Source organism: Molothrus aeneus, chromosome 1 (genome assembly GCF_037042795.1).
Source record: "Molothrus aeneus isolate 106 chromosome 1, BPBGC_Maene_1.0, whole genome shotgun sequence".
NCBI classification, from domain to species: domain Eukaryota; kingdom Metazoa; phylum Chordata; class Aves; order Passeriformes; family Icteridae; genus Molothrus; species Molothrus aeneus.
Window position 1 is genome coordinate 47,224,275 of NC_089646.1, and position 72,089 is coordinate 47,296,363.

A 72,089-nucleotide genomic window follows, 5' to 3' on the forward strand; every position below is an offset into this window, starting at 1 on the left:
GTTTCCTTCACCTTCATCTCTCAGCTGTTGGCTACATGTCTACATACAGTTTGCACAAGCGCTTTAAATTGGCTTTAATTTCAGCAACACCAAGTATAACCTTGACCTGTTTCCCATATCCTGTTCCCCATAAAGCTGCAGGAATGCCTCAGCTAACCAGCAGATCATGCTTTCTGGCAGCAACAGCAGTTTGTGGAGTGCTGACATGGGCTTTGTGCTCAGAAAGCAGGCAGCCTTTTGAGCTGTCAAAGCTTTCCAAAACACTGTGTGGTAAAATGTGCTCTGAGGACAAAGCACTGTGAGGTACCATAGATGAAAACTCAGGTCCAGCATTGTGCCTAACAGAGACCCACTATTCGCATACCCTTGGACCACACAGTTCACGTGTGCATGCCTAGACCCTGGAAAACCCACAAATGTGTCAAAGTTAATCCCTCCCAAACTAGCACAAGCCAAAATTAAGGTTGGGTGTGACAGTTAATTTATTCATTCTTCCTACATGTGGACATATATTATAGGAGAGAATTGCTACCACAAAGTATATTTGATTTATACAGCACATGAAATAGGCTACCCTGATTAATTCTGTTTCTTTAGTTTACTTTATCCCAAATGTTCAGTGCATGGCCACACACCTTCTTTACTCCACGCTTTTCAGATGTGCTGCCTTAGATTTCTATTTCATAGCCATTATCACACCACAAGTTTGCATTAGACACACCAAGGAAATTATGTCCCCAACACCCTTGTGAGGAAGCCCATCCTTCCATCTATATGGACACAGAAGAGGAGTCTTGCATCACCTGGTCTAAGTTGATACTTTCCAGTCAAATTTCCTAGTGGCTTCATGGACAGCTGAAAGTGCTCAGCCCTTTGCAGCAGATTCCACTTGCATTGGTGAAGGGGCCCAAACTAGGAAGCCTTGCTCACCCTTAAATTTGGTTGACTTAGTTAAACTATCAGCAGATAATAAAGGGGATAAACATGACTCAACCATGCCTTAGGAAATAACCCACTGTATTAGAGAAGCACATATCACTGTCTCCTCCAGAGCTGTGGGAGTCTGCAGGTCAAATGCAGACACAAACGCCCACTCCACGTCCTTGCTGTCCCCAAGCCAGTCCCCTTGAACCTGTGCACCTCACAAGACCCACAGAAATGCCTCATCTCCACAGGCTGCCTTCCAAGCCTGTGCTGATATTTATTCCTGCAAGCCTACAGGACCTTGGCTTGGACCTACCTGCAGCCCCCTCTGGCTTTTTGTTGTGCCCTTGGAAACAGGACTGTAGTCCCTCTAGGCCACAGGGGGATTTACTGGAGTATCCACAGCTCTTCAAACAACATTCAGACAGCCTCCTTTTCTTGGTCCTCCCTGCAGCAGGTGCTGGTCCCACCTGTGCTGACTCAGGAAGGGCTGGGAGTGCTCCATAGGTGCGGCACCTGGAGCCACTGCTTCCAAGCCCTGGAGCTATGGGGCTGCCACAAAAGGGGCAGGGATGTGCATACACTCCTTGAGCACAACCTGCAGATATGAGGCAGGAGAGGAGCTTTTCTGTCTGGGGTATGAGGATGGAAATAATATCTTAAAATCAGGCTGATGCAACTAATATGCCTTATAGATACCTTGTAGGCATCTTGATCCTTCCAGTGAAAAGTCTCTCTCTCTCTCTCGTTCTTATGCGTAGAGCTGTGGGGAAAAGCTCTGAAATATAAGCACTTTCCAAGGGGAAAAAACCCCTAATTAATAGCCCTATGAACAGTAAAGCCTGCTCTCCTTAGCTTTCCCTCCTTTACCATAATAACTCCCTTTTCCCATGTCCTCACTACACCTGCACAGAGACACCAGTGTTTTGGGGCAGAGCTACTCAGGCAGCTGGGTTCTACTGCTTTTGCAGGGCAGAAGGAAACTCTGACCTCTCTTGCCTTCCTCCTGTGCACCAGTTTCACCAAAATCTGTACCAAATATCCTATTAGAGCTCTACCTCCCCATTAATTTTTATTGAACTTAGGTAAGAGTTCAGAAGTTTTTCAGTAGGGCCTGACAGAGCAGGGCTGTTCTGAAGGTCCAGCATCCCAGGCTTCTGTGAGTCTTGTTTGACCCAGCCACTGAAAAAAGCTGGTTGACTGTCTGTGTATTCTCCATGATGCTTTTTCCCCTTGGTCATTTGAAGGTTCCTGTAGCTGTGTGATAAATGAGACTACAAATTAATTCAAATCAATTTATTTTCCCGGATGAGTTTCATCTGGACCAATTCCTGATCTGGTTTATGGCCCTGACGACATGAAATTTCATGCTGGCATGTGAGCTGGCTGGGGACAATGAATTCATCAGTGGCAGTCATGTTTATGCTGTCATGTATGTGGAAATACAGCTTTAGCCAGACTAAATCTTTCCACCATTCCAATATCATTTACCTTAGGAAGGTTTAGAAAAAGATTGTATTTAACATTCTCATAACTGTGTTTTGCATTAGCCAATCTCTCAAAGTCAAATCAGCTTTTCATTTCTTCAAATGTTCATCCTTCATTTTATTTTTAATTCAATGAAAAAGAATAATTTATTGATTTTTTTTTCTCTAATTGAATGTGATTGCTGTGTCTCCCCTCAGCCTTTCAATCTTTCTCAGCCACAGAACAGTTCTGGGAGGTGGTATTACAGCTTGTACAAATTGTGTGTTTAGACTTCAGTAATCCTGAGGAAGTAGAAAATCTCTACCTCAGGGAAAGTTTAGTTTATCCTTCTCTAAATCCTTCCAAAATCAAACACACATGCTAGTAAATGGATAGGGAAGTTTCATCCAGTGATGAGACTGAACCCAACCACTCAAGAAACAAAGCCTGAGTAAATGGGTCCCTGGATACAGGAAATGTAGACTAAAACCAAGGCAACCTCCCTAAAGTTCCTGGAGTAGCACTTGAAAGGCATCTCAGCTGGCAGAGATACCTGCTACAGAGGAAACCCACCTGAACTCTGGCATGCCAGCTGTGCAGGTCAGCACGCTCCATGGTGACAGCCCATGGCACAGAATGTGACCTTCACAGCTCTGAGTGCTGGGAAGGACCTTGCTGGTCACTGCTGTTCTCACAGTTATGATTTAGGCACTCACAAAGGAGTCAGTGAATTTCATTTATGGGGTCTGTGTGCAAGGGTGCAAGTAATATCCAGACAGATTCCCTGCAATGGAACTCTGCCACTGACTGTGCAGAAAGAACAGATGCAGAGAACTCAATAAGCTGAGACAGCAAGAGGTTTTGGTTCCTTTCCTTTTTACCTTGAGATTCTGCTCACATACCCTCTGCTATCAGCTCAGATGGCAACAGAGAAGGGTGACTACAGTCACGCAGTCACCTAACGTGAAAAAGTACAAAGGGCTATCAGGAGACCAGAAACTGATTAAATGTGTCTGTACTGTTTGCCCTCAATTCTATCTCAAAATTGTGTGCTTCCTTCATCCTTCGTTCTTAACAAATAACTTGACCCAACAAAACAGATCAGTGTGATCTGAAACACTGTCAGAGAATATCTTCTGACATTTTGGCCACTCTATCAGAGGAAATTGCCCTGATTTATAAAATGAACAGTAAAATTTTTATGTGTATTTACTGTAATTTCCTGCCACAAATTTGCAGAAGAAAGTTCCATAAGGAACTGTAAGCATTTACAGAGTGGTAGCAACATCAAAAGGTTTATCACTATTGCTACTTGTGGAATTTAAACAGGGGAGCATAGAAACAGATAACACTCCATCATAGTTGCCTGCTCTGCACAGACAGCATTTAAATCCCTTTAGTCACAGAGTGGAATATGACCTTTAACACAAAGGCATTAGGTGAAACACAGTGGTAGTAAGGGTAAAAAAGTGGTAAAAAGGTGGGGAAAGAAGGAGAAAGCACAGTGAGACAATAGGGAACAGAGGTCCTGTGCCTTACCTCACTGACAGCAAAGGTAACAGCAACCATGTGCTGCCTAAGAGTCTAGATGATTTGAAGCAATTCAGAAAACATATCTGTACAAAGATAAACTAAGTAGTTAAGCTGGTAAACAATAGTGCTATGAAGTGACATCACCAACCACAGGCCATTCAAATTTTGTGGTTTTAAACACACTGGACATATCCTCTTCTGTTTCAAAAACTCTGACAGCAGGAGTGGGCATTGTACAGGTCACATGTTCATTAAGCGCAGCTTTCCACAAAAGCTTTCCAACTGAACTGCTTATCACAGCAGAGCAACATCCTCCTGTGGCTTCTTCAGTGGCTTGTCTTAATGTGCTTTAACATCAATCTTGGAAAGAGAACAAAAAAAGGAGCCTTGGACTGGAAGGACTCTGCAACTCTTCACGTGGCAGCAAAAAACAATGAACAAACTCTAGTCCTACACCCAAAGCAAAAGGGCACCTTGAGGCGGTGATCATTGAAGATCGCGCTATCTTTTTAAAATAAAAACTTATTTCTTTTTTGAAAAACTTTCAAGATTTCCTGTTATTACTACTATTACTACTCTTTATAACAACTATTACACACACAGCCCAGAGCAAGCTACTTGTAGGATATCAGTTTCTCTCCCTTCTTCCTGGGGTGAAAGTTTCAGTTTAAGTAGCCAGTTCTGAGTGACTGACTTGACTGATACTTTTTTTCTAGAAGCTGGGCCAGGACTGTACACCCTAGAATGAAGGCACACAAAATAATTCATGACTTTGGAAAAGTCATTCCTTCACCTCTTTTGTAAGCTTTGTGCATTATGTTCCCAGTGATTAAGAATCCCAACAATCCCTCAATTTACAGAGTGCCTCCTCTGTACATTGACTCTGCCACATTGATCAGTCAGACCACGTTATATTCCTTTCAAAGGACTGCACCATGACACAGTATGTAACATTTGTCCAAAGTGCTCTAAAGATGAAATCAAAGTCCTTGAGAAACTTGGTTTCCACTATGACCCAGAAAAAGATGTCATGCAGATTTCCAGCAGCCTGAAGAAATGCCTCAGGAAAGCCTACGTCTGGATGTGCTGCTTAAGGCAGTAGCAACATAGTCCTCCCTAAGAACAAACCCAGCTCCTACTAACTCACCAGTTCATGACCACACAGAAGACCACATGCTCTGATGATTGGCATAAGCCAGGCATTTTGGCAAGATTTACTAAAACCAGGTCATTTTTGGAAGACACAAACATCTTCTCAGTTTCAGCTATACAATTTTTCTTAAGTCTGTTCTGTTCAGCTTTATCCCATTTCCCAGCACTGAAGAGAAACAGAATAAAGCAAAATGGAACACAGGAAAAAGAAAAAAAAAAACCACCCAGAAAGAGACGTTCCAAATAAAGTCTGAATTTATTGAAACCATGTTTCCTTTTGACAGTCCGGCTGCCCCTTGACATTGCAAATATTTACGCTTTTCAATTTATTTCAATTGGAACTTTATTGCTTCACTACTTCCTTATGTGCAAGGGCAACTTTACAAAACAAGCCATCAGTCCTGACAGGTTTCCTTCTAAATTCAAATATTAATTCAGTTGCACATCGAGGTTCAAAGAAAGACAGTAAGACAATACATGTCACAAGCTCCTAATTCAACAGCTTTTTTACAATATCTTTTTATTTCAGGCAAAACCTCACAGATGAAACAAATCTGTAGCTCTTCAAGTAAATAGGCAAGATGTCATTAGCTTAAAACTAGTTACAGATTCTGTAAGCACCACTTCCTAAGTAAAGTTACATTGGTTTTAAGCATTGAAGGTAGTAAATTCTAAAATTAAAGTTTTGAATAAAGAAGTTGTGGAATACAATTTCTTTTGATCATCTTGCTACCCCCTATTCTTTCTCAAATTAACTGTTCCTTTCATTTTTCAAGGTCAGGCTGGATGAGGCTTTGAGCAACCTGGACTAGTGGGAGGTATCCCTGCTCATGGCAGGGGGTTGGAACTGGATGATCTTTAAGGACCACTCCAACACAAACCATTTTATGATCAAATTATGTAGTAACACCAAAATAGCCAAAGTGTATCAAATCAAAGATTCTTTATGCAGCAGCCAGTAGCATGATAACTGCAGCTAAATCCAGCAAGGATCTAGAACAAAGAAAATTAAGGTTAAGGAAAACATCTACACCTAGTGCCTTTATACAATTCGTGGTTTTAGTCGAATGGGCTTTGAAATACTCCAGGAATGTAAATGCATTTACTAAGCTAGATTCTAACCTTAGCTTTTTGAAAAAAATTTTAATAAGCAGTGGAAGGTAAATTTCTCCAAGTATAGATGCATTACATTTTACATTCCAAATAAAAGCAAGACAGCAATTCATACAACATCATAAAGCTAATTTAGGAAAAAAATAGGCGGCATCCTACTCTTGGCTATTTTCAGGCATTGCTATGTTGTTTGAGCCAAGAAAAAAGGAGATTTTTCAGAAATAGGTAAACTATAAAAGCCAATACTTCAGAAGAGGTTAGGATTTATTTTGCAGAGCTCAGACAGAGATACCTACACCAAAACACTAACTGCCTGCAAATAATGTTTGCTAACAGCATCTCAAGATACTCCAGGGACTTGTAGTCAGAGAAGCTGAGCAACTGGTTGCTCAGTAACATGAAGATGATACTGCTCAGGTGCTCAAACACAGGGATTGTTAGTAGTGGAAGTAAGAATTTGGTGCACTGGCTGTGAAAAATAAGCTTGGTCTAGCCTAAAGAATGAACCAGAGTGATTTGTCTCCTTTCATGTAAACATTTAAAGGAGAGAGGTTTCCCTGTTGCAGGCTCAGTTTCACCTTTAAATGCAATCTAGTCAGTGTTTTCATATTCTTCAGGCTAAAAACTGGACCTCATCCTTCCTACCAAGCAGGCGAAACAAATGCTGCTTGCACTCAGGACTCACTTTAAACATTAATAACCTTGACAGGGTGGAAGACTGGCCACAGGGATCCTCCCTGAGTCCTCAGCCAGATATGAAATCAATATTATTCATTCACTGTGTTTTCTATCTCTATCTCTTGATCTATTGGCAATAAGTGTTCTATATATGCTGTAGCAGGAAGTAATAAAGTTGTTGAACTATTACATGATGAACCCACTCAAATAACTGATGCTTTCAGACATTATATGAATTACATCAATAATGGAGAATTACAGCATGAGATCAGGAACAAGCCAGTTTGCTGAAAAGGAGATTCTGCCTACCCCTGTAAATCCTCTTATTACTCTGCTGCAACCCAAAAGGTCAGCTTAAAGCTCCACTACAAACAGTTCATCACAACACTTGACTTTGATTTTGTACTGAAATAAAAGTGCTTATATTGTACAGCTACAGCTGAGAACTTACTGCAGCACTGACAGGTTTCACTACCCAAGCAAATTCTGCACAGCTGACCAGCTCTCATATTTAGAATTCTGCATGCCATGCAGAAAAACAATGCTGATTTCTGACAACCCTATGTTTATACTCTTCCTTACATATCTGCTTTTGCTGAAGGAGTTTTCTTCACTTGGAGCAAGTCCTGCATTTTGGAACTCCATGTCTTAATCATAAAAATTCAAGAGTTTGCTTCAAGTCACTGTTTCAACTAAACTGCAAAAAAAAGTCAAAAGAGCATTTTTTTTAAATGGTATATGAATAGAATGAAGTGCAGGGCAATACTGAATAGGACTTAGCACCTTCATTTCACAAAGGTGCTTCATTTGGATTCCATACTGAATATTAAGCTTGCACAATTATCAGAAGTCTGGTACTAAATTCTGCCCATTGTACTGAAGAAATTTCACACAAAGCAAGCAGTATTTCGGATTCCAACAGACATTTCAGGCAGATTGTCATAGTTTAACCTAAGCAAGCAGCCAAGCCCCACACAGGCACTTGCTCAACTCCTTCACCAGCAGGATCAGGGAGAGAATCAGGAGAGCAAAAGCCAGAAAAGTCGTGGGCTGAGATACAGACACTTCAAGAGAGAAAGCAAAAAATGCACACACAAGCAAAAACCAAGGAATTGATTTAGTGCTTCCCAGGGGCAGGCAAGTGCTCATCCATCTCTGGGAGAGCAGGGCCCCACCACCCACAGCAGTGACTTGGGAATACCAACACCATCACTCCAAACATCCCTCCCCCTTCTTCCTCCCTCTCCCCACTTTGTTATACACTGAACATGATGCCATGGTCTGCAATGTCCCTTTGGTCATTTGGGTCACCTGTCCTGGCTGTGTCTCGTCCCCACCTCCCACACACCCCCAACTTCCCGGCCAGTGTGGCAGTATGCCTTGGCTCTACCAAAATACAGCTTGCAGCCAAAACCAGCACAATGATACAATATTACTAAAATGTAATGGAAACTGTCTTCAAGTATGGAAGTATTCCAGCTTTGTGCCTAAATTACTTTAAGGCCTGCATGTATTTAAAGCCAAACTTACTTGTGTTACACATTTATCGATTTGGATCTTGCAAAGAGAGAAGCAACTTCAATGAGAGCTAAGAAGCCTCCAACTTGTGTTTTCTGGCTGAGGTTGCAGTGATAAGCATAATGTTAACATGGTGCTCCTATGTGTTAAATGTTGTGTTGTTTAAATAAAAATTCTTTCCTTTGAAACTGAGAGTAAATTACTGAGATGACAGGAAATTCATAACATAGGACACTAATTCAAGAATTCACAGGTTTCTTCCTCACAATCCTATGTTGCTTTTTTCATTCCATATTTTTTCATTATTAAATTTTATCACATTAATATCCAACAGATGAAAATAATTATTTGGGTTTAAGAGCAGCTTAAAGAGAGGAACAGCATAATATCCCTGGAGATGAAAATTTGCAGTGTCTGGCCATGTACTGAGTAACAGTCACCTCCTCAACAAATGTTCATTTAATAAAAATGAACATTTTTATTAAAGCACATCTTTGAACCTTAACTTTCAAATGTTTCTTCATTCCACCAGTCTTTCCACATATTCCTGCACTGATATTTTGAATAAAAAGGAAGCCAGAAAGAGGTGTGTGATTTTGGTTTAATCATCTGCAGCCCTTCTGTGCATTTTTTAGTTGAAAGTTTGGCTCCAATCATATCTGCTGTGGTAACTGTGTTAAACTTCAGTTTAACAGACATAAGAGAAGTGTAACACCTACCAGAAACATGAGCACAACTTCCATCTTTCTCTTTTTTATTTAACCACATAAGTACATGTCAACAGTTGGCATAAACTTCATAAAAATACAGTACCTTTTTGTGCCGAAACACTAGTCACAATGTTTATATAAAGACTTTTTCCTGCTTCCTTGAATTCAATTAACATTTTAAAAAGTGACTTCCCAAAAGCCCTTTTTTTGTGAGTTTCCTTATAGAAATTTTTCCAAAATCTATTCTGTAAAAGTTAAAAAGCTAATGCATTTTCAGCCATTCTCCCTCACCCTCTCAATAAAACAGATTATAAAAAAATAAGATGTTTTAGAATACTGATCAGTTGTTATACTACTACTTTATCACAGGTTCCCATTTAATTGACACTGTTACAGGCGTGATGGATGGTGTCCCTATAACATCCAGGATCACCAGATGCTATTAGGGCTGGAAAGACCAGTCACACCAATAGACTGATGTGAACAAAAAAAACTAGTTGAAACAAATCCAAACCATGAACAACACACGGCGAAACATCTTAGACCTTAGCACTCTTATGATGCAGTAGAATCACAATTACTGTGATAGCTCCCAATGGCAATAAACATACAAAAATTCTACCAAGTCAGATAAACGACTAAAGGGTGTCCTTGCACTGGGTATCTCAGAAAGTGAGCTCTCTAGTATCTAATTATAATACTGGTGTGACAACAAGATGACAGAAAAACAGCAGAACCTGTCTAATGATGCTGGAGCAATTATACCCACACAACTGACTACACCCATAGCACAACTGGGTTAAATTTTGCTTTTCTTTAATGCTGATGAAAAAGTCCAGGCAGGATCTAATATATGGGGAAAGGAAAAAGGGCATTAAATTTTGAAAGTAATTTCTTATCAAGTTAGGCGCTGAAGGTCTAGTTAAGGCAGTGAAGGATTTATTTTAGTAACTTTCTAAGGCTATGACAGATTTTTCCTGAATAAAGCATTTTCCCTTAAAAATTTCATGTATATTATGCCAGCTTATTCTGAATGCATAAGAATGCTAAAAACCCTTGGACACTGAGAAGCTAAACTATTGCTTACTGCAAATATTACCCTTATTAGTCTTCTTTTTTAATATCAATAGGATTCCAATAACATGCACCAAAAAAATGAAGTTTCAAGTCCACCTACGAACTTTTCCATAGCTACTTTTAGCTCTTTTTGGATCAGTGTTAAATAAAATGTGCAAACATATAATCATTTGCATAGCAAATCTCAAGGGACTGACCCTGAAATAGAAATCCAAACTGTTAGGTTTAAGATATTTCTATAATCAGAATTCACTTAAAATGGTAAAAAATAAAATACACATTTTTCCATTTTAAGTCTAGTAAAAAAGGTATTTCTGATTTAGAATTCTTACAGTTACTAGTTTAAAGATTTGAAAGACTGATGCTTCATTGCATTGAAATGTTATTCCTTTGGAATCTTCAAAACTCTGTAATTGCTATTTTCAAATACTGTGATGAAATATGGCCTGGAATCCTTGCTCATAAGGGTACATAAAGGAATTTTTCCTCTATTAGCAGGATCTTCGACATCCCAAATTTCAGGCATACTGCAGCCAGGCCTAAAAAACAGGAATATGAAAAGGGAAATGAAGAAATGCTATAAAAGCCTCATGAAGCTTCATTCATAGTGCCCCATGAATACTTGATTGTGCCATCTGTATTTTTTAAAGTTTGTCTCTATACTAGAAAAATTATCAGATCACAAAATCAATAAATATAGCAGTAATTTAAAAATAGTATTGAGAATGGCTTTTGTGGTTATGCAATTAATAAAGAATTAATTTGGAAGAGGAAGCACATAAAACAACGCAAATTATGCAACACATTATACATTACCAGGGACCCTTAAATCGTCCTATAAAATGGAGGGTGATATACATATTGCTAACATTTCTAAAGAAAATTCAGGAAATAAAACACCTTAAAAAAGTAGTAATTCCTTGTTTTTTATAAAAGATCACAGCCAACATCAATTCCCTGTAAAACTGCCTTTCAAAGTTATAATAACTGCGAATATTCTAATTTTATCAAAGATAACAGAAAAGAAATTGAACACATACATTTAATTTTATTCTAAATGAAAAGAAAATGAAATCAAAAATCCAAACTAATTCTGCTCTGGAGGCCAGAAAGAGAAGGGGGACCAAAAACCAAGGGAGGGGGGTGAGGGGGGAAGTAAAAGCATAGCTCTTTCTGGAGAACATCTTAAATGTAACAAAATTTTTATTGACTGTTAGTGGCCATAACATTTTGGTGCTCCAACTATCTTTTACTCTGCACCTTTTATTCATACTAGGCTTTCATTATACACACACATCTGTTCTTGCCATCAGAGAATAACTGTTTCTTTCCTTTGTAATGACTTCTTTCCTTCAGGGTTTTACAGTGAAGTTTAAAAACTCATACCACAGAGCTTCCCAGGTTCACACAAAGAACACAGGGCTGCTAATGAGGGTAAAGTCAATTACATCAGTTACTATCTACAGATGCTGGACAAAAATGTATTTTAATAAATAAATAAACCACAAATCAAAATTTGATATGAATTTTAGACTACGTATTTCAGGAGTGTATCATTCTTGTGAGAAAGAGGGAGATTACTTACTTTTTTCTGCTTACACACAATGACTCTTCAAGGATGTAGTAATTCACTCCTAGTTTTATCAAATCTCTTTTTACTTGACTTGCAGGTTTTCGACTGTACATGGAATACACTACTTTAGTTCTGGCCCTTCAAAAAGAAAAATCTAAGTGTTAGCTGCCATAGAGCATGAAAATGTAAGCTTTAACCTTAGACTGGAGAGGAAGGCTTTTTTATTTCACAAGGTAACTATGCCAAAGCAAAGTTTACATTAATAGTGCCATTTGCTGAAGTATGATCACGTCTTCAGAAATATAAGGATTCCAAGAACAAGTTGTACAGTTTTTCTGTAGCAGGAGACAACTGTGTAACAAGATCCATGGTTACTGTGAACTGCAAGTGTAAAGATGTCAAAGCAATGCATTCACCATGGAATACTCAGGACTAGAAATGAGCTTGCTTGGACTGGGGTGATCAGGAGGAATCAATCCTGTGCCAAGTCTCTCCACAAAAGATCCCCATCACTCTGGGTCACTATGGTCACACTGCCCTTGCTGGGACATTTTGAAATGAAGAGCACAAGACCTGGAGTCCACCTACAGTCATCAAGCAAAATCAGCCCTTGGACACTATGATCCTGTTTAGGAAGCAGATGACCTTTAGGTCCCTCCAAACCAGGTCAGTTCATATAATATCCAGCAATATTCTCCTCTGAATGTACAAAGCATGACGCTCTTAAAGCCTATCCATCTTCTGACACTTAATACAGGTATTGCCTGTACCTTATTTTTCCCATGATTTTGTAACTAGGACAGAATATTTCAGTTGAAAGGGACCTACAGTGATCATCCAAGTCCCACTGTCTGACCAAAAGTTAAAGCCAGTTAATGCCAGGCAGAGAACTAAGGACATAAGGCATGTAAAATAAATCCCTGCCCTTTCTCTTTTATCCCCCTCTATCTTGCTGTCTTCTTGTGGTGTTGGATTTATTTTAAGCAGTTCCACCAAATTAACAAAAAAAAATAGATGCTACACTATTAAATTTAGTAAAAGAAATGCATGACCTTTTCAGATAAATCAATTTCAATTTAGGCAAATATCTTGATTTTGAAAATAACAAGAATACAAATCTTAGTAACTCCATCCCAAAATTTCAGCTTCAATAATTAACCAATTATCACAAAAAATGACAGCCCATCACAGAAAGCTAATAGAAATAAATACACTAGCTATCTTGGAAAAAAAATTATATCTGTCTACAATGTCAGGAGTAACTAGAATGAAGAAAGGATATAATTGAACTGATGAAATAAAATTCCTTAACTTAATTCTGATTTTGAAGTTTGAAGCCATATCTGTCCCTAGAGTGTATTCTTTCTGATGAACACAAATCCTCAAGAAATAATGTGTTTCCATTCTGATTGAAATAACAAATCCAGTTCTATGAGGTTTTAACAAATTTTACAATATAACACAGTGCCATTCCTACTGTGTATTACAGACATTATGAGAATCAACAGCAGACACAAAAACCCCTCAACTGTAAAATTTACCTTAATCCTGCATCTTCATAGTGAGGATGATTTACAATAGGACGAAGTGTAGACAATTTGACACTCGCCATTGTAGGCATTGCTCCTGCAAAAACTGCATCTGAAATACACAATCAAGGGCATTTTTGAAATGAGGAATCAAACAATTAGAGAAGCAATTCAATTATCTGAGCAGTTATCACATAGGAAAACCATGAAAGGGTAGGGTATGGCCTTTTAAAAAGGCTGTATGTGACATCAACAGGAAATGCACAAAATCTGTGTTTTACTTTGGGTTTTTTGTAACCTTGAACTCAATATAAGCAATTAGATAACTAAGCATCTAAGAATGGAAATTAACTCATTTTTCTTGAATGGGTAGAATAACATTATAACCACTCTTTCATCAGTGTTAAACGGGCAGTAAAATCTCAGTTCACTATGGCTTTAACATACATTCCCTCGAGAAAGGCAAGTACCTTGTTTCCAACCAGTTTTCTGACAGATTTTAGGAAAAGGAGGGGTGCAACCACAACGCACATAGACATTTTTAATTCTGCTCTAGAAAAATGCTGATCATGTACCCACATACAAGACCAGCATCATTTAAGTAAAAACCTATTTTAATTGGACTAGGCAAAGATGCTTTTGTTGAAAATACTCCACCAGTGGTTAGAACCTCCAGACCAGTAGCCAGGAGTCTAACAAAGACAGCTTCTGGTGCTTTTTTTCACTGGACATAGCTTTTATGTGGACAAGTAGACATGCCAGAGCTGCAGATAGGAGCAAAACCTCTGCAGTCATTTGTGACAGGTTCCATGGTTCAACCTCACAATAAATGGGGACATCCTACATTATTAAATAGTTCACCTTGTCTGGTATTGACTTGTATCCACTCTAGAAGTTCTTCCTGTGGCAAATTGCTAAATTCTCCCATGATGTTCCACTGAGTTCGAAGGTTTGCAGATCCCTCTATTGTCATCAATGCTAAAATAGCAAAGACCAATGTTTTGGGCTGGACTTTATAGAAGAGCCATCCAAACAACTGAAATGCAAGAATCAATTAATTCCTAGACAACAATTCTGTAATGTTGTATGCATAACAATTAATTTTTATTTCTCTATGAGGAATCTAACATATATTGCACTATAAAACATCTCTGCTATTTCTTCTCCACTAAACTCCAGATTATAATTCATAGTATTATAATATAGTTCAGAACATAATATTATATACAATATATACTGTATTTCAGAATGCAATTCCTAAGAATTACTCATGTTTAACAAATATTGCACATTACATTTGCAATTCTAAATAAATAAAGAATTTTAAAAATTCATATTAATGTAAACTTTTAAAGTTGAATGTCAAATCTCAGATATCAAAATCTGCAAGGAAAGATGATTCAATAAAGCTAACAGGACTTAAACAGTATTTTATCTCCTGTTTCTATCTAGAGTTTTTATCTGTGTATACAGATTAGAGATTGTAGGGCAAACTTTTGAAACATATTAGAAAGACAGACTTGGAGGACAATAAGCTTAATGCTGCTTTATACCCCACTCTTTCCTTTCTTGAACTGGGGATTGCATTGTTTCCTAAAAACAATTTGCTGGAGGCTCTAAGCAAATATTCATAAATACGTGAAAAGGGGTAGTTAAAAAAGTAGTACTAAATTTGCTGTGTGGAAGCTTAATTTGAGCAGTAACACTTTACCACATCCATACCTGAACCATTAAATAAGAAAGTGCAAACTATATTTTTTTTCCCAATTAGAAGGCTCCACACATCAAAAATATCAAACCCCCACTAAATAAATACATTTCATTCATAGTACTGTTACTTGGGTTTTTTCAATTAAAGCATGAAACAATGAAAGAAAGTCTCTCAGTAGAAGCTCCCACAAGGCTGGCTACACCAATTAAGTAGTGTGTTTTATCTTTCTTATGAACTAACCACAAACTACCTCAGATTATTAAAATTCTTCAGCCACCTCTCAGAAAATACAGTATACTCTACTCTCATCCCTAAAGACTCACTAAACACTCAGAGAAGAACAGCAATACTATCCAGGGAAAGTTAATTTCCCAAACAGGCCTGACCACTGTGTGGATCTGGAAGGATGAAGTGAAATTAATTCATTTGTAGGCTGCTCTACATGAGCAAATCTCCCTTTCACCAACAGCTGCAAAAATGTCACTTCATTGACATGTCAGAACTTTGACAGTTCCACAACTTTTAAAATCAAAGAAAATTACATTACTGTCATGCTTTTATAAAGCCTCATTGATGTTCAAAGTCTCTGAATTTAGCACTATTTTGTTTACACAAGGAGCCTAGAATGATTGAATATACATGCAATTCAAAAAAAGCATTTCTTTCATTGGATGCTGTTCCTTATGTTTTTTGGGTTTTTTTTTATCAATTCAAGGTTTTGGGTTGTTTTTTACTTTTTGGTTATTTTCTCCAAATGAATATTTAAAGTATTTCTCCAGCTATTTTATTTTGTTATCACAATTGCCACTCAGGATAGTATCATTTCCCTAATAGAAAGAGGAAATGTCAAAAGAGGCTGCAAATGGTCAAAATCTGAACAGTAACAACAAGAGATCTGGGCCTAACTTGAAGCACAAACAGTAAGTTTAATGACAAAACTGAACCAATCCCTAATTTAATTACTCCTCTCTGTTGAAGTTAAGAGAAGTAAAGGTTCTAATCACAGGTTTCTCCTACTTAAAATGCAGCTGTACAGAAGAAGGGAGTTACCCCCTTTGCAAAGATGCAACTACTTTATATTTTTATTTTATTAAAAATCCTTTCTTGAAAATGTGTTATGAAGTGAATTACTTTCCAATGAAAATCAACATTAGGTCACTTTTTTTCATCAGAAAGCATTCCAGACAATGAAAATACTCTTTATTAGAAAAAGAAGATTATCATTTTTATTGCCCATCAGCTGCCACAAGCTGCTGGTAATGGGAAAATGGAAAGTGCAGAGATTCACGCAATGGGCTGAAACAACACAACATACAAAATTTCTTTTCCATGTGCAAACAGTAATTTTTAGCCTCAAAAGAAATTAGATATACTAACATACCACTGCAGATAAGCTTTCATGGTCTGCTAGATGAAAGGATAGTGTTGACCTCAACTGCAGTAAGATAAATGCTTATCTTAAATTTGCTTAAATTTTTCTTGCATCTGTAAAACCGAACTGTCACTTATTAACTTATGCTCATTCAAACATCTAAAACTTTATCCAATGATATACTGTACTGAGTGTTAATAAATCATTTTGTCACAAATCTCATCTTCCTCCATCCAAGAAATTCTGGATCAGTATTGCACATACAATTAGATTTTTCAGCCTCAAAAAACCACTTCTCCTCAGCTGCCAGTAAGATAGAAAAAGCTCATTAAAAAACACTTCATATTTTCCTGGCCCTACAAAAACAAGCAAACCAACCAAAACAAGAACAAAAAAAAGTTTTCTTATTGTTTGCTTAAATCTTAGAAGTGATCTGCTCAATGGTGGCTCAACAGCCTTATGGGCCAGTGTTTGTCTACCATGCTGAAGCCAGTCCTGTACTGCCTGGAAGATTATCAGCCTCCCTCTACTAAAGCAAGCACACATCTGTCAGACCAGGAAAAAAATCCAGCTTGTCTTCTACAACTATCAATCAGCACCAACCTGGGAACAGCTGAACAGGCAAAAGAACATTCACTAATAACAGGACAAGGAAATCAATTTTATTTTCCCTTATGCTGTTCACCTAAAGTTGGATTCACCTGAACACTTCTCCTCAGGTCCACACCAGGGCCAGGGTATTCCCAAGCTGTATTATGTAGTGCTGCTGGTCACTTATCCCTTTCTGCACAAAATAAATGTCTGACCTGCAGCAAGCTAAAGCCCTTCCCTAGCACTCATGACCTGTTTCTTTCAAGCCAACTATGCCTCCATGATGCTGCAATGAAGGAATGAAAAGTTACTGGACCAGAGTCACCTGATCCAACAGGGGCAGCTCCCAGAACAGCATCTGCAATTGCATCTCCCTGTGAAGCTTACTCTCACTCTACAATAGGAAACAGCAGAACAATCAAAGGGCCAAAATGCAGTTGGAAGCAGCAGATAAAAAAATATTGACAAAATACTGTCCACTGTCCTCCCTTCCAATAGTTACACATTTATGACATGTGGCATTCTCTAAGATCCAACATGCAACAATTATGAAAAGCACCAGCATTCACAAACTGGCCTGATGACCTCAGCTGCAGTACTAAAAACACACAACAATCCAGGAAAAATTATTGAAATGTTATTACTCTGATGCTTTAAAAAAAAAAAAGTCACCATGCAGCTAAAAAAATCAGCACAGATTTTACTGTGGCTCAAAATACATAAATACTTTTAGTCCTGAACTTCACTACAAAACTCTACTACTACCACCACCACCACAATCAACAGGGCAGAAAAGCCCATCAAGAAATATACAGTTAAAAAAGAACTAAGAACAAATCAACTTTGGACAGCATTAATCTAAATCCTAATTGTTATCTAGAAATTGGATGTTAAAAGAATATTTTTTCATTTTGTTCCTCTGACTTTTGAAAAGCAGCTTCATTTCAAATTACTCAGAAACATCTTATGAAAGTTCACTTAGAAAAATAACCAATGCAACTGCTATTGCTTGAACAACCAGACCACCTAAGAGGATGCCAGCATTTCAAGAACAACTAAGAGCTGCAAAACTGAACATCTATGAATCTTCCAGAATAGCAAGCATGTAGAGGAAATTCCTAAGTCCCAATACTCAATACAAGGTGGCTAAAGAAAGAGGTTTTGATAATTTCTTAGCGTTTTATATTTTAACTCTAGATACTAATTTGATTTTGGCAAACATGCGGCACTTTCACCTACACCAAGTACATCAGGCATCAAGAAAGGGATGAGCACATTTAAGCAGACTGATACTGTGTAATCTGTCCAGTGTTATAAAGAACTACTCTTCTCTAAAGATCATTTAGGAAGCAGTTCAGTTTTCTGGGAAACAATTATTTGTTCAGCTAGCCTAACATGATATAGCTTTCTCCTCTTTGCATAAATCTGTCTCATTCACTCATCTTCCAGTTGTTTGACATGGGTATCAGCTGCTCCACAGACAGAACTGTCTTCACCATAGCACCCTAATTCTCCTTTAGACACTTTCTACAACATCACAGTGCAGTGCAGGGTGACAGGAACCTCTGAAGGCTGGTTTGAGCATGGTCACCTAGAGCCAAGTGCCCCTGGTCCATGTCCAGCTTCCAAATACCTCCAAGGATGGACCTGATTCTTTGGACACTCCACCACGTCCCTGGGCAATCTGTGCCAATGCTTTTCACCCTCCCAGTGAAAAAGTTTCCCCATGTTCAGAGGGAACTGCCAGCATTCCAGGGTGTGCCCATCGCCTCTGGTCCTGTCATTGGGCACCACGTGAAAGACTCTGCTATTTCTCCCAGCTTTGCACCATCAGCAAAGTTGCTGAGGGTACCCTCTGCCCCACCATTCAGTCCATTAACAAAGACATTGAGCAGCCCTGGACCCAGCACCAGCCCCTCAGGTTACTGGCCTTCAACCAGACTTGGCACCACTGGTTTCTGGGCCCAGCTGTTCAGACATTTTTCAATCTACCTTTCCTGCCTGCTTCCCAGACAAAGGACTACTTACCCTACTTTTGCCGCATGTTCAAAGCTTCTAAAATAGCTATTTAAATAGAGATTTAATCACGTTCACTTCTCAGAAACACAGATAATGAAACATGGAAAGCCTATTATAAGACCTTTTATATCTGGAGGAAATCTAGTTAACATTTGATGTTACAGATTATTCAAAGTAGTAAGATTAAGTCTGAGTTAGGTATATGAGTTTTGATTTTTATGACTGAAATGTTTTCAACAAGCAAGACTGCAAACAAGACTTCTAGAAAGAATTAATAGGCAGGAAATATGCAAGGCAGTAAGCTCTGAAGAGCTGTGAAAACACAGTGTAAACAAAGAGAAACATTGGATAAAATTAATAGTCAATAAAAACTTGCAGTGGCATAGAGGTGTGCAAACACAGTAAAATCTAAGAGATGTCTCCCTGTGCTCAAGCTTGATACACAGCATGCTAACTTGTATAATAATGCAGTTGGACAAGTTGCATAAAGCAAGACTTTTGCTTTATTCGGGAAGAGGGGAGAATGGAACCATTTTTGACAGGCAATATAATCTGGTTTATTTTTATCTGGTACCCTCAGATTCAGCAATTACACACAGAGAAATCTGCTTTAGGACAAATATCTGTGTAATACTCTAAGTACTGAGATAGCTACAGGATAAAAAAGACCTTACCTGTTTTGAACACACCAAGGAAGCCATAATGCACAGATGTGGTGTTAGAAACAGCTTTAGTCTCATGATTAAAATCGCTAGGACACTGTATGCCAACAGCTGCAATGCATGGAATACCAGCTGAAAAGAAAAAAAGAAACCACAAGACACAGAAGCAAATTTGCATACTTTTCATTTCTGCCTTAAACACACAACTTCATTTTCAGTATAGCTTAAATGACAAGCTTGTCTGAAAGAGTCCAAGTCAAAGTAAAGACATTCATATTTCAGATGGTGATAATGACTTTCTGTAATCTTTTATCTCGAATGCTTGTAGTATGCTGACGAATGGAATAACAGGAAGGAGAAACATTATCAATAAAAGAAAAAGGAGCTAGAGAAACAGCTAGCTATTAAAAAAATCCTTAGCCATTAACAGGCTTCACTTAGACAACAACAGAATATGTAAAACTTCTTGTATAACCTCTTTATAGAAGTTAAGAGACCCTGCTTTTTAGTGCCCAAAATACACAAGTATGGAGTAAGAGAAGAAAACAAGATCATCCTTGATAATGACACAATCAGAGGCAGCTTGCTTTAGTATTCTAAAAAGCATCAGATAGTCACTCATTACTCCTAACATTAATCTATGTCACTTGTCAAAGTGCTGTGCTAAATAGAGGCATTTTTGCAATCAGTGCTTTTATCTGATTGATTATCATAGAATCATTCAGGTTTGAAAAAGCCTCTAAGGTCATGTCCACTCATTAATCTAACACTGCCAAGTTCACTGCTAAACCATGACCTCAGTGCCACATCTACATGTATTTAAATGCCTTCAGGGATGGTGACTCAACTCCTTCCCTGGGCAGCCTATCCCACTGCTTGATAATTCTTTTGGGTATTTTTCCTAATATCCAATCTAAACCTTCTCTAAGGCAACTTGAGCTTAAACGATGACAGACATCTACCAAGTCTCTGGGCCACCTGATCCCAGTGTTTCACCACTCACTGTAGTAAGATTTCTTCCCTATAGCTTGCCTAAATCTATCTGATTCCAGTTTTAAGTCATTATCCCTTGTCCTAATGGAACAGGCCCTGCTAAAAAGTTGTCCTTGTCTTTCTTATAGGCCCCCTTTAAGCAATGAAAGGCCCCAGTAGTCTTCCTGCAGCCTTCTCCAGGCTGAACATCCCCAACTCTCTCAGCCTGTCTTCATAGGAGAGGTGTTCTATCCCTCTGTTTTTGTGGACCTCTTCTGGACCTGCTCTAACAGGTCCATGTTCTTCCTGTGCCGAGGGCTCCAGAGGGGGACACACTATGTTGCTTTGCAGAGTTTTACTAAAAAGAACCATATGTGTACTACAACATTCACTATGGCCTATCTCAAAATAGAATTTGAACATTACATGTCATGTGAAAACCCAGTAAAGGAACCAATCTCCTTCTCAGTCTCCATGTGGAAAACAGAAGGTCCAGCCTAGCTTCAGTGTCTTTTGGAACAGCTACAGTAAAAGCCCAAGATTCCTCTTTTGCACAATCGCCCCCATTAGCCAGTATATTCCTTTGTTCAACATTTCAGAGTTATTCTGGTGGCATACCAGACCCAACTTAAGACGAGGGAAATAATGATGTAAATCCACGTGAATCAGCATCAGCCCATTGCAACCTGCATTTCAATACTGAGTAGTTACATTAACACAGGAATAAAATTGTGCAGAAAAAGAATCTTACCTCACCATGGTTAAAACGTTCTTCTCTGAAAAAAATAACAACCCAAAATCCATCATTATTTATGTACAGAAGAAATGGCTTTATATTAAGATAATCTCTAATGGCATCAGACAATGCAACTAATCTGGTAAGCACGAATTGAGTGTCAGAATTTTTTTTCACCCCTCTACGCAAGTTTTGAAATAAATTGCAAATCATAACTATCTTCTTCAATCCCTGTATCTATTTGGAAATCTCGAGTATTGATTTTAGCAGGTTTTGTTTAATTAATTCCATGAGATGAAACTCTGGTACCTTTATAACCAGGAAGAAATTAATGGGGAAAAAAGAATTTGTATTTACTATATATAGTAAAAAAGCAAAAAAAGCACATAAATACTGCTTTAGGAAAAGAGCAGAAAAGTAAATCATTAGATATAAAATCTATGCATAAATGGATTAAGATGTCTAAAACATGTTAGATAACTTTTGTTTTAGTTATAATATAAAAACACCATTTGCAATACATCCATTCAGTTACTGAACTGCACACAACTAACCTTTCAAAAAGAACTTACAAAATGTAGAATTCTGAATTTTGTAGCATATAGCAAATCGAAATTCAGTTTTACATTAAAAAAGAAGACAATACTTACTTTTCATATCGGCCTGTGTGAGATAAGGAGCACAGAATATATTTAATTGCCTGAAGAAAACAAGAGACAACAAAAAGTATGAACGTACTTTCAAAATCATTTTGAAGCATTTTCAGCATTTGCTAAATTAAACTACACCTGGGTAACCTCTTTTTGAGATAATGCTAAGATAAAAGACATGCAATGTTTTAGCCAGAACTTCTTTTAGAGGATGTTTAATTAGCCAGGCAGTTAGCAGTTATCCCATCTGTTCCTGTGCAAACTGTAAGTTGTTTTTACACAAATTATACATAATCAAATTTACAAAAACAGTTATAAACTCCAGTTTAGTATTCATCAGCTAAATAACAGAAATTTCTTCTAACTGACACAGGACTGGACCTTTGCAAAAAGCTTTGTAATGAGAATACAGAATTTTAAATACATGTTCTTGAAAACCTGTGTTTTTCTGACTGTATTGGGTTTACATGTCAAGGTTTCAGTAGCAGGAGCATTGCAGGGGTGGCTTCTGTAGGAAGAGACCAGGGGCTGCTCCCATGTCAGAGAGAGCCAGTTCTAGACAGCTTCAAATCAGATCTACCACTGGGCAAAGCTGAACTCATCAGCAACACTGGTGGGGCCTCTATTGATAACATGTTTACAAAAGGTAACTCTGCAGCATGTTTAAGAGAGAGCAGCAAGAAAACTGGGAGTGAAACGAGACTCAAGTCTCCGAGGGTGAAGGAGAGGGAGGAGATGCTCCATGAGAACAATGAGATTGTAGCTTTTGGAGAACATCACCACAGTGATGTAAGTTGTTTTTTTTTCCTCTGGAGGGCAATGAAGTTATGGTGGAGCAGACAGAAATTCACCTGAGACCTGTGCAGGACCCCATGCGAGAGCAGGTGCGCATGCCTTGAAGGATGCTGCAACCCACAGAAAGCCCACAAAGGAAACAGCTCCTGGCAGGAACTGCAGCTTGTGGACAAGAGCCCACAAAGGAGCAGGTTTTCTGGCAGGAGCTGCAACCTGTGGGGGACTCATGCTGGAGCAGTCTGTTTCTGAAGAACTGTACCCCACGGAAAGGACCTATGCTGACCCCATTCTTAAAACAACTGCAGCCTGTGGAAGGGGCCTATTGAGCCTGGGGATGAGGAGAAGATGGTTTTAGTTTTTTGTTTTCTTCTTGCATTTTATTTTTAATTCACAAAATATTTAATTTGATCTTCCTCAATTCATGACAGTGAATCAGAGAGTGAGGCCCCCAATAAGTGTACTTATCTTGACCCATGATATTTTTCTACTCTTCTTCCCCCATCATAGTGAGGGTAAGGAATGGCAGCATGGCTTGGCAGGCACCTAGCAGTCATCATATCAATTTCTTCCCATATAAAATAAATAAATAAATAAATAAATAAATAAATAAATAAATAAATAAATAAATAAATAGTAATCCCTTCAAAAAAAAAAAAAAAACTGAAATGTAAGTTCAAGGTAAAGGTGACTCAAGAAATCAATCACTTACCCTTTTGATGATTACCCCAAAAACCACCAGAACAACTGGTAACAGCAGAGTCTTTGTGTATCTTACTGGAGTCTAAAATGGAAATCAAGTTCATTAATTGCTTCCCTTCATCTGTAATTATTTCAATCACCATTTAAAATAAATTAATATAATGAGACCTTTCTGGAGTAAAATGTAAATGTAAACTCTACTCAGCAATCATACTAAAGACATAATACTAGGGTCATCAGTAAATTATTTCCAGTTCTTTGGCAAGCCATTCAAAGATGAGAAATAGATTGTATCTCATCTGAATTTGAGTACTATAGGTTGACTAATCTATAAACATTCTAAATGCATATCTAGGAGTGATAAATTAAAAGAAGTCTATTAATGCCATATGATGAACCTTCAATGCTGTTCTCTGGTCTAAACTTATCACATAAGGCCCTTGCAGCTCTCAGTATGCTTTCCATACACTCAAAACCAGGTACTGAGAGCCCCATAAAATCTTGTTTGCAGAACTGTAACCTTTCATTTATTCCTGAGGAAGCATTTCTGTCACTGAAGCTAGCATATATCTTAGATTTAAAATCAAAACACTGCTTCGGTTTAAGTTCACTTAAATGCAATAAACCCAATTAAATTTAGCTTTAGTTCATTAATTTATCTTTTCAAGTATGTATTTGAACTTATGATGGCAGTAGGAGGTGTGGTTCTGAAATGTTTTATGTTACAAATAAAAATAAAGCAAGAAGTTCCCTCTACCAAAATCACATATTTTAACCAAATTACCTCTTTTTCCATGAAGTCAAACTCAGCAGCGCAGGTATACATTAATGTATCAAAATCCTTGTAGCCAATAAATTTAGATTTCAATATATTTCCTATATGAGCCTGGGAGGATACACAGGAAACAAATACCAAACTGCAGTAAGCAAAAACTGTCCTGTTTTCCATAACCAAATAGTATAAATATGAGAAATTACACTGTATTGAGAAATATTTTTAATTAGAACAGAAGTTTATATCACTTACAGTATTATTACAAGAGCACCAAAAATCTACTTCCAGTGTATTAAATAACATCTTTGAGTCTAACACAGATAGTATGGTGTTAAATAAAAAGCAGAAAACAGCAAAAAAAAAAAGGGTGTTATCACTGTGATTGTATTCAACAACACCATAGTTTTGCATAGTCATATTTAAGATGTGATCTTGGTTATCTTTTACCGCCTGATACACATCTGCAGACAAGTTTTGAACAATAGAATAAAGGGGGTGAAATATAGCAAAGGCTGTACCTGTTACAATAATCATTTCAAAACTATCCTGAAAATTAGTTTCAGAGAAAAGTGAATTGACAAACTGAGTAAACAAAGGTGTAGGTAGAAGATACCCAAGACAAACAAAGCCCTATAAATCCACATTTAAAAACAAACACATAGAGCATTCACTAAGACAAAAGTAAAGATATTTGTGTTTTTGCAAATTTTGGTAATAACATCTCAAATTGATAATACATAATGAAAGAAAAAGCAAATATACAATCTCTCTCTCACTTCTGTAAAACAAATTCTGGAAATTCAGGAAAGTATATCAGTAAGATGTCAAAATCAAATATTAGGAGTGACAAGATTTTTGAAAGATACCAACCAGATACTCTCATAATAGAACTTACATCATCAGCTATTCCAAACACAAGAGAAGTCAGGTATTTCAAGGTGACTGTCCCAAATAACCAGGCACATCCTTCAATGACCTTGAAAAATATATTTAGAATTAAATTGATGTCTTTAACTTTTACAAATTTTTTCTTTTTTAGAAGGCTTCTTAAATTTAGCTACTACTTATAAACTCTTCTATGTTATAGCTGAAATAATTTTGTGCCACTGCTTTAAACTACAGCTGTACTACTGCATACAACAGTGCAGCAGAGGGGGTAGAAAAGTTATCTTGAAACAGGGGCAGCCTCGCTGTCTATTCCATCTGTTTTGCACATATCAGTGTGTAAGAATTTTTCCTGGACAAGAGCTGCTCCATAATATCAGGTTGTGCTAGCCTGGTAATTCAAATCTTTGGAGGAATTTGCTGATTTATAGCACCATCTCAAGATTATCTGAGGTTAGAAGTTGATGGAAATATATACAAAGCATGTCCAGTTACTACTTTTAGTTATGTATCAAGTTTATTCCTGTACCAAGAAGGTTAAATTCTTGGAAGTGTAGCTTAATCTAGCAAATTCTTTATAAAACTGGATCAAGTGAACAGGCCAACCTGTCCCAGTATCTTGTATTTGGGACTCATAGCAGATGCCTTCAGAGAGAATGCAACAAAAAACTGATCTTTGCCCTAATGTAACCAGGGTTTTATGTGACGATGGGCTGCATTCAATCATCTCATTTCATGGCTGCTAAGAAACCTAAATATCTAGGAGGTATCCTAATCCTTTATTGAATGCCTCTGGGTATTTTTCTTCCACAGCAACTTTCTTATTCCTTATAAGCTTATTGCTGCTACCATAAGGGGCAATAAAAAGTTATAATTATATTTTACTTTTCTTCACTGGCTTTGTCGTATTTACCTTTATTTTACAAGATGTAGAATTCTAACATATTTTAAAATATCAGCTATTTGGTAAATCTACATTAATAATTATCTTCATACTCAACGTCAATAGATTTTGGGGGACAGCATTATAGTTTTTAATTTTTTTTTTAATGTAAGACACATTGACTGAGACTATTGGCAATATTTACAATGCTACATATGAATTTACAAAATAAAAAAAAAGAAATTCTGCTTTCTCTACAGATCCTTCTCTGTGATTTCCATCAAGTATTCTCCTTTTTGGTGCCTGCTCAGTAATGAATTGCTATGTTCAGAGAACTTTGTGTAAGAATAGTGAGATTTCCCTGCTGAATGGTAGCACCTTATTCAGGATCAATTATTTTATATACATTTTTAGGGTGGTGATGGTCTTTCGAAAACTTGCCATTTAATCCCACCCTTTGTTTCTGACCCTCTAATGTTCATACCTTATCTCATGGAGTTTAGTTTCTTTTATAGTTCCAGTTAGACAGCTTCTCCAAAAAGTTCCTGAAATTTATGTACAGTACATTCACCCACACACCCTTATCTACATCCTTCAGAGGAGTCAAACACTTTTGCAAGGCACGACTTCCTTTGACAAAGGCTGCATTGGATGTCTCTCTGCAAGTACATACAGCTTAACACCTTCCTCATCATACAAGTTTTTATTCTTTTACAAACCCAGATTTTTTAGTTTGCCGTTCCACAAGTGCCTTGGATCTCCGTTTCAGAAAACTGACATGAAATTTGCCTGCACTCTGATTTCCCCTGGTACTACAGCTAGGTATGCAGCCATGCACTGCAGTTTCCTATAAATATTTAATTCCTTCCTATTCTAATTCCTTTATAATAACTGTATGAATTTCATCCAGTTTTGCTAACAGCTTACCCTTCACCTAATAAGAATGCCTGTCTTAAGTCAGGCATAGTCTTGGTAGGCTCCCATTTCAGGTGTTTTTACATGTTAACATTATGTCTTATGCAGCAAGTCAATTGTCATGTTTTCTCCAGTGTTACATTTTATTCATAATAGTTTTGGGAGTGTTCTCCCTGTTTGGACATGACTTCTACTCTCCAACCTCAACTACACACTCTACAGTGTTTTACTCTGACTTGCTTCCCTATGCAATTTTAAGATGTTTGCTGTTGTCATAAAAATATCCTTAAAAAATTCTATAGATAACCACATTTTAGTGAATATCAAGTGCAGTACCTTAATCTCCATTTCTGCAAGCACTGTTACCCTTTAACTTGCCTTTTCTAAATTGACCTTTACTTTAAAAGGATTTCCATACAGATCTTAGGTTTTGTAAACACGTAAAGTTGTCAATGTGAAATTAAATGTGTTGCCATTTAAAGGTTATTTCAGCTTTCTGATATAAATGTGTGTTTATGCTCTCTTTATTTCTTCAGGAATTTAACACTAATTGCTGGGAACACTGACAATTTATTAAAGACAGTACTGCAGCTACATCCCTTGATTTTTAATTATTAGAAACAAAACCAGAAGTTGTTTCTGAATTTGACAAAAACAAACAAAAAAAAGTCATAGTTTTTCCCTGAAATTTCAAAATATTCGAATTCCTTACCCATACATAGACTTCTCTTTTGCGCCTTTTCAAGACTTTTGGACTCCATTCAAGAATTCCCTAATAGAAAAAAAATTAATGCACATTTTCAGGTAACGTAATAACAACAAGCTATTCCCCTACCCTAAATGAGAGGTTTTTCCTTTTGGTAAGCCTATCACACCATATGCTTAGTTATTAAAAAATCTTCCATAATTAATACAACCTGACATATGAATATATATAGTATGATTTCACCCTCCACTAGCAAAACTTGCCAACAAAATAACTCTTACTGCAGTTCGAGTACAATTATGGAAGACTACTTTTCTCCTGAACAAGTAAGGAGATTCTGTATTATTCAGTTCTAAGCTTCTTTAAATCAAAACCAATGGGAAACTGAGTTCTGTCTCCTTCTGTGAATGACAAGAGACTGAAGCAAGAATAAAATAAATTACTGGCAGCATTAATACAAACAATTTTCAAGTCAGGCAACAGAGCATGGAAGGTGGTAGGAGTCACTCCTTTCTGTTTCACAACATGTTCATTTTATGACACAAGGAAGACCCATTTTAGGCTAATTTGATGAACAATGTAATTAAAAGCTTCTAGAAATCCAGTCCATATGTGAGACTGAGGCCAATACAAGTATCCAAATAACACACAAACAACAAATACTTTTATCAAAGCAGAAAACAGGCAAGGAACTCAACAGGTTGAGAACTCACCTCAACCTGTACTTAATATATAATTACAAAAGCTGCTACAAGAAACTAGAACAGATTCATAACAAGCAAACTGTACCACAGCAAATATGCAGCCAAGGCAGTCTACTACTAGCATAGAAATGGTCTAGTGAGAAACTGTCACACTCTTGCTGACAAAATATAAACAGACAAAAAGAATCAGAAATAAAGACGATTTGCAGCAAGCTAAATAGGTTCATAACACTTTCTCTCCTATTTCTTACATAAATCCTTTATGAGGAACTGTACAAAACTGAAAGAGCTTGTGGGTTTTTTTCCTATTTAAAGAAAAATTAAGATAATGAATAGTGAGATGATGAATCTTCAGTGAGTAATTTTGCTAACACAGTGGTATGATGCAGCAGTTTCAAACATTGTTAAACCACTGTTATATATGGCTTAGTCATTTGTTCTGCACTAGAGGATTTACTATCAATAAGACGCATTTAAATGAAGCTCCTTCTTGCTCATGGTTCTTGTTTTACAGTTACTCTGGTCAAAATTACATACATGGTATATTTTATATTTTAATAAAAATAAGAGAACTATAAAAGTAGAAGAGCTGAGTCTTAACTGAATTGCTCTTATGAAGAGGTTTTGGTGTAAATCCATGATTTCTTGAATTAGTATTTACCTCTTCACCAGATATCTTTATGGTCTAATTCTGTTTTTCACGCGAGAGGTTCCTCATCTGTCTGGTAGTGCAGCAGCTGCACATTTTACATCAATACATATATAATAGTACAGCACTGCAGTCTCAGCACAGCATATGATCCTTCTTAAACAACTTACCGAGATAACTACTAAAGATGCAGCATAGTATGATGTCAGTAACATTGAATTACCAAACATCAGAATAAAACACACCAGAAGAGATACCTGAAAGAAGAAAATAAGAATTATTCAATTTAAAATAGAAAAGGTAAGGATTACCTAATGTGCTAACAGCTTTAAATTTAAAAACACCTACTTTACAGTAAAGTGCAATCCTGATACACTTGCAGATTTGTTCTGAAAACACTGATTAGGTAGCCAAGTGTAGATAATTGTTTTAATTTATTCATTAAAAGTATGCAAGAACAAATCCTGGTCATAGGATAAATTTATGTAATACAACAGATAAATTTCTGAAGCTATTTCTAACATATTAATTTTTTTCTACATTACTATATTAGTTCTCTTCATCCTGTTTGTTACATTTTAGAATTCTGGACAAACGTAAAAATTAATAGAATGCTTGATGTCTTCTTTCTTCCTAACTGACAAACATTTATTTAAAACACAATCACCATCAAAGTCAAGGAAGCAGAACTCTGTCTGAACATATGCACCTAATTCAAGGCTGAAATACAACTTTTATCCACCATACTGATCTACTGTGCTCTCTTTTTTAACAGAAAGCAATCTGAATTACATTTTCCAACTTGGAGGCCAAAAATCAATAAGCAAACTTTGTCTCCTTTTATACACAGGAATAAGGAAAAATAACACAGTAATTTGCAGACTTTTCTACTCCCCTCTTCAGACTTTCATTTTCCACAGAAGGAGGAGGGTAGGAGGGAGGCAAAAATTGAAAACACCACAAAACAGACTGGCAGTTTACCCAGACTCAATAAGCTGTCTCTGTAACATGACTGTTTATCTATCTGAAAATAGGCTATTTATGGCACTTCAGCACCTAAATGATGATATAGTTATTGACATAAGCCAGAAAGCTTAAGTATGTCATCCTGCTTCTGTCAAAAAGCTACCAAAGAAATCTCCTTATTTTGTCCCGGATTTACATGAGAAATAAATCACATAGAACTTAACATTGCCTTTAGTTTATCATTTACAGTATTTCAAAAAAATGTTTTAAAACATATGAAATATAATTTAGTTTCTTTTCTGGGGAAATAGTCTCCTTTCATCCACTGAGTTAGCATAGCACAATTTTAGCATAAAATATTTTTAAACACCATCATGTTTCTTAAAAAAACTTGTCTACATCTTCCTTTGTATTTCAAACTGTAATCTCACTTCAAAAAGCAAAATTTGATCATTATCTCAACTTTAAAAATTAAAATCAGGTATTATGCAGAAACTTACAATCTTTTACTTATCATTTCCCTTCATTCTTGACTTTGTCGCACAGTTTTGAAAAAAAAAAATGGTTTTCAACTTAAAAATTTATTTTCTTGTCCTCCTTTTTAAGTGTTTCCCCAGATAGTTAAACCACAAGATCTCTGCATGGTCAAGACTACAGCAGTTTTCAAAACCCAATTTTAGTTCCAATCGAGACCCTTCCCTCCCCTATCACTGCATGTTTTCAACCTTTGTGCAACTAAGGAAAACACTTGAGACAAATGGTCTCTTTTCATGCTTTGACCTGTTTGAGGGGACTTAAGGTTTATTTTAAAAAGCATTACCATATGAGCAGACAGTATCTTCTGTAATTTGCTGGAGTCAATATAACCCATAATACACACCGCAAATAATGAAGCTATCTAAAATCAAAAGTGAAAGGGAAGTTAAAACAATTTCCACTGGTGTACTCCTTCATGCAAAAGAATAGATTATTCTAACAATCATTAACTTTTATTGCTAGTTTTTGCTAAGTACTTAGGTCTTTTATAATTATCTCTTTCAAAAATCCTGTTCTGGTGCTCTAAATAAGAATTATCAAATACAGTTGAATATTTACGAAATAAGTATTCAACTTTATAAAAATCCAAGTCACCAAAATACAGCACTAACACATTACCTTTCAACTTTAAATTTAGAACAACATTTAAAAAAAACCCAAACACAAAAAAACCCAAACCAAGCAAACAAAAACCCAAACCAAATAAACCAAATCAAACAAAAATGGAAAAAAAACCCAACAAACAAAAAACCCCAAATGAACCAAAACCAAAAAACCCAAAATATACCAGTCAAAACCACAAACGAATTACTCATTAATTCAAAGTTTTCAGCAAAGTATGGAAACATCCACAATTTGCTGCTGAAGAAAATAAGGCCTGTTGACTTATGGATTAGACAGCCTCTTAAAAGTCATATGGGAAATTAATGAAATTATGAAGTGAACCTGAATTTTCAAATTTCAGGCTCAGTTTCTTGAACAGGTTACAGTGACAAGTTTCTTTCATGCACAATCATGCCAGCTATTACATGCCATGCAAACACTGGTTTTAAAACTTTTTAACAGCCTGATCAATGCCTTTTATTTTTGTGCTTCAAAAGACAAAGTTTTTTTTTTCTTGTTCTAAGGTACTGATCTCAGGCTAGAGGCTGTTTATGTGGGAAAAGTAAATATTTTTAGATCTGGAGACAGAATGATAAGAGGTGTAAACAGTCAACTTTTAAACTAAAGACTAGCAAGATTGATGTGGTAAAGGGTAAGAATCTTTCCTGACAGCGAGAATGAAATCTGGCTAAAAAGGAAAGTCTAGTAGTGAATTCAATGGCTGTCTATACAAAGCAGTCAATTTGTCCAGGTTAGACAAAGAGGCTATTTAGAGGTGAATATGGGCTTACCTGAGTTAGAAGAACAAACTGAGCAAACTGCCAGGGAAGCATGAAAAAGATATTAGAAACACACAGTGCAATCAAGCTTCCTGTATTAATACTCGGAATCCTTGGGAAAAAGAGACAGAATAGGCATCAGTAAGTACAATTACACAGGTGTTTGCATATAATTGAAAAGTACAATAGAAAATGCAATAAAAACACAGCTACCTTGGAAGATAGCTAGCAATATTGATCAACTACAAACAACACTGCCCAAGTAAATTTAATATCTTTTTTTCTTGAGTTTCCATGACAACAGCTCTGATTCCTTAACTGTTTGATGACTCACTGGTTACCAAACAAGTCTTCTCCTGGCAGTATGCAGTAGAGCAGGCCAAAGCATGTCATTTGCAAGTGCTTCACCTTCTTGTGACGACTCTATAGTCAGGTCACAACCATTTCCATTTCAGCTGAAATCACAACTGTTTCAGAATGGTCTGCATTTGAAAGTGATTTAACTCCTCTCTCTCACATTTCTTCCATATTTACTTTCTGCTAGGAATCCTGAGTGATGTTTCAGGGAAGGAGACAATGACAAGTATATGAAACTCATCTGTAACTGAAACCCCAGTCTATTCTTCATGTCTGGAAATAAATGCTATTTAAAATATTTAATCCTGTGTTGATTCAAGTTCAATTCTGAGAAATGTCATGTTTCAAATTTCACTAAATTCTAGAGAGCACATATCTTTTCCTCATATAAAATCCACAAATTAGTGACAAGCATGAAATACTTTTGCTTTAAACATCAATAACTACAAATCAGTATGACCTAATAAAGGAAAATTGGTGGTTATAAGTACTAAGTTCAACTAAATCATAAATACATTGTAAATCTGATGCAATGGACTTGGTGGAGAAGCCCTTAAGTATGAATGGTCATGCTTATTTTCTAAAACAGAGGCACGACAGTAATAATCATGTTGCAAGCCAGAAATAATCACGGAAAAGCACGGCTAATGAACTCAAGAGCATCCCTGCATTAACGTAATTAGACTGCTCTAAATCATTGAACTAGTTAATGAGACTAGTTAATTAGTCATAGAAAACTGCAAGAACATACTAGCTTATGGGTGCCTATAGCATCCTTTGTTGCAAAGCATGGGCTTACTCTACGTGCAGCCAACATACCACTCTCCAAGAGGGACAAAACCAATTGATGAAGTATCAGCTTGTTTCTCATGGGAAGGAAGGGACATCAACCAAAAAACTCTGATTTTTACTTTGGACACGTATTTGCCAACACAGTAATTCTGATTTTTATGTTAATCATGTCTTCAAGTTGCAAAGTTTTTCCTTTTAATAAGTGAGTAATACGACTGCAGTTCTACTGGTGCAGCGTCTGTAATGTAACAGCCACAGGAAAGTTTCTCTGTTAATGATACCATTGTTACAGCACAGGGAGGCATTTAAATAAATATTTAAATAAAGGCACTTAAATAAATGTCCTGTGACAATCAGTTTCTTTAAAGCATTGTAAAGACCCAGTATAAACTGAGAGGTACCTGAGAATATAGGTCAAAAGCAACATCTGCATCACAAGGAATGGGTACGAGAAACTTTCACGAAGAGGTGGAGTCCACATGACACGAGTGCACTGAAAATAAGAACTGGGTTAGATGGTGACATTCACTGATATATTTCTATAAAACCATGCATTTGTATTTCAAAATGAATGACAACAGATACTCCAATAAAGCAAAAACCAAGCTACATGAGGTTTTAGTCAGAATGTTAAAAAGACAAGCCAGGAAGCAGAAAAGAGGAAGGAAAAGGAAGTGGCTTCCACCCTTGGGGCCTAATATACACTGTTTAATTAAAATAGAGCACTGCTTTTCCAAAATGAAATGTGGCAGCTAGAAAATATCCAAGAAAAAAAGCAGGACAGCAGCTACTTGTCCCTGGTTTTGCTGAAATAATCAACTCTTCTAGGTAAATAATTCTCAAATTCATGCAGTGACTTGCCACATTTAGACAGAGACGGTATGTTGGGAGATGATCTGAAGGATAAAGCCATATATTCCTCATTATGCTAGAGTTCTTTAGGTTATAAACATTTCAAATTTCTATCAGTAACAGCACATTAAGTATAAAATCTGAAGCTGCCTTACAAAACAGGCCAGTACACTAAAATCATGAAATTAAATTCATACAGACCCTATACTACTTATACATAACTTATTTATTCCATTCTTTAACCCTAATAAAAAGCAAAGCATAGTACACTGAAGTCAACTAAACTAGTTGTTTCATTAATTTCTTAATTAAGGGGGTTAATGACAAATAAATAATGGGCCTCATGGAAATGGCTCAGCTACAACTGTTGTCTCCAATGTTTATATTCAACTCTTTATAAAGTGCTTACACTGACCTTAAAAAAAACAACAAATACAACTTTACAGGAGTACTTTGACATACAAAAAACCAGGTTTAAATTTGCTATCAAGAGATTTGCATTAAAAATTAGAAGTTCTTTACAGCTACAAGAGAAAAAATGTAATTAATCTTAACATAGACTATAATGAATCTATGAAAATACTGTAGGATACTGTTGCCAGAATGTTCCTTCTCCTTTGCTTCCTAGAATCTTTAAACCATTTTATAAAATACTGTTTTACCAAGCAAGTCACTAAAATCAACATGATATAATTCCTTGCTTATTGTCTTGCCATTTCCCAAGTATGCTAAATTAACAGTGTAAAATAAAAGCAAAGAACAGAAACGCATCACATTAATCACAGTCCCTGACATCTAGAAGCACTCTTTGTAAAAGCTGCAACAATTATCATTAAAAACTTTCATAAATATATGTATTAATATGCTGTCCTCAGCTGACTGCACAGATGTGATGAGTTAAATTTTTTTTAATAAGCATTAAATATAATCATGATTATTCCAAAGCAGTGTAGTCATTTTGCATATTTTTCAAGACTATAGCAACATTTGGTTTACCAAATCTTATGATACTGGAGAAGATAAGACAGGAAAAAAATGATGAACATATACAACCATAAAAAGGAAGCATTACCTTAGAAGTGGACTGACTAACCTGAGCTACACTACTTTTCTATATTTGTAAAGTAATGCTAAACTCAATCATCTGTGGATGATTTATCAAGGCTGTAAACTCACTCTGCTGCAGGTAGAAATATATCAGATTAGTCTAAGTTTGAAATCATTAAAACACAGTAGCACAAGCACGGTACAAACGAAAACATACAGCCTTAGGGTCACTAGCTCAAAGCCAGAGAGCATTTTTACATATTACTTTTACGTCTCAGCATTAGAGCTGAGATACCAAGGGTTGCAGATCAGGCTTACTTGTGTAGCTCAGTCCTATCCTTCCCAAATAGGAAAGGAAATTTTTGGCAGCTGGTCTAGTCGGACTGCACGCACTGTTGACCCGCACAAAATGATTTGCACACAATCACAAGCCTGTCAAAGAGCTGGGCTTTTCTTCCACACACACAGGCACTCCCACAGCATGGCATTCAACAGAGCACCCCATGAGGAGAGAGCCCCTGTGCACCTCTAACTACAGCTACTACCATACCTATATACACAACAATATCAAGTAAGTCTGAGTTGTTCCATTCAGCTACAGTTCAAACACAAAAGTGCCAGCTGAGATCCAACACTGCACCTCTGCAAGTATTTCCTATTGTCCTCCAGCAATCCATGCAGTTGAGCTTGAATCATGGTTGACTTCCTTAAGCCCCATCTAAGCCCAGACTACATCTGTGTAGAATTATGCAGATCTGCTTTCATACATTTCTCCAAAATACATTTACTGTGCCTTTTCCCCAAGTCATTCACAGAGAAAGAGGCTTTCCTACAGTCACCTATGGAAACAACTGCACTGTACCACAGTGAAATAAATGGTTTTTTGCTACCACTACCTTGAAGTTTTCAACACATTTCTTTCTGAAGTTACACTTACCACCTTCACAGACTTGGAAAACACTGCCTATTCTTTTAGTATTCACTAGCAAAGGATGAAACATCATTTCACTTCAGGATCCCATTTAGAATAGAAATCCACATAAAATGCCATATTTATACTCACAGAGCACAAAAAATAAGTTTAGGAACTCTAATGTTTACCTGTTCTCAACCAGGTAGTTCAACATCCATGGATGACAATGCTTTAATATGCTTAAATTCTTGAATATCCCCCATGCACACATGGGGGATATTTAAAGAAAAGACATTTCCAATGAAACTTGAAAATAAAATAGCCATTGTATCACACACATTTTTGTTTCATTAAAAAACTGTCAAAGCTTACTGTGAGTGGAAGCATCTCTAATTCTGTTATGTACAATACATATTCTTACAACTCAGTGTTCTTTACCAAGTTCAGCTCAGTAAAGTAAGAAAACAAAACATAAATTCAACCCTAAACTAAATTATAAATAGTTAGTTTCCATTTAGAAGTTATTTACAAATTTCCATTCATAAAATGAGCACTAAGAAAAAGAAAACATCCCAAGGGAATAAGAATGAAAGCTATGATTTTTCTTCCAAAATATGAAACAATGACATGAACAGCATTAACTTACACAGGAGATGTAAGTGACAGTTCCTTTATTTTTTCTTTCCTGCAATGCAGCTTACTAAAGTTTAGCACTGGAATCCCTTACATACATACACTATTTCTAAATTCTGTGTACCCTGGGTACAGTATATAAATAATATTTTGCACTTTTTTTTGTATATCCAGTAAAATATACAGCAATTTAAAGAAGCTTCTGAAGCTTAATCATATAGTAAATGTAGCCTGGTTATGTGTGGTATGGGCACGAAAATAGAGTATTCTGATGTTTTGAAACTTGAAGTTGTTGTGCTACTGAGTTTCAATCTCAGGACCAATTTACAATATATTTCTGTTCTGATTTTTTATTTTAAGCACTAAAGGGACAATGGACTGTGCTATGTATTTTTCAGTCCTGATCTATTTTGCTTTCAATTGTCTTATTAATTTATTTTAATTGAATTTAAGTTATTTAAATTCAATCTCAAATAAATAAGCAACATCACTACATTTAATGAAATGAGGATTAGCTTAAACTTCAGTAATAACTGAAAAAAAAAGGAGTGGTGGGAGAGGGAAACCTACCTCTCCATGATTGAAAAAGAAGCACAACACAGTAACAAGGCCTCCTAGGCGACTCCCACTGTGAAAAGAAGAAAAACAGGTACAACAGAATCTTATCATGGCCAATGTTGCTTAAAAAATGTGAAGCTGCACTTTTGTACAGCTAATTTTATTGGGGGGGAAGGGAGGAAAGCTTTCAAACATCAAGGGAAGGCCATCAATAAAGTACATACAATATTAAAATACTAGTTAGTCAGACAGGGTTTATTTCAGAGCAAATCAGTCCTTCATACATCAACTCTTTTGCGCAGAACACCAATTTTAATGTTAATAACTTGGAAAACAGTTATTCCACTGCTCACAAATTTTGGTGCAGATCATTACGTCTGGTGCTTTTAAAAAATCAGACAATATAAATGCAGTACTTCTTGCCTAATATGTTGAGCAGCAAATTTCAGAATTTGCATGCTCAATCACCCAACAGGAAATTTTGGTGTGGATCTAAAGATTAATTTAGGGTAATCAAATCAAGCACATTCAAAAAGCATACTTAAAAATTAATTCATTATATGGGTCAATGCAAGATACAATTTAATTTTTAGGTGAAATACTGCAATGTTAACATGAGGAAGCTTTTTAAGCCCCTTGACTTAAATGTATTTTTTACATTTCCATACCAATCAAATTCACCTATTGAATAAATAGCAAAAGTAAACCCAAAGATATTAATTAGATTTTTCCCATTTCCAAAGAGCAATAGAAAATGTTCCTATTTGTTTGAACAGATTTGTAATTGCTCAAGTTATGTGATATAAAGCAAAGAACATTTTTTTGTGCACACAAGTTCACTACTACTCCGAATGACAGATTATACCATTTTTGCTACTAAACCAAATCAGCAGCCAGCTGTTAAGATTCTTGGAAAAAAAACCCCAAACCAAACAACAACAACCAAAAGTCAACCACACACACAAAAAAAAAAAAAAAAAACACAAAAAACCCCCCCCCCAAAAACAAAAAAAAACAACCAAAAAACCCTTTCAGATCCTTCACCCATCACTAATATACAAGTCAAACAGAATCAGTAGGTTCTGGGTAAAAATCTGAGGATTAAAGATACCAAGTGCTAAACCAATCTCCAGGTATTGTGCACTTAAAACTCAAATTTACATCCCATAAATTTGAAAAGCTTCAACACTAAAATGCAAAATGACAATAAGAACATGTTTAACATTAAAAATGTTAGCCCTAGAAACCGAATAAAAATTTGCCAAAAAACACGCCAAACCAGAAACAAAACTCAAGGTCTATGCTTTCTAAAGAAAGAGCTCACTGATTTTTCAATGGCATTCATATATAAAATGTGAATTTCTGTATAACTCCCTTAAGAGAAATATTACAAGTTAACGAGACAAATATTCAAAGTTTACCTACTTCCTCAAAACATGCACTAGGCAACTTCCTCTTTTTACTGACAGTGTCTGCCCTGAGCTATTCCTTATTTTATCAGCACATGCTTGAGAAAGAAGTAAAACCCATGACAATGAAGCCAGAAATGAATTGGGGGAGGCAGGGGGGGGAATCAATCACATCTCTTAGGAAAATATAGCTGTCTTTCACTTTTTGGCAAAACCAACACATGAAAACAGATGTAAACAGAAAACATATTTCCACTTCTGCTTTTCTGCTGAATGTGGAATCCATTTTTGTATGGAAGTGTATTACAGCTCCTGAAATGTAAGGACAGATACTGGAAACACAAATTTATAGAAAAAAGGAAGTGCATACAATTTGTCCAAAAGAATGCATTAGGTCAAAAAATATTTTGCCTTCTCAGTTACATTAAAATGGAAATACATGCAAATACAACTTGAAGCAGAGCACTGGGAAAACCCCAGTCTTGGTTAAAAGTACACCATCATTCAACTTGTTGTAAAAATGAGTCACAATGATAATTTTAAGAGCAGAAATATGTCAAAAGCTGTTTAAAACACATATAAACTTCTAGTTTTATCCACAACCCCGTGGTATCAATGAGATACAGCCTCAATAAAATTTTTGACAATTTTTTTTCCAGCAGCATCATCGTTTTAAGAAAAAAGCTTCTCTATTTCAGTAATTTTTATTGACAATGTGTATGTAAAAAAAAGTACTACTGCTGTACAAACAAATCATCAATATCCCATAAAAATATTTTTACATTCACTTTCTCAAATTTTGTCTAAAAACTAACAGCTAATACCAACTAAATAGCCCAGTCTCAACTGCCTTACCTGAGGTATGTACCATATATGAAGAACAGTGACATCATGAATCCATTCAACAGAAAAATCACAGCAACATAAAAGGAAGCAGGGTCTCCCAACCCTAACAAAAAACAGTTAATATAAGTTGTCAAATATAGAAGGAAGGCCATATTGGTTATAAGGCACCATACAATCCGTATACTATCTTAATATATCTGTATCATATAAAAACTATCAGTATAGTATCTCAGTGTATCTACAGAAAGAGACAATTTAAAAAAAATGTAGATGTCATTAAGACTATTGTGAAGATTCAATCAGGAGACCACAGCTCTGAAAAAAACCAGGAAGAGTAGGGGTAGATACAACATTGGGGCAGTCAGTGACAGAATAAGCCAAGAGGGATGCACTAACTGCAGAGAAAAATCTGTGAGGTTTAGAAGGTAGAAATACTGCTAAGAATATTCTCTAGACTACATTTTTATATCATAGAGCTTTTTAGAACAGGTTTGTTAATCCTAGACTCACACTTCCCATCTCTTGCAGGAGTAAACCCATCTTTAAACATATCACACACAACACTCTTTGCTTTGTTTCATTATAAGCCAAGATATTTTCCAGTAATGCAAGTCTTTCAATTTATTCATTAACAGACACTTCTGTGCTCACTCTTCTGCCATTATTCTCTTTCCCACTATTTCTTTAAACCCTCCTGGCTCTAATCATTTCAGCAATACAGCATTAAAAAGCCTTATTCATTAAAGTGAATGGCAGCAAAACTTCAGTTTCATATGCAGAACTGATTATTCCCCACTGCTGAAAACACAGCAAGACAGTTTTCTAAAGTAAGATGATGATATGCTCACAAAACACAGTCGTCTCAATAGCTGGTGCTTCTGTTGGTTTTGTTTTCATGAAAAACAGGAATGAAAGGTTGTACACCATTTATTGCTTCTTACAAAACTAGAGAAAGTGACCCATTCAAGATCTGAAGTTCTTACAGCCTTTGTGCAAAGGAAAAATACTACCCTGTCATCACACAAAGGCATTCTAAATGATAAAATGAAACAACTTCACAAACTACCATCTATTATTCAGCTTGAACTGACTATAGAACACCTCAAAAGCACTTCTCGGTAAGGTACTTTTAGTGTTTAATACCTACTTGACAAGGCAATATTTCAAACGTGGGAAAAAAAAAAAAAGTGGCAATGTCCTTTGGAGCACAGTGTCAAATCAACGTTTAAGGTTGAAATTCTTATGCTGAATTCTTATGCTAAATAGCAGTGCATGTAAGGAAGAGGATTCTTCTCAGCAGCATCACTAGGTAAGAGTACTCTAAAAAAATCTCAAAAATTGAAGGAGGAAATTTTGAAATGCAGGAAGTTGGAATGTATTTGGGATCCTTCAGAAGTTACAAAAATTAATACATCTACAGTAGACTTCCAATTACATTTAGGACATCTTATTCTTTGTAGCAACCCAACATTATGAAGGCTCAGACCATAACTGTGAAGTTTTGAACTCCAGGATAGGAATTCAATCTAGGCCAGAAGAGTTATCTAATAAGCAAAACCCACATTTTTCACCCTTGGTAACACAGGAATATTTATTATTTCTGAAATACATAAAGCCACAAGTGCATGCTTCCAAGGAGAAACCATGATAAACCAGAATTTACCTTCACAGCTTTCAACAGGACTAAGCCCTTTTCCTCTGTTTACAGTCCAACATGTCTTTGTTGGTACACCAAGGAAATCCATAATGGTGGTATATGTGCGGTACCAGCTGGCAAGGACCACCTAGGGTGAAAACAGGATTAGAAGTTTCTGCCCAGAGCGACCCCTCATGACAGCTGGTTCTCATCCAGGGTCATTTTCAAACTCAGGATTTATCTCAGCACTTTTTCCTATTATGCCTATTGATACTCAGATGCTTTATAACGAAAATAATTTAATGCATCAAGCTGCAATATTCAGAAAAAAACCAACCCTATGTATTGCATTGTCTGGAAGGCTCCTCATTTGAGTATTTTTGTTTATCAGATATTAAAATCACCAATGTTGTTGACAGAGGACAGTGGATGAAACTGAACCCATTCAAGGCAATTTTTTTCCACCTCACAAGAATATTAGTGGAATAAATCTTTAGGATTTTTAGTCTGTTAAATTTTGACAGCTTAATTTTAAGCATGCATTCAAAGGCTTCCAGATGCAATGTAAGAGAGCATTTCCATTTTCCATGCAAATGCTGTAATGTTCTTATAACAACAACTCAACTAAATCCCAACACCTGACACAGAAAACATCAGTAGTTTACACACAGCAAAAATGAGAACTCATCTCACAGCAAAGTCATTAGTTAATAACATTACCAAGCTATTCTGTCAGGATATAACTGACTTTATAGAGTTCATAAATGAGTAATGTGGCCATTCCAGTTGAGCTGCTTTGAAAGTTATAACCCAAGGGTTCCCAGACTGACAATATGTTTCACCACTGCAGTATTAGCTGCCTCTGCCCTGTGTCACAGAGAACATATATAAGAAAGATGATTCTCTCTTCTCATTCCCCATACAATTAATAAAACTCTTTAGGTCACTTCTGTCTTCAAGAAGGGCAAGAAGGAAAAACAGACAATGCATGTGAGAATGGGGTGGAGTAAATCCTCCTGGAAACCACTTCCAAATATACACAGGACAAAAAAGTGATTTGAAGCAATCAGCACAGATTTACAAAGGTGAAATCACACCTGTCCAGCTTTATAACCTTCTGAGATGACTGTCTTGATAGATAAGGAGACAACTGCAGATATTTTTTTAATCTGGTGCCAATCTGTTCTACATCTTAAGACTAGATGATGGCACAAGGGAACATCTGCAGGATAAACACTGGAAGGAGCGACTGATCCTTGTGCTGCTATTCAGAGGGACACCAAAAGGCAGGGGAAATGGGCCAACAGGAATCTTCCCAACAGGGAAATGCAAAGTCCTGCACTGGGAATGAACACCACCGTGCACCAGTTCAGATGGAAGCTGACCGCCTAGAAAGCAGTTTTGCACAAAAAGGGCCTGTGAGTCCTGGTGGACAATTTATACTTAAGCCAGCAACAAGCCCTTGATGCAAAAAAGACAAATATATCATCAGCTGTATGCCACCAGGACAAGAAAGGCAACTCTTCCCCTCTACTCAGCATTGCTAACACCCTATCTGCGATGTTGAGCTCAGCTGGGCGCTGCCCAAGACAAGGAGGACATAGAATAAAGATGACTGAGACAGGCTCTTTTTCATTGACAAGAGATGAGACAATGAGCACAAAACTTTTTTAATTTGGGAGTGATCAAACACTGGAACAATCTCCACAGAGGTGGATATATTCAAATTGAAACTGGAGATGACCCTGAGCAACCTGCTCTACACTTCACCCTGGTTTGAGCAGTGCTGAGACTAGAGGACCTTCAGACAACCCTTCCAATCTCAACTGTTCTGGGACTCTAAAATTCATTAATTTTTAATATCAAGGCTCCAATCTTCATGGCTCACTTCATCTGTGACCTTCACAATGTAAATCCTGTATATTTTAAATATAACTACATCTTCCTAGACCAAGACTCCGTGCCTCAACATTGTGCCTTAGAAAGTACAGTATCCTGAATTTCTGGAAGCTTTCTGAACATCCATGCCCTGGTGCTTCTGGCAATGCACATGTGCATACATGAACCAGACACTGCCCATATCCAGACAGACATTAATAGGCCTGGAGAACCAAATCAGTGTCCTTCTTATCACCTGAATGTCCCTTTCTTAGGGACATCTGTATGGCATATTTGTATCACCAGTTCTGAAGCTGACATTAGCTAAGCATATAAACCATTCTTGCCAAATGTTGCAAAAAACCAAAAAAAATCGAATTACTAATTTATCTACTTAACCTGTTTTTAATTTATCAATTTAACCTGTTTATGCCACAAGTGCCTGTGTCTGCTGCAGATTTTACATGTGAATACTCCCTAAAAAGGTATCAGGCTAAGTACTTCAAGCAAAAGAATCTATTTTTTGCCAAAAGCTGCTTTACATGAAACAGTTAACATGGGCATAGAAATGGAAACAAATCAGTAAGCAGCACAAAATTGCTAGGTCAGTTGGAGCACAGTGATGTTTCTGGAATTTCTACTGTTCTGTATCAGATGAGGCAGTAAACGCTGAACCTGGAAAACAAAAGCCTGGCTTTCAGACCCAGGAGTGCTCTGTGGACAAGGCCACTCCTTTGCTGCAAAAGAACATGCAGAAAAGTTAAGCCCTTTCACTAGTTGCCTTTGAGTGTGCACTTTAAAGCAAACTACATGGATCTTTGTAACACACTCCTCATTTCAACTCACATCTTCATTATCACCACCACACACAAAAATATCAATTGTTCCATAACAATGAACATACAGAGAGCAAACTTAACACATTATCTCTCCACCACAGAAACTAACATGTTATCTCTCTACCATTTTTCATCAGAAATGAAAACACTACAATTACTAGAACAACCTGACTATGGAGCAAATATTTGGAAAATCAACTTTATTTGAATTTTAATGTTGTACAGCTACAAGGACAACCTTGTAGCTTTTGATAGCTTTTTTTTACTGCTTATATGTATAATTTACATAAATGATGTATTGATTACTACACACTCATTTTACTTTTTTCCTTTTTTTTTTGAAGTTTTTAAGGCTAGTACTGGCTGTACATGTAAGTGAATTGTTTTACTTTTCTTAATTAATTTAACGTCCTATTTAGCAATGGGATTTCCAGATTGGTTTTGATGAATTTAATTTTAATATCCATTAAACAAACAAACATTTTATTAGAATTCAGCCTTAGTGCTACTAATGGGCTTAAAGAGCTGGAAAGATCCCAAAATATCAAACAGGAAATGAAACACTTTCAGGAAGCATGATTGGATACTGAGCATCGGAAGGAAAAATTTTACTGCAAACAAATGAATCCACAAGCATCTTCTCACCACCCAGCCCCATTATAATCATGAGAAAATTCTATAAATTCAGACAACGTATTTCAAATGCCAAGTTGCACCTATTGACAGTTTTATAAATACAGTTATGTGGAAACAGGAGTACTCAAGAAATGCACTTAAAAAAAACCCCAAAGCACTATTTACAGGAAGTCTAGACATTAAGCAGTAAATGACTGAAAGGAGTAGAGGAGACTATTTGTCTGCTTTTCATCCCCACACAGGCACAGAAAAGATGAATGAATTCATACCTTATCACCAATTTCTACGAGCCAGTATAATCCTAGAAATCTGAATGAACAGACAAACCTACACATCTTGCACTGTCATCAACCCAGCGTTCTTATTCATAGAATGTCAGCCACTATATTTGATTCCACCATCTAATTTATTTAGTCATCTTTCAGGATGATACTGATGAGTCTTTAAAAACAAGTTGATTTGACCAGTAACCCTTGATTTTTGAAAGTCAGACTATAGCTGAAGTCAATAAATCTTCTTCAGCTAAAGGAAATAACTCTTTAGTATTCAAATGATGTTCACAATAGGTCATTTCTAGAACTGAACTGCAATCCATCTGGAATTAGAAAAAAATTCCAAACACATCCTAAATAAGTGAGAGGGCAACAAAAACGTGCTCATCTACATAGCATTTAGTTCTTCCAGAGCAAGGACTTAAGAAGGAAATGAAACCACTACGTGCAACTTGTACAAATACAGGCACACCAAGAACTCTTACACATACAGTTCCTGACAGCAGCTCTGCTCCAACAGAGCAGAATGAGTATAAAAGCTAGTACCCAACAATCACAGCCATTATTAGTTGGCTCTCATAAAAATAAACTGCTGCTGACACTTGAAATTACAGAAATGTACATTAACCAAAGGAATCTTCCCTTTGCAAAATATTTGAGACACGCTGGCAAAACCCTAAGAGACAGAAACCTCAACATTTCTGTACACATGCTCTTTTGAACACATTCTGAACACATGTTCTTTTTACTGACAAAAAAGCAGAGGAATGTGATCTAACCAGGTAATAAGTCTAACATTAAGTATGCACAAATCAACAGCAGTCAGTCCTCCACAGAGCAATTTCCTCTGCAACATCTAATTATTATCACCCAAGGATTTCACAGCCACTGTGAACTGTGATGTGCTTGGTTCTGTCAGTTTCATGTGTCCTACAAAAAATGGAAAACAAAATAATCTCTTGCAACCTGCATCACTTCAGTCATTATTGTCACGTACTACTGATACTGCATACATCTGATTTCCTGAAGTATATAATGTCAGCAACCTACTTGCTTTCAGGGAAAAGAACAAAAAAAAAGGCAGGAAGTGCAACTTTTGGGCACAAAATACTAAGATCTAAAAAGCTTTCATAGTTAATTGAAAATACTTGAAGTTTGATTGATTATAATGTATGAAGTAACTTTCTCATTTGAAATCTGGAACTGAAATACAATATTTAAGCAACACTTCATTAGTCACTGTATCTTTACAAATACATTTTCCAAAGTAACTTTTACAAATTTATAGTCAAAGCTAAAACAACCAAAGATCTGCAGAAGGGATTATATTAAAAACGTAACTCACCTCTGGGTAAAGATTGAACCTTTTTAAGGTGTTAATCACTAAAGGATATTCAGTTAGTTTGTCATTCATAATGGCACATACTCCACTCCAAAATGAGGGTGCCTCAATAATGGTCTTGAAGTAGGAATAATAAAGACCCTACAAGAGAACAGATTAATTATTTACAATTAAAGATGTCACTTCTGCTTCGGGAACCACTACATACAAGCTTCATTTTTAAACAAATTTTGTAACATAACAAACAGGACAGGGTTATTGAAGATGACTATCCAGTTTTTCAAATCTCTTCTATTAGTCACACTGAAACAAGTGATGTGGGTTTCCTTCCACTTTTTTTCATAGCATACCTGGCAATCTCTCATTTGGGCTGGTAACTACGCATTAAATAGTGTTTCATAATTCTCAAAATAAAAGCAGATAAAAGGTGTGCATGTGTGTGTATATATATATATGCCAACATATATTAATTAAAAAAATATTTAGACAAAAAAGGCTGCATAAGAAGATTATAACTGAAAGCAAGGTATAAGATACTTGCAGTTTTGTATTTTGGGTCCTCCAGAACCGTACTTTTAGATTATATTTTAATTGAACTGTGAAGTGATAAATTCATAGGGATCAGCTGCAAGGCACACAAATACTTTGCACATAAAAGTGTAATGCACAGTAGTTGTAAGAGATCAATATGCATACTTATTGCAGAATGTATTAAGACATTTTGGAAAGCCCATGATCAGATTACAGACAGAATTTTCCAAACACTGAAACATAATCTCACCATTTCCGTGCGAAAAGCCATTTCTCTTTCTAATGTTGACAGGTGAGAAAAATGACGGTCATTTTCAAAAAGAGTTGTTATGTGACACCTGCCAAAAAATAATAACAATTAAAATGGAATAAAGAGGTTTAGAATATGTACTAAGTCATAGATAGCAAAGAACATTCAATGAATACTCAAAGTTTACTTACAAACTGCTATTGTAATTTATTCATATATTATACCAATATCCTCATCTATTCAGATAATTTCAAATTGAAGAAGAATGAACAAAGAGTATTAATTAAATTCTATTATGGCATTAGTAACAATACTATAATGCTATATATTATATATATGTAATGTATTTTAATTAAAGTGCAGACATTAAAGGATTAAGCAGCAATTTTTCACCTGAAAAGCAGGCTTCACTCTTCTCTGAACAGGCTTAAGAAACCTTTCACGTTATCTTCACAAGAACAGAATTATTCAGTTCAAAGATAATTTAATCTTGAGAGGAAAGTTATAAATATAAATTATCCCAACGTCTTCTCTAAAAATAGCTAAAAATTACATTTTTATTATTTTAAAATACCATATTACTCTGAAGTAATAAATTTAACCTTACCAATGTAGGACTCCTGCGAAAACAGCTGTAAAGGAAACATAAGGTGCAAAGTTACTCAAATATTTAAATAACTGAACATGAAAATGTGCTCACTGCAGTAATTGCAGTACTACTTCAGATATGCACAGAAGGTACTCAAGACCCCAGCAAACAGAAGAATGTGAACATCTGAATTACACCTCCACAGCCAGGTCTTTGAAAATTTTCTGTGGTATTCAGCACTAGGCAACGTTTCCACCTACATCTTGCATCATTCAAGCTGACCCACCAGCATCTAATGCACACATTTCAGTTTTCGACAACAAAACTGAATTAAACACATTTTTTTTTAATAAGCATAAATATTTTTAGAATTTTTATGACACCTACTGTGACTGTTCACTCAGTTCCTGCTCAGATTTTCACTAACTCATGCTAAGGCCTGGAGCACACTATTAGCAGCACTGACTGCTAGGTCAGAGCAAGGGCAACCAACAAGCAGAACCTGGTGGCCTGAAAGGGCTTAAGGTCACTCTGCAGCCATTATCACCTGCAGCCTGCTGTCTCCTGCAGCCATCTACCCGCACTTCCTGGCGTATTGATTGTCTGGCAGCTTCTTCAGAATCTGCTAAGTCATGGAAATGCTACAGACCAAACTTTGAAACTTTAAGGTGAAAACAAGCTTAGCAAAAAAGTTTCTGAAGCAGATCCAGCAGCAGCTGGACTCCTGAGGCTTTTGTGCTTCCCAGGTGATACAGCATCATGATGAAAAAGGAAGGATGAACACTCTCGCCATCATCTAGGTAATTATTTTGCTGAGAGGTGCACAAGTTAGAAGCTTCAAGTTGAGCTATGAACTAGAGAACTTTTAAGTTCAAAACCTCATGCCTTAAATGATGATTCAGTGAATTCCTATGTTAGACTAGCCTGTACAAAGTGGACTGGCCCTTGTTAGTCATGTTTGTTTGTTTTCTTCCCTAATGGACTCATAAAATAAATTTTAATTTATAGAGCACATGTGCTGTAAAGATGAGAAATCCAAATGGACCATGACAACCAACACAAATCTAATTGAAACTGTAATTGCTAAAAAATGATAGACTGTGCACAATTAGGTTCCATTTGTCCATTTGAAGACTATCTGCACTGCTACCATGTAGATACAGAACAAGGAGGGTAGTCTGAGGGACAAAGGGAAGAGACAAATGCTGATAAAGCAGTGAGTTAACAGCCTAGGTCTCTGACCCCTTGAGCATTACAAGACCCAGAGAGAGAAGGAACCACTCCATTTAGCTTGGGCAATGCTGGCAACAAATGCAGCCTACCACGGAAGCAAAGCCTGCCTGAGTGAGGGATAATGGGAAGGCATTTTGAGGGACCACAGTGCTCCTCCTGGACTGAAGGTGTCTCAGTTGCCCTCTAGGCTTTCTGCCAGAGAAAGATCTGGCAGTCTAGTTGTCTTTAACACACAAAAATCTTTATTGTTAATGAAGAACCCTCTTATTCACATAGGCTGTATGGAGCAGAGAGAAAATGGAGAGGACAATCACCCTCCCTGCCTAGACACAGCTGTGGCCAGAAAGGTGCTGAGCAGGGTGTCCCTCTCCAGGGTGCTGACTAGCACACACATTCCCTCCTTCTGGCACCCAGACACTGCTGCTGCCACTCTGAAGACGTGGAAGGAATCAAGGGGCTTGGACATTGGTAAAGCACACAGCAATGCCTGCATGCTGATGCAGAATATAGTCTGAGAGTTAGAGAATGTACATTTGTTCAGGCTGCATGTTACAAGACTCGACTTGTCTGTTTTTGAAAAGCAGCAGGGATAAGAGAAAGAAAAACCCTTTGCAAATCCACTAAATTTATGTGGAGTGGGAGTGGACTTAATGTACACTTCATGCCCTGGTATATAAACCCAACATATATTTCATATATATATATATATATTTCACATAGTCCTCCAACACAGAGGCTGGAAGTGCTGCTGCTACTGCCAGTACTTGTTATCCTGGTCACAACAAGGTTCCTAACTGTAGTGTGTTGCATTATGACCTAATTTTAAAATTTAAGTTTTGTAAGTGAAGAGATCCAAGATGAACCTGGGTAAGATAAAAAATTACAACCACAAAACAAAAAAAGAAAAAGACACAAAAAATTACCTAAAAAAATTTCTAAACGAGCTGCTGGTACAATTTAACAACATTGACCTCATGTTTAACACTTCGCACAGCAGGTGAGGTGGCACTATACTACACTGAAACTTCCCTCAGAGTTTTACAGCTCCACTTCTATCGCTTGAAGCAGGTTTTTCAAAGACAAGACTGGACCCAGACAATTGGGTTCCAGTTAGAAAATGAAGACCTCAATCTTTCACTTAGAACTTCACCTTTTTTATATACTTTCTAAAAAAAAAAAAATCACCAAAATTGCTTGGCATAAGCAGAACTTAATGTTTTAGGAAAGGTTCAGGAGCTGCAGGGGTATTTTTATACTAAGGACGTTTACATTAGTTTTCATGGAAAGCTGCAAATGTCTTTCAGAAGAGCAGGCATTGATATGACACGGATTTCCAGGTAAGCACATTAGCTCTATCAGCAATGCAGCAAACCATATTTCATACAAAAAAAACCCCCATGTTCTACAGCAATTGTATGGAAAGAAACAGAGCAGCCCATACCTTTCTTAGTTACTGCTTATTGACTAATAGTTACACATGTGCACAAGGCATTATTTTATTTCTCAGCAACATTCACAAGATTCCCAGTAAGATTAGATACTGAAATACATTTGCATATACACACACACCAGCTATAAAAAACAACAAAAAAATTAAGACAGATCACATGTTAAGAATATACAGTAAAGTCCAATGCATCTTAGCTACCAGTATTGTTCATTAACTCAAATTCACATGTTCCAAATAAGGCAAATATGCAGTATTTTATTGATGCAAATAAATTAACTATTATTATGGAAATTACATTTCACATCCAGACATACCACTTATTTCATAGAAGAAACAATGTCTTTAAATCTGATTCTTCCCTTCAGTAAATGCTTTATTGAAAGTCAATGCAGTAAATGTAAATACATTCACAGTTATTTTGGAGAATTTCATATACATTTTCACAGTATCGTTCTATTATAAGTACAAAGCAAAGACCTCTCATAATCACACAGCAATTAATGTTAATTACTCATATTTCAAGAGACAATGGGCTTAATTCATAGACTTCCACTCTAAGTCCAAATCAGCATTTTTCAACAGACTGCATTAAGCCAGTTTCTGATGGAAAACATGCAGCTCAGCTCTGTCAAATTACCACCCTTTGATCTCATTAATGTCCTTACTGGAGAGGGAATGAAGGAGGGGACAGGAAGGGAACACTACAGTCCTAATGCTACAGACACTTACACAGCTACCATGTACTTGAACTTGCAGATGCCATTTTCTCACCCAGCCTAAGAAGCCCTAAAACCAAAGCATATGATAAGATTTTTGCAGACTAGGGTTATTATGTAAAATCTGATAGATTTCCTGTTTTTGTCTGTGTGTTATTCTAAGAAAAGCAATATGAATGGCATATAAAAAGGATTCTAATTCTGGAAATTAAATACTGAAGAATACAGCCATTCTTTGGCTTTATTTACCAAGAGAACAACAAATGCTGAGACACTATAATCCAAGAGGGTGTGAAGGGTACAATAAACTGATTCATATTTTGTAAATATCCACAAAACGACCAAGTAGGAATACAGCAGAACTGGAAGCAATGAGGAACCTGCAAGCATTGACTACTTCTGCAGCTTAGTCAAGTTGTTACATTCTGAGATTCTGTGCAATATAATAAGGATGTCTTTAGGAATAAGGCCTCAAGTCAATGGTCATGATGAAAAAAACCCAAACAACATAATAGGGTGAAGTGTTGTATGAGAGCATCCTTGAAAGTCTGACAACTTTACTGCTGCACATAAATTGGGAGATAATTTGTAAGAGAAAAAAATTCACACTCTATAATTAAACTAGCTCCAGCTGTGGGAGCCTCTGTTTTTAAAATATGGGCCTTAAATCTTAAGCAAAGCGACAACAAAAATTCAAATTCCACTAAACTTAATCAAAACTCACTATTTCATACTTAGTAAATGTACATTCTTTGCTACTGCAAATACTGTATGCTAGTACAGACTTTGCTATTACTCCAATTGAAAAAAAAAAACTCCCTGAAATATTTAATGTGTTATCTGGGTTTCATGGACAAATTCAAATTCCAGAAATTATAAAGCTCTCTCCCTAATCTGCTCTCAAATTTCAATCAGAGGAAAGCATTTCTCAATTCCGACCATCATTTAAACATTCCTAAGTCATTTAAGTAACTATGAGTCCAGGAACTGCTGAATAAACAGATGCAAGTAAAGCAATTCAGGAACACTTTATTCATTAACTAGTTTGTAAGCTAAGGGCTGTTTCCCTGCTACTGCTTTGCAATGTAATTCATCAAACTGAAGAAACTCCCTCCGGCAGCCAGGACTCCTGGTGATGTGATTAACAGTACCAGCATCTTTGGAATACCCTGGAAGTCTTTATTAGAATACCTTTTAAGGTGTATCTAATGGTGCAGCTGACAAATATGCTATTACCTAACATTTGTTAAATTTAGGAATGCATCTCTTTGCAAATACTTCAGGTGTTTTTTTCAAGACTTTGGTCATTAATCATGCCATTATTTACTCAACAATATTGCCAAAGATAACAACATCCAAATTTACATCCCTCTACAACTTTATGTTCTTCCACTGAACAAGCTGTTGTTCTTACATTACTTAATAAGAGTTGCTGCCTTTTTTTTCCCTATAAATTAATGACTAGATAGAAGAAATATGTAAACACCTGGAAATTTTTTTCCTAAAAACCCTTTTTTCCTCCATCAACTGCTACAGTAACAGCTTTCCAAAAGTTACCAGGTAGGAAGTTATTTCCTGTCCCTTTTCAACATCAGCTATGTTTTCTTCCTTTTCAAATTTGTATTTCCAAATACATTTTGACACAATTTACAATTACAGAGAAAGAAAGGTAAAGAGATCAGTTTCCCCCCTCGATGTATTCCTTCTACTTACCCAGAAAGAACGTGAGCCAGATGTTGCTATCAGCTTTTGTTATGAAGGCCTTTCTGTCGACAACAAATACTGCCAAAAGAATACAAGTACCTTAAGCATCACTTAAGCACGGAGTCTATAAAAGGAAACCTGAGCTCTGCAACATTAGTTTTATGTAAAAATCTTGACCCCAAAAATGCTGCAACTTCATACACCAAGTTCATAACTACACATAAAAGCTTTAAACATCACAGATATACTACTAAGGTGACTATATAAATCATCAGGTTTTTAATTTCTGAAATAACTTTTACACAATAACTTGTCAAAAGGGAATTTCTACACAGCTATGTTACTGACAAATTCGCTCAAGCAGAAAGTCAGACTTTTAAAGAACACTGAACCCTCCATGCTTTCCAGCAGAAATAAGCTGGTCATGCCAGCACCGCAAGCTGCGATAGTCAACACCACCAGACAGACTCTTTTAGCAAGAGTTACTTACACAAACAGCACGCTTCCCCACTTCTCCCCCAAAGGATGCTGAAGTAGTAAAAAGCCCTTTCCCCTTCCCTCGCCCCCGTTTCTCGCCGACCCCTGTGTGGGTTTCGTCCTTTTTCTCTCTCTTTACCGTCCCCGCGCAGTGACAGGGGGAGCAGGGGCCCGGGCAGAGCGGGAGCGCGACCTCGCCGCCGCTGCCCCGGGCACTGCCAGGCACCGCCCGCCGCCTCCTTCCTCCTTCCCCGCCGCGGGAGGCACCTTCCCGCCCGCCGGACCCCGACCGCTGCTTCCCGGGGAAAAACGTCCCGGCGCTCCCTTCCCCAGCAAAAGCCGCCCCGTGCCACGGGGCAAGGGAACCGCCACTTGCCGGAAAGAGGGACGGGAAGCGGCGCTCAGCCCCGCCGCACTTCCCCCGGGCGGAAGGGCCGGCTCCCATCCCCGCGGGGGCAGAGGGAGCGGAGAGGGGGCAGGGTTCGGGGCAGCAACCTTACCTCGGAGCCGCTCTCCGCAGAGGCGCAGGAGACTCAGGGGGCCGCGGCCCAGCACGTCCCGCTCCCCGTCCGCCGCGGGCCCCTCCCGGTAGGGTCCCCGGGGGTCGCCCCTGGCTCCCCGCCGGCCGCCGCCTCCCTTCCGCATGGCGCGGGCCCCACCGGAGCCCTGCCTGCCGGGCGAGTGCGGCCGGCGGCCGCGGCTGGGGCTGGCGCCCGGCGACTGCTGCTGCTGCTGCTGCCCGGGCTTGAGCGGCGGCGACTCTTTGTTCCTGCCTCGGCTCGGGACGACCATCTCCGCATAGTCCCCGCCGGGGCCAGGGCGCCGTGCCGAAGGGGAGGGAAGCCGAGCCGAGGGGGGCGGTGCTCAGCGAGGAGCTTCCCCCACCCCCTGGCAGGGCCCGGAGGCCACGGGGCGGAGCCGCAGCCGGCGGGCTCGTAGTAACGGGGCGAGGGGGCGGCCGGTCTTCGCTCCGCCGCCGCCGCCACCGCCGCCAGCGCCGCCCGCTCCGCCCGGCTGGACACGTGGGGGCGGGGGCGGCGCTGCCGGCGGGGCGGGGAGCGGCTCCCGCGGGCCCCGCTCCGCCCCGCCGCTCACGGACGCGCCGCCCCGGAGCCCGGCGAGCAGGGGGAGGAGGAGGAGGAGGAGGGGAAAGAGGAGGCGAGAGCGGGGCTCTTCCCGCTCACTCCTTCCCTGTCCTTCCCGAGGGCTGGCTGCGGTTCTGCCGTCGGTCCCGTGCGGGCGGGCCTGCCCTCCGCGCTGCTGCGGCCTCGTCCTTCGACACCTCTCGGTGTTTCTGTCACTTGCCTTTCCCGTTCCGGGCCGTTCCGCTTTGTGATACCGTCTGCTTAAACTGAGTCCGCTCCAGAAGTGCGCGGCACTCATCCCCCCGCCAAAATGCCCAAAATTTTAACACGCAGAAGGTAACTTGTGTGTGTCGTTGTTACCTCCTATAGGGCTTCCGCACCACAGAGAACACCCCTCCTCCTTCTTCTATAGAGTTCTATAGGATTTGCCTTTGCAAAGCGGCCTTTTCGCCCATGAGCGCCCTGCAGATCGAGCCAAACCCTTGCTTGGGGTTCAGGGGTTAAAAGGCCCCGTTGCACATAAACTCTGTTACATGGCCCCTTGGGACATGAGGTGTTTCGTGACTTTTCCAGAGCACTTATCTTCAGGAGCTCCCAGTCGAAATCCCTGAAGCTCCTACTCTAATTACTCCTCTGAAGAGCTGTGAATATACAGCACAACTCTGGAACAAGACCCAGCTACAGCAAAGCCGCTGTTTCTCCTCCTTGTGCTCTCCTACTCAGCACAGAACAGCGCTCAAACAGTGGCTCATCCAATAGGGATATATTAATAATTTAAATACCACTTTTTGGTAGTGTTGATTAAATATAGCAGGGTATAACCTCTTCAGTAAGTGCAGCCTCTCCAAACAGATCCATTTCACTCTTTCCTCCCTGACCTCTTCTTATTTTTATCTTTCTTGACTGTACCTATTCCTTGCCTCCCTGGTGCTCCTCATTGCTGTCTTCAGGCTTTCTTTATCCCTCTGCACTCTTCATTTTATGTTCTTGCTCAGAGAAGTTTTCAGTGTCTGAGTTTTCCATTCAACTCTGTTTACTTTCTCTAGCCTTTGCACTTTTTTCCTCTGACAAATGTAGGTTTCTCCTAAAACGTTTACAACCTATGTCCATCCCCTTTTCCTAATTATTTTTATGAATCCTATCCTGTGAAACACAGGGTTTGAGTCTAATGTGGCAAGTACCATACTAGGTATTTTAAAAAAATTATTTAACAGATAGATAACTGTTACATTGTTAGCCCAGGAAAGTAATTTTGGTTCAGATTCAGCTACCGAGGGAATGGAAGTGTAAGAACAGGATGGCTTTTGCTGTCTTTGTGGTAGTAGTAAGGCCGTTGACACCCCAATAAGGTTGTGAAGATAAACCTGGTACTAAACAAAGCAGCCTGTGGGCCTGACAGAAATCCTGTGTGTCCAAGTCCTCCTGGCCCATATTTTGTTTCTTGCTGGGGAAGAATCACCCTTCTACCACTAGCTGTTTTGGGGAGATAACTGCAAAGGACATGTATTACACTGATCTCAAAAAAGCAAGCAAGGAAGAAATACAATTTTTCATATAAGACAGCTGGTCTCCTGGGTACCCAGGCTCTTCTTCCAACATGAATTATGTGTGGCAGTTTCATATTGCAAGAAACATTTATCTGTCCTTATTACATACTAAATATAAATGAAGGCATAAAAGGAACACCTTTCAAGTGTTTGAGGACTACATACTATTTTCCCCACCTGCTTTTCAGGAGAAAAAGTCCCACAATCTGCTCTTCTTTGTATTTGATTTTAATTGAGTAGCCTTGTTATAAATTCAGTAACCAGAGGACTCTGTTGTTGCTGTCTGAGTGATTGAAGGGTACAGGCTCCAGATAGAGTTTTGTACATAACCAGCATAGAAAAAGAGCAATATGATATGTTCTGCTGATTTTTAACTCCTGTAACCTATATTTCAATTTTTGCCAAAATCAATAGAGTCATGGAACATTTAGAAACTTGAAGGTTGATATTATTAAGGTTCATAAAATTGCTGTGGGATGGCTCAGCCATTGAGATTAACTGGGCCTGCTCCAGCCTGCAGCAGATCAATTACCTTCAGGCTGTTTTCTCTTAATAAAACTCTTCAGGCAATTTATTTCAACAGGTGCCACCCACAGAACCTGGCTACAAAGGCACATACTACTAAACAATTCTAAAGGTTTTAAAAGTTACTATAAGTGTGCAAAAACAGAACATCACATTCTTAAATGTAAAGGTGCCCATATTCAGCAAGCATGAATTGCTATAGAAAACCTCCAACACTACTTCAGAAGAGCTGCAGTAGAGCAGTACACCTCTAAAAATAAAATGACATTTATTTCAATATGTAAGATACAAGCAGTAAGAAATAAAGCTTGGGTTTATATCATCACAGGAATTGCATATTTTTTTGAGAAGTGCTATGTTTAATATCCAGCATCACGTTTCAGACAGTGTAGCTCATTACTAATCCTGCACACTACAGTGAAAGGAGTGATTCCAATAAATCTTTCTGTTTATAACAAAAAAGGAAGGGAAGGAAAGAAATATATCTCTGAAAATAAATTAGATTTTTCTCAACTCTCAAGGGTGCTGACAGACCTATACAAGTACATAGGAGAGACATCATATTAATCAGATTGTCCTGACTTCTGTCCAGGGAAAGCAAATCCCTAAGAGTTTGTTCCACAGTTTTCTGCTGTCCCAGGACAAGGCACATTCTGGAACATGATATTTCTGTTTCTGCTAGGTCTTCTCTATCTCTTTGCTCAGATATTTTTTATGATCACTGGACTGCCCCTTCATATTTCCAAATCACTGTGACAGATATCAGCAATCTCAGCTGGATAGTGATTGTGACACACTGTCAGCAGAAATAATTCACAGTCCTCAGGAATAAACCCCTGCTAGTGAAGCACATTGGCCTTGGCAGTTCCTAGTTCTCTAACAGCATTTGTAACTCGGGACGCTGGATGGGCACACCTCATTACCAAACAGTCCAGAGCTGGCATTCCTCCTCCTACTCGTCCTCATCTTCTGTGTTGTTTCATTACACCAATTCTCTCTTTTTCTCTTGCCTCTAGTGAGACCTTTGCTTTCTAGCTTGTTACCAATACCAACCCTTTCTCTCTCCAGTCACCTTCAAGGTGATCTGAATAAGGGTGCTTGTAGAGACTCCCTTTTTCAGTCTGTAATGATGTTTTGTGTACTGCTCTGCTTTGTTCCAGTGGAGCTGCCTCAGAGTGAATTCTGTAGATTTTGTGACAAGGCTGTCGTTCCCACCTACCACAGGGCTTTGCTTCTGTGAATTTTCTGTTGATCCCCCACACTTTCACACGTTCAGCAGCAGACTTAATAATAGCAGGACTGCATTGTAGCAAGTTAGGGAACTTCAGGCTCCCTTTCCTTGGTTCATTTAATCCAAGGTTAGCATGCAATGAAGGCATGTTCTAGAAAGTATGTCTCTTCAGAAAACCACTGTGTGACTGCTGCATGGTTAGATGTACTCAACCTAGCATTAAATGAGCTATTTTTAGTGCTGACAGCAAGAGAGCTACAGCAATGTGGAGCTCAGAGCCTCAGGTAACTAACCAGGATGTTAGAGTGTTTTGAGCTCCATGCCATATGGCCATATCTGACTTAACTCATTATTTATACTACTCGAGCTTCAGTCACAGAGCAGAAAAATTCTTACTTACAGGAAGATCTTAAGGAAAACATTAATATTTGGGACCTCTTCTTGTGAAGACCAGGCTGAATATGAGTGCAGAAGACAAAGGAGTCTCGTAAGGTAGAAGTAAAGATGCAGGATTGCCATCGGAGTTTGTACATGGAGGAATTTGCTAGGGAAAAACAAAACCAGCAGAATGCAGTGGCAAACTATTATAGTGTGTAACTTGTCCTATTTAACAGCTTTGTGGGACCAGTTCACTTTCTGCAGGATACAACCCTTGAGCTAACCCCTTTAAACATACATCACATATATTCTGAGGAGGGGAAAATATGCTCCTGGTAGGTTAGTAATCTGATCTCTGCTTGCACATGTCTGCTCATACATGTCTGCTCTCACTTTTCAAGTTGCAGTTGCATTAACTTTAACTTTTTTATATATAAAACACTATGTAGAAGTGGATTATCTGTGTCTGTGTGGCTAACTGCTCATACAACCAAAACCTTGTTTCTACTAGAAATGAATAAGAACAATTTACCTAGCTTGCCTACCCTGGCAACAACAACAAAGGAAACAAAAAATCACGTATTTTGAATTAGAGGTCCTAAAAGCCCTTCTATCTTTGACATGGAAATTACTTCCTTTGTTTTTGTAATGTTGATTATAAGCCTCAAACTTCCTGCTGCCAGAATAACACTGAAGAACATTAGTGACTCAGAAAACCTAATTAGTCTCCACCTAGAGTTTTCCTTATTTCTTTGCTTTCAGTTTCCAGTACCATATATTCATGCTACCTTAAGTGCTTCCCTGCAGCTCTGAAGAAAAAAAGAAGGGCTACTAAACACTATAATCTCAGGAAAGAAATTCTGAGAACCTTTTAGGTAGATCTAACATATTTCCAGTTACCCTTCTTTCCTTGCTGCAGACAGAGCGATGAAAGCGGCAGAGGCGTTCATTTGCCCTATTGAGCAGCTGGGAAGATTTGGCAATGCCCCTTCCTAAGGCATGGAGTGTGATCATCTCCTCCCAACTGAGGCCTGGAATGTTTCTGTAATTCTTCACAGTTCTGAGGACTTTTAACTCCTCTGCATGACATCATCTCCTTACAGATTTCAAAATGAAGATCTCTTGCTGTACATGCCACATTCTCATTGCGTGGCATTTGGCCACTGTGAGTAGTCATGCTAATTTGGAATAGATGCCATGATTCACAGCCACAGCAACTGCATCTCATTATGCTTCTATTTGGAGGAGCAAATTACAGAGTAAGTTATCTGAGGACCACAAAACTCAATATTTACAAGCAGAAGTGATGGATCTGGCTTCCCCTAAACTGATTTACTAGCCACGGTGGTTTTACTTAATTTTTTATGGAGTCGGTGTTTATCTGCTATGTCTCTAAGTAGCAGCTGCCAAAAGATGCATCAGAGAACACGGAGGAAACAGCTTGCAGCGACAAGCAGAAGCTAAGTGGTAACAGCAGAACAGGACCATATGAACATGGGTTGAGCTACTACTGTATCTCATGGCAGATGCTCACTGTGTGAAGTTGAGAATATAGACACCACTTAGGGTGGAAATACAGGAAGGTCAGCGGTGGACTTAGCAACAGGAGGAAAGCAATGATCTGGAAGTGCTCACAGAATAGCTTTTCAGTGAACAACTGGCAGAGCAGCCAGATGTGAGAGACGGTGGGGCTCTTGAAATATGTTGCCATATTGAAGTCAGTATCTCTGCATCGCTGGAGATTTACTGGCAAATCTGTTTTGGCAAGAGAAGCTTGTGGACCACTGTGAAATACAAACAGCTGTATCAGGAACAGCAGCAGGGTCTAAGCTCGCCTGTTCAGATGTTAGCAAGTTGATTTCTGTTTCACTCTTTGCTTGACCTGATTTTCATTTCAGTCAGGAATCCAGAATGTACTTTGCTGCCCTGGTTACTGGAGGTCGAGAAGAGGCACATTAAGACAGTGATAGAAAGTACCTCTGGCAAACTGAGCAACATGGCAGACAAGACTGAAGGCAAGATAATCCTACACATCAAACACCCCTTAAATGACAAACAACGTCGTGGCTTGGGAATGCTGTTTGCTTCCTGTATATGACTGAGAAAGGGTGAACTCTTTATGAGAAACTGAGGTGACTAACATAGTTACTTTGAGCACTGCAGGGCATCCTTTCTTGGTAAATGTGGTCTTTTTGCTAGATACCTTATAAAGAGGAGGGGGAAAAAAGACACTGAGGCTACAAACCCTTTAATCTATACCCATACAAGACTAAAAATGTGATACAAATTTTACACAGAAAATTTTTTTAAATGGTGCTTGGAGTCCCTGTTGGTGACTAAAAATAGTAGTTGCATCTTCTCATCTCCTTCCTCACCTTTTCAACTTTTTGACAATCTGTCTCAGAGCATGATCCTAAATACTTCCTTATACATTCTTAAACTTCGTTAAGAGTAGCACCCAACTCAGGCTTTAAAGTCTGTGTTCACAAAACATTAAGATGTGCCACAGTGTTAAGCCTCTTGATGGAATTCATCCCCTTTTTTCAATTTGTTCCTGTGGAAATTTGTAGTGATCATGCCCTTACAGTATGTCTAAGTCCAAACCCTCCTTATTTTTGACATTATTTCTCTAGTCTCTAGATCTTCTAAGAAACAAACAGAGCTTTTTTTTTCTGTTGGAACAGGGCATTTGTCTGTGCCTGATCAGCTGTGTTCACAAAAAGGCTCGATTACAGACCAGTCTGAAGCTTATTTTTGAGGTCACAGTGCCCTCTATTGTCCAATGCATCCTCTCTGCTGCTGCATCATCACAATTACAAACAACAGCAGGTGAAATAACACATTCATCATTTATGTCTCAATATACTCTTTCATCTAGGCTAGCAGGCCAAGTCTGAGGCTCTGAGGCTGTTTCATTGATTGAAAAGAAAACAGATTGGCCGGGCCATTGCCATTTCTTGCTGACTAATGCTGCTTTGTCAGAGTTGCTGGTAATTTAAATAAAACAACTGAGCTATGCAGATCTTGAATCACACCTGACTTGTAAATGTTGAGTAAGTCTACATAAGGAAGCACTTGGAGATGCATGCAAAGTAAGAAGAATCAGGCCTGTGTTTCAAGTACAAATTGTAAATACCTCTGCCGCAGATTTGTTTTGCTCCAGGTGATCATTCCAGCTCTGCAGATACAAATTACCTGTTTCATACAGAGGTGTTCTTTACAAGCTCCTCTTCAATTTGTGTTTGCCTTCACTCTCTCCATGAGTGCTGTGTGGCAACGTAGGTAGTTTCACTTCCTTGTGAGGGCTGCCTGGAGCACCACGGACTGTCCTGTGAGAATGCCTGGGACCATTGCTCACAAGTAACCACACACCCTTGGTGGCACTCCCTCCCTCACCCCATAAGCCCCATTTACATTTACACAAGGCATGGACTGCTCTGCCCATTCCATCCCTACCATTAGAACTTTTGATGTTACCAAAAACAATTCAAAAGAAGTATCTATAGGCAAGAAAAATCTCTAGCCTCACCCATTTCTCCGGAAGCATGCAGCTGTCAGCACTGAAGAGATTATGTGAGTGGAGGGGAAAAATTCCTAAAATACACTGTTTCATATTCTCAATTTCTTTCTAGTTTGACAGAATAACTTATTATGCTCAGACAGGAGCAGCTGACTTACTGTTTCACAAGGCGGGTGCAACCACTCCAGGTCCTCAACGTGCTACAACTTGTTTCCCAGTAAGGGATCTTGTAGCATGGCTCCCCGTGGCATGAGTTCAGAGGATTTCTCTTCCAGAGAGATTCCATTGATGATCTATGTCAAGATATATGTTGATGATGGACTGAAGCCTGAATGTAGGTTGGTATTCATTTTCTCCTGCTAGCCCCACAGCAAAATGAGGAGAATTCACTAAACAATGCACTTTCAAGTGTGCACATACTAGTGTATGTGTTTGCATGCATGTATATATAAAAAGCATCTATAGAATACTAAAAACCCTGCACTGCTGGGCATGGAAGGCATATTTCACAAGACAGACCTGTCTTTAGCCTTTTCTTCCATGCAGCTGTCATGTCAAAAAGTCACAGAGAATTTCATTGAGTAGAGCTGTCGTTTCAGAATGAATCCCAGGGTTGCACTGCAAGGAAACTATGGCCCACTAGTAACCCTGGGTTTTGCTGAAGAAATACTTCATGGAAAGAAGGATGCTTTTAAAATTGCCACTTAGTGGAAGGAGAAAAGGATGTCAAAGAGCAGAATGCAGAATAACTGTCAGAAAAACATGATAAAGTTTTACAAAGTATTTTCTCTTTAGAGAAGACTTTCTGATCTGTTGAGGTGGTACTTGGAAAAATTCTATCTGCCTTTCAAACAGAAAAAGCTTCAATGCCCACTAACAACTCACAAACTGTCTGAACCAGGTTTAAAGTAGTTTTGTGTTAGCACACCATATGTGGAACTCCATTTTACAGGCAGCATGGAACCTCCACATTTCAGCTGTCATTATAAGCCTTATTGCCAGCATTGTTGGAAAAACTGCAGAAGAAAGAATACAAAAAGGGTTATGACAGTCTTACTTTGCAGTCATCTATTAACTTTAGTTAGTACTGGGGAGATCCAGCTAAAGGATTGTGTCTGATAGTAAACATTGCACTTCAGTAGTGTAGACCCACTGAAAGACAGGGACTTTTCCTAATCTCCTTTATCCCTTGCTGTCATTCTAATTTTACATCAGCCATGGTAGTTGCAAAGCAGATTTCCCCCTCCACCATGCACATACACACAGCAGAAAATACCCTTGAATTCTACACAAGAAAGATACACAAAGTAGCCTGGAGAAGAGTAATCAGAGGGAATGTAATATCAGTTTTCAAATAGGCAAAAGGTTGCTACAAGAAGTGACAGAAGCACTGGATAAGGAATGAAGGGCTAAAATTTCAGTCTGGGTCAGGTTAGATATTGGGGCCAATGTATAAAGAAAGAATAGTTAAGCAGCAGAATCTTTAAAGGACCTGTGGAGTTGCCTTTTAAAAGGGGCCTTTTAAAAACAAAAAAGATAAACATCTTCCAGAGGTGGTTTAATTATAAACTGATCTTGGCTTGAGTCAAGGAGATGATCTCTGAAGACTCCTTCCTGCCCTACCTATTATTATTATATACTGGCTAATCCCTCAGTGAATATTTATGAAAAACATTCATTCCAAGTATCCCCTGACCCAGCTTTGAGCTGGAGACCAACCAGCTCCTAATATACTGAAGAAAATGCTACTTTCACCCTCTATGCTGCTGCCATGCTGTTTATCACAAAGGCTCTATGTAACTTGGAGAATATCAGTCTTCAACAGTAAACTACATGGGCAACACCTTCAAACTTTGCCATTATCTGAAAAAGAAGAAAAAAAAAACCACACAAGAAAAGAGAAAGAACTCTGGAAGCAGAAGAGCAGGGACAAACCTGTAATATTTGCTTGGGCCTTTTTTTCAAGGTGGGAGAGCAGAAGAAAAGAAAGAAGTAACACTGAGTTTGCAGTTGAAAACTCACCCAGGTCTTAAAGAGGCACACAGGTTTCACTACTAGGTCTGCCACAGATGTACTTTGTAATTACAGTGGATGGTCTAAAATGAGGTGATAACAAGGAAGGAAGAGAGCTGTGACAATAATTGATTAGTAGCATTAAGAATAGGGGATGTGTAAGCAGAATGAGAATGAAGAGGAGAAGGTAATAAATGAGGAAGAAAATGAAAAGTCAGGGGACAGAGAAGGAAAGAAAAGTCATATTAGAAAATAACCTTAAATATGCAAGTGCAGCAGAGGCCTATCTCCAACAAAGATTCTGTGCTTTTCAGTGTTTCATATGTTTTTAAAGGAGTTCTACAGGTAGAAAAAAAAATCTAAGTGCTGAAGTGAACCTTGGCTCTGGAACCTGCATCCCCTGACCTGCTGCTTATAGTAGGTCAGACACCACGAAACATCACACTCCCAAGGACAGGTAAAAACCAGTCAGCCATGGGTAAATTTCTCATGTAATTCAAGAGATTGAGAAAGCATCCTTGTATGTACCTTCTCTACCCCAGGATACAATAAATGTTGCTTTCTCATGGCATCCTATCCAGTCTCTTGCCCTCATTCAAGAGTGGGTCTGTCTCTTCTGTGATGGATTTTTGCTGCTGTCTTCTTTTGAACTGACTTGAGGTTTCTTCCTACTCAGGATTTCCACAAGTAAGTCCCAAAGGTCTAATGAAGAGCCTGTTTTTGGTCCTTGCTCCTCATTGTCACTACTACCTGAATTAGAATCATAGAATGATGGAAAATGCTGTGTTGGAAGGGCCCCATCAGGATCATCGAGTCCAACTTCTGGCCCTGCACAGGATGCTCTGAGAATCACCCCATGTGCCTGAGAGCATTGTCCAAACACTTCTCGAAATCAGACAAAGCTTAGTGCTGTGACCACTTCCCTGAGGAGCCTGTTCCTGTGCCCAACTTCCCTCGGGGGGAACAGCCTTTTCCTGATATCCAATCTAAATCTCACCTGACTCAACTTCATGACGTTTCCTCAAGTCCTGTCCATGATTATGAGAGTGAGGAGATGCATGTCTGTCGCTCCTCTTTCCCTCACAAGGAAGTTGCAGGCTGCAGTGAGGTCTCCCCTCAGTCTTCTCCAGGCTGAACAGACCAAGTGACCTCAGCCACTTCCCACATGGCTTCCCCTCAAGGCCTTTCACCATCTTCATTGCTCTGCTTTGGATGCTGTCTAACAGCTTCATGTCTTTTTTATATTACGGTGCCCAAAACTGCACCCAGAACTCAAGTGAGTCCCTTGCTTGGCTGGAGATGCTGTCCCAGGGTTGGCCCTCCTGGCTGCCAGGGCACTGCTGACTCGTGTTCAGCTTGCTGTCAGCCAAGACTCACAGGTCCCTTTCCACAGCACTGCTCTGCAGCCTCTCATTCCCTGTGGCCACAACTGGAGTTGCCCTGTCCTGGGTACAGATTTTGGCATTTGCCCTTGTTAAAGTTCAGAGAAGAGCAGCTGCACCCCTTGTGCACGAAGAAAAAGAAAGGAAAGCCAAAGAAGGCAAAGAAGTTCACATCCACCTTGTGAAAAGAAAGATCACAACTGCACCTTCAAGTTTTTCTTACACTTCTGTTGTAAGGTCCTTAATAAACACTGTCAGGTTACTGTCCTATCCCTGTTCTTCTCTTTGGAGTTGCCCTATCTGTGTCTTAAAGTCCCTGTAATTTTAGCGCTAATGGAATTGGAATTTTTTTTTCTGGGGTTTAGCTCTCCTGTTTCTAAAAAAGCTCTCCAAATATGGCTTGGAAGTTCAAACTCAAGACCAGTCATATGTCTTTGCTCCTTAGAGATGCCAGGGGTATGGCAGACACGTGCTTTGGACTTCAGCATTTCCATTAAAAGAGAATTATTCCCATTTCACAAGGGAGTTCACCTGAGACAACCTGATCCTTTTGCAGAGACTGTATTCATCCTTTCCAGTGTGTGATTGCATTTCTTTCATTGTGTCCACTTGAATTCAAAATCCAAAATCCAAAATCATGAAGATTAAGAAGGAAAATAAGACCTTATGCTCATGGTTTTTACTCAGTTTCCTACAGAAAAAGATGCTTGGATATATGAATTTTTCTGATTATATGAAATGATTTTTTACTATATAGCCAGTTTCAACTTATTCAACGCTACACTTTAAAATGGTGAGGTGTGGCTTTGTAATTTGGTGACTTCTGTATTAATGACAGTTCAGACAAACACGATCAATGGAGGCAAAAGGGGACAAAATGCTGAGACCGTCAGCATGGCTTTCTGAGACTGAAGTGAAGGGCTGCAAATGTATGAAAATGATTGCCACAAAAGAAAATATATGCTTCTTTATTCAAACATACAATCTGCATAGTTTTGCCCTGAGTAAGGTGTTAGGTGTGGCACGATTACCCGGTTCAGCAGCAGCAGCAAGTCCTGAGCAGCTATTCAGTTACACAACTCTGGTGCGGGAAGAAAGCTCTAAGTGGGTGCAGACATCTGCTTTAATCCTTGCAAGGCTTCCTGAGCTTTGTAAACTGCCTTTTGTGTAAATGAAAATCAGGCTGTGTATTTTCTGCCTGGTATGGTGTTGAGTGCATGTTCCAGAAGTATTTAAAGATTACTTCTTTGTTAAGATACAGAGCAAAATAATTGTTTTGTCTACTTGGAGGAAATTAGAAGTAGTACATGTGGATACAAGCTAATTCTTTCCTCTGGTTCAGGTTCAATTATTGCAGACAACAGTAATATTTACTCAAAATAGGAGAAAATTTATAGGAGAAAATATAAAAAAATTTATATCTTACCATTCATAATCCAAAGAGACATTTATGTCTTGCCTGGATGCCAGCCAACCAGTAAGTAGAAAACAAACAAACAAAGCTACTGAGGTAAAAACAAACCTAATCAACTTAAGAAACATAAATAGATAGGTGCAGCAGGCCAGCACACTTTCACTCACCATGTCGATTTTGCACCTGAGGATCTGGTGGAAAATCTGGGAAAACATAGCCGAGGCAGACTGTGTTACTTATTGTGTACTTGTTTTTTATTGTATTGGGGGAAAAAAACAAGGGGATATCGCTGCCTGAAGAACGTCCGAGGCATTCCAGTGAAATTGTGCAGCAGTGGCAGAAGAGGTTCCTGGGCAGAGAGCTGAGTTCCCGCTGTGTCACAGGGGATGGAGGTCAGGGAAGGGGTGGGCAGTAGGAATTTAGGCAATACCAGAGGTGGCACGCGGGGCGCATGGAAAATACCGCGTACACAAATCCCTCTTTTTCTTACCTCTCTGTTTTTTCCCTCTGGCTGTTTGCTCTCCCGCCCGCCTTCCCCCGGAGGTGCCGCCGGCAGAGGGCACAGGGCGCCCGCGGGACGCGCGGCTGCGCTCCCTGCATCGCAGGTGTGCAACCCAAAGGCCATTAGCTTCCAATTAGGAACCAACAAACAGAAAAGTTCCTGTGTCTGCGTACCTTCAGAGCAGGTTAAGTGTTAGGGCACGCGTGAGAAACTCACTGAAACTCAATGATGCTTGTCAAGAAATAGTGAAGGTAACTGCCCTCCTATTATTATTATTATTATTATTATTATTATTATTATTATTATTATTATTATTATTATTATTATTATTATTATTATTATTATTATTATTATTCATCTAATAATAAAAGCTATGATGGAGTGGCAGTGAATAATACAATAGATGAAATAGTCACGTGTCTTAGGACCCCACATGGCCAAGAAGTTCAGTGATAAGCGCGTTTGTCAAAAGAAAGGTCTGGTTCCTGGAAGCGGAAATGAGTTTCTAATTCAGACCAAATGATTTTCAGCTGGAAATAAAAAGAGGAAACTATATCAGAAGTTGAAAATAAAAAGTTATTTGATAGGTGGTAAAGTGTTTTAGTATTTCAGTTGAAACTGATCTAAATCAGTAACTTTACAAGGAGTCGCGATTAACTTGAGGACACAGTCAAATATTTTCCGTGAATACAACATTGTACATTTTCCCAAAATGCGTGGGTCTTCTTGTTCTTCATTTAAATCAGCCATTCATACTCTCCCAAATTTGATTTTTGCATTTTCATTTGATTCTGAATTCATTTCCCCCTATTTTTCCAGTTCATCAGCCAACCAAAAACCATCCACAAGACCTTTTTTTTTTTTAGAGTCCTAAAGGGTGACAGTGAAAAGTCACTTTGCCCTTACTGTTTATTTTGGTTATGTAACCAGAATAAATTAGATTAGAAATAAATGTATTTTCTGACATAGCAGCAGCAGCAAAAATTATTCTGTTTCCAGTCCCAAATATTAAAAAAAAAAAGAAAAGTGTGTCCAAATAAGAATTATAAGGTGGTTTATTTATTAGTATCCTGAATTTTGAAACATTTATTCCACCTTGGTTTCTTCCCACCTTTTTTCTTTTTAATGAAAGGTGGGGTTCTCATGAAATTCTGTTTCTCATGTCCATACTTTTAATAGCAACACAAGGTGAAACAACACAAAATTCATAGTAAAATTACCAAAGAAAAATCAGAGGATGCCTTGAAGTGGAAAAGGTTGGTTTCCCTAATGCTGAATTGAAATGTTTTAGTCTTAAAATTAGATTATGGTGAATAGCCATCCCATATTAAAATTTAAAAGTACTCTTATACCTGATAGCTCTTACTGTGGATATTCAATACATGTGGGTGGAGCAAGAAGAACAACTAGTTTACAATGTCTTTTATATACAAATAAGGAAATCCAGTTAAAACAGCTGAAACCACACTTGTGTTAAATAAACGAGCTCCCTGCTGTGATGCTTTCCATGACAGAGATCCACAGTACCTACAGAATCAGGTTTATGCCTGAACTTCTTCATGTTTAGGAATCATGGTTCTCTTTATTAGCAAAAGTGCAGACCATCACGTAACATTTTTGCAAAGGCTTGCTTTTTTTTTTTTTTAACTTGTGATTTCCTCACTAGCTTGAAACATTTAATTCAAAAGCTACTTTTCAAAGTGATTTCACATGGAGAAATCTATTTTAAGGCATTGGTTAATTCAACATCAGTGAAGTGTGGAGAGAAACAAAAATGAAGTCATTGTTCATTGTGAAATTATATATGTCATATTCAATGGTGGGGGAAATTTTGCAGACCTCTCTTTTCTTTCTCAATTTTTTTCCAACCGATTGGTGCACTTATTAATTCTTATGGCTTTTGTTAGTTAAATGAAGATGATACACAGTTGTCTGTTTCCTTTTCTGGGATCTTTTTCGTCTTCTCTAAATAATTTCTCCATCTGGATGCATGTTCAGCACTTGCCATGAATCCCAGATAAAGAAGAAATCCATTATTGCCGTCCCATTTGTTGTCTTTGTGTGTTTGGATAACTGGTTTAAGCTACAGTTGAGCAACTTATTTTATGTGGACATACTCCAGAACCAAAGCAGTAAACAGGGAATTACCAGTGTATTCTAACACAAAAATTAGAATTAGCATTCGTATTTTCTGTGTTTAGGCATGCTCACACTGGTGCTTTTTAAAATTTTTTGCAGTTAGAATCTGGTATAGCTGAAATTTGGATGTATGATCTGGTTTTCCTTCAGGTTCCATGTTATGGAATCCTTCTTTCTGAGCTAGAGTTGTGTTTAACCATACTGCAGTTTTGTTTATGGTCACATTGCACGTGTGACTTTTAGTATTCTTTTTTGTGGTTTGCAATTTCTCATGTGATTTTAGGTTTTAAAATGTCTGCCCTATTCTCGTGTTATCATGCTCTGCATAGTCAGTGCAAAGTTTTGTGCTTGGCACATAGGGCAATTCATCTCAAAATTACATGTTATTTCCTTAATTTGGTATTTCTATTTACACTAACTCTAAATACCCACTTGGATCTTATGATCAGCTTCCAATTTATTTCTGCTGTTGCATCCGGACAGTTGCTATTTATGTCTTTCTGGATTTTCCAGTGTGTCCCTTCTGGTGAAAATGTCCATCTCATTGCAGCTGCACTGTGGATTCACATTTCCAGAACAATACAAGTGTTAAAAATATTCTAAGCCATACATTTTTGTGTGTGTGAAAGAGAGACTTGTACACTGCAGATCTTGGGTTCTGGGCTCAGATAACTCAGGGAATCCACAGCGTTGAGCAGCTCCTGGCACAAGCTGACGAGGCACTTCCTCAGCATCAAATACTCTGTGTGTTTATGTGTTTGTGGGGACAAACCAGTCCCAAACCTGATGCCTGCTTTGCTGCCTATACCATAGCCCTGAGGAGGAAAACATTTTGCTTTTGCTCTTGGGGAAATTTTGCATGCAGAATGGCAGCAGGGTGGGAGTTCCTGGCAGTGGTAAAAGCATGCTGATCTGGTGCTTCTCTGTGTCATTTTACATTCTGATTTTTTTTATGTCAAGACAGCTCAAGACCATCCCTCAAATTTTGGACAGCAAAATTCGGTTTTGGGTATATTTTAATGATGGCAACTCTGCCTTTGAGATAAATATATAGGCTATTCTTCTATAAGCAAAGCACAATAGAACTAAACTCTGAAGAATAAGACCCACAAAAACCCAAAAAAAACCAAAAAAAAAACCAACACAAAACAAACAACCACATCCAAAACTCCACAAAGAAAAAAGTATATTAACCTCTTCAGCTCACATGAGTTCTCTTATTATCGAATTAGCAAATGGAAAGGAAGTATCCATGTGTTCTCTAACAGTTTGGCCAAGGTTGAAAGAACAGAAGAACAAAGGCATGATATTATGGCATGGAGCAAAAGAGGCTTTAAAATAATTCAGGAACAAATGTTAAAATGTTTAGGCTGGTCTCTGAAAAAAAAACCATAAACCTTTTAAAATAACAAACACTATAGAAAAGACTTTCTGTACAGGACTCAGAAACACAAGTCTTGCTAAAATGAGTGTGAGCTGTGCATCTACCTTGGTAATGGCTTTGAAATCTCAGCCTATAATATTCCTCGTTAGTCCTTGCCCTCATCAGCTATATAGGAAAGAAGACATTTTCTGTGACTGAAAACACAAGTAGTTGTCTATCCAGAACTGCTGGAAACCATGCCAAGTTGTCTTAAGTGCTAGATAGGCTCTACAACACACACTAATTCATTTAAGAACAACTCAGAGGTATTTAAAGCCTTGTAGAGGAAACGATGGGGGCACAAGTGTTAGACTTTTATATGTTCAGTCAAAAATGTACAAAATTCCTAGTGCATTGTAAAATGAAGCAGCAAGGAAGGCCAAGGTCTTTAACCATCTGAAATAATCTAATCATTCTCTGGAAATGCACTGTTTGAGGTGACTATGTTAACTGAAAATTGAGAAATTAAATAAAGTCAGTCTGATAAATCCCCTGAGTACTACTAACTTATTTGTAATATCATTGGAGGTGAGTTGTATGACTGGTGTCTCAAGTCAGAAAGCTATGACATTCAGAGGGAAGGTAATTGAAGCCTGCCACTCCAAAGCCCTTGGTACATGTTTAGACATTATCAATGCAAATCTTACAGCCAACAATTTGCATCAAGATAAAAAGTAATTCCTCCTTTGGCTGCCTTGGGATCAATTCATGAGAGAGCACAGGAAGAAATAATAATTGATTTGTGATAATGTATCAACCATGTCTTTAAGAGAAACAGAAACTGCTCTCCCACACTCGACTTTTACACCAGAGTGAAGACCAGTGAAGATCACAGAGTCCTTGTTTCAGAAAATCAGGTGGGATTTTCAACAGAAAAAACCCTGATCGAAAGCAGTCCAATATCAGTAACCCCTGTGAAGCACACACTGCCACTTTAAGCATCACAATTTACTCCACCTCTGTGAGAACTCAAAGAGACAGTTGTTTCTGATGACACCAAATACCTAAATGCTTTAGTATCTATATTTAAAATTATGTATGCATTGTCCCTAGAAGCTGACTGGAAGACAGTGCAGACTAGAAGTAACAACAGCATGAACTTCACCAATTCCATCTAATTCCTTTCATATCATTTAAGATGCCTTAAGACACAGACACAGGTAAAAAACACAGAAATCATTCTCGTTTGAGGTAACAAAGTCTAGAATGATTTTTGTGCTTTTTACCTGTGTCTTAAGGTGTCTTAAGTGATGTGAAAGGAATTAAATGGAATTGGTGACTTCTGACGCAGGTTTTTTGGTATATACTTTGTTTCTTCTCTGGCTCTCTCAGAAGAGCTGACCAAAGTTAAGCATCTAAATAGAGAAGAGCCACAGCTGTTCAAGGAACTGTTATCACATCCACCTTTTGGGGGATTATTTGTTCCAAATGTCATCAATTACAGATTCAGCTGCAAGCATTTCCCCCTTTTTTAATTCATCTTACTCTTTGAGCTATTCTGCAGTTGTTGGTGATTTAAACAGGCAAAGAGCTAGCTGAGTGCCCCCTGCATATCTGAAGGGCAGCCATTCACTTCACAACCATTTCTGCAACTACCCTTCCCCAAACACAGGAGAACACAAACCTTTGAAAGAGGTGCTCATGGAGTTTGTGAAAACATCACTCAAACTCAGGAGATTCTCTAGGACACAACACCTTAAAACCACTCAAAATTACTGCATATATTTCTGGTAGGCTTCACAATAAAAAAAACAAATAAAGTCAATAATAAAAATAAAAATAAAAAACAATTCAAAGTCAAGCAAGAGGCAAAAATTGTTGCTTGAGAATGGTTGCTTAATTTTAATTTATCAAATTAGTTATTCAATGCAGTTTCTTCAATAGACCTATTTTTCATCCTAAAAAGCCTTAAAAATACAAGATTTTGATGTGTCTGGCTGTCAAATTATGTTTTATATTAACAGAGCTAAAAATGCTACAGTAGTGATATATCCAATGCTCTCTGCATTGAGAGAAATTATTATCCTACTCTTCAAAAAACCTCTCTGTCCAACTTTCCTGATAGGCACCCCCATAGATTTTTCTTG

The 72,089-nt window shown here is 38.1% G+C and overlaps 1 protein-coding gene across 1 annotated transcript; it reads right to left on the reverse strand.

Moving 5' to 3' along the window:
• Positions 1 to 9,122: 9,122 nt before the first annotated feature.
• DPY19L1 (dpy-19 like C-mannosyltransferase 1) lies at positions 9,123 to 53,635 on the reverse strand. Its single transcript, XM_066556500.1, has 23 exons — positions 53,344 to 53,635; positions 52,376 to 52,444; positions 47,282 to 47,306; positions 46,675 to 46,762; positions 45,897 to 46,034; positions 40,954 to 41,074; positions 39,300 to 39,393; positions 37,048 to 37,105; positions 33,434 to 33,525; positions 31,896 to 31,995; positions 30,785 to 30,862; positions 29,169 to 29,255; positions 27,652 to 27,711; positions 25,152 to 25,232; positions 24,266 to 24,367; positions 23,492 to 23,563; positions 21,988 to 22,037; positions 21,353 to 21,377; positions 19,642 to 19,761; positions 14,136 to 14,310; positions 13,287 to 13,386; positions 11,758 to 11,883; positions 9,123 to 10,711 (listed from the first exon to the last, which is right to left on the reverse strand). The coding sequence occupies exons 1-23, from the start codon at positions 53,633 to 53,635 to the stop codon at positions 10,555 to 10,557; spliced, it is 2,310 nt and encodes a 769-aa protein (XP_066412597.1). The 3' UTR covers positions 9,123 to 10,554.
• Positions 53,636 to 72,089: the final 18,454 nt, after the last annotated feature.

Bases quoted from the DNA above. Each gene is read 5' to 3' on its own strand.
- DPY19L1 (XM_066556500.1), bottom strand. From the start codon at position 53,635: ATGGTCGTCCCGAGCCGAGGCAGGAACAAAGAGTCGCCGCCGCTCAAG. The intron at 39,394-40,953 runs GTAAATTCTGGT...GTTTTTTGTTAG, and splicing joins TCCTGTTGAAAGCTGTGAAG to GGTTGGGAGACCCTGCTTCC. The intron at 37,106-39,299 runs GTAAGGCAGTTG...TTCTTTTCACAG, and splicing joins ATATATGGTACATACCTCAG to TGGGAGTCGCCTAGGAGGCC.